Consider the following 71727-nt stretch of genomic DNA (forward strand, 5'->3'; position numbering starts at 1 on the left):
CCGGTTACAGATATCTCCTTTGAAAATTTACCGACCACAGTCACCAGGATGGAGACCAGGATGGAGGCCAGGTTCACCTGGCTATGACTCTGACTCACAGAATGAGAAACCTCACTGTGCTCTTGGCTGCAAAACCTTCAAACTGTGAGTAGCTCTTCAGGGGGTTAAAACTAGACTCAATGAAAGGTTCCTCAGCCTTAAGGAAAATACTGTACTCCTCTGGGAAGGTGGAAATGTTGGAGACCCATATAGCAGGGGTGGCCAAACTGTGGCTCTTTTATTGTTAAAGTGTGGCTTGTGGAGTCCCCCCCATTCTCCATCTACCAGACTGGGTGGGAATGGAGCTCAGGACCTCTGCCCTGCAGCAGGGTGATGCAATAGGGCTTCCCCATTGGGGAAGGGAGTCTTGGGGCTTCAGCTCTGTATGGTGCTCCTTCCGGGGCTCGGGGCTTCAGCAGGAGCGGGGCTTCCGCCCATAGCCCCATCAGGTGCCTTCTGCAGGAGAGAAGCCCTGACCCCCGGCAGGTGTACCCTGGATCTCGAACTTCTGAAGATTGTTGTATGTTGCTTGGAGGGCCAGTAAATTTGGTCACCCCTGCCAAATACATCTAATCTGTATCTAGAGTCAGATCCTCAGCTGGTGTAAAGGAAGTCAGATGAGCTGTGTCCACTTATACGAGCTGAGGATCCTGCCCCTGATCTCTTCTCTCTCTCTCTCTCTTACTGATTTTTATTATGTTATTTTAATCTTATTTATCTTCATCTTCTCCATGTCATTGTACTGCTATATCCCTTGTTCTTCCTCACCCCATCCTCTCCCTATTTCTTTTTACCCTCACTCTCACCAACGGCCATAGTAGATTCTCCATCACTGACCATTTTTAGATCAAGGTGGATGTTTTTCGAAAGGATCTCTTCTAGGGATGATTCTAGGAAGTTCTTTGGTCTGTGTTATGCAGGAGATCAGAATGGTACCTTCTGGCCTGGAAATGTATGAAACACATATTTAACATCTATCAGTGAGATTGTCTTCAATCCGAGAGGGGGGCATGTCTTCTGTTAAGCACCTTGCTTACCTCTGAGTGCTAAAGAGAAATCAATAATAATAATGAATGTTGGAATCATTAACAGCATTTAAACCACAGGTCACAGTCGACCTAGAACACTTGCCCTGCTGTCTTCCACACAATACTATAAGGGAACTGCTTTCCAGATGCTAGGGCTTTATACACTTTTTCTGCAGCTCTAAGGCTTATCTGTTTTGACACTCAGAATCTGATTCGTTCCTTCTCCACTCTGAACTCTAGGGTACAGATGTGGGGACCTGCATGAAAACCCCCTAAGCTTATTTTTACCAGCTTAGGTTAAAACTTCCCCAAGGTACAAACTATTTTACCTTTTGCCCTTGGACTTTTTTGCTGCCACCACCAAGCGTCTAACAAACGTATATCACAGGGAAAGAGCCCGCTTGGAAACGTCTTTCCCCACAAAATCCTCCGTATCCCTACACCCCCTTTCCTGGGGAAGGCTTGATAAAAATCCTCACCAATTTGCATAGGTGAACACAGACCCAAACCCTTGGATCTCAAGAACTATGAAAAAAGCAATCAGGTTCTTAAAAAAAGAATTTTAATAGAAGAAAAATTAAAAGAATCAACTCTGTAAAATAAGGATGGTAAATACCTTACAGTGTAATCAGATTCAAAACATAGAGAATCCCTGTCAAGGTTCCTTCCCCACTCTGAACTCTAGGGTACAGATGTGGGGACCTGCATGAAAACCTCTTAAGCTTACTTTTACCAGCTAAGGTTAAACCTTCCCCAAGGTACAAACTATTTTACCCTTTGCCCTTGGACTTCCATTGCCACCACCAAACGTTTATCTGGGTTTATTTTTATTAGGAAAGGGTTGTTTGGAAATGTCTTTCCCCCCAAGATCCTCCCAACCCTTGCACCCCACTTCCTGGGGAAGGTTTGGCAAAAATCCTCACCAATTTGCATAGGTAACCACACACACAAACCCTTGGATCTTAAGAACAATGAAAAAGCATTCAGTTTCTGAAAAGAAGGATTTTAATAGAAGTAAAAAGTAAAAAAGAATCACCTCTGTAAAATCAGGATGGTAAATACCTTACGGGGTAATTAGATTCAAAACATAGAGAATCCCTCTAGGCAAAACCTTAAGTTACAAAAAGACACACAGACAGGAATATTCATTCTATTCAGCACAGCTTAATTTCTCAGCCATTTAAAGAAGAAATCATAATCTAACGCATATCTAGCTAGATTACGTACTAAATTCTAAGACTCCATTCCTTTCTGTTCCTGGCAAAAGCATCACACAGACAGAGAGAGCTTTTGTTTCTCACCCCCCCTCCAGCTTTGAAAGTATCTTCTCTCCTCATTGGTCATTTTGGTCAGGTGCCAGCGAGGTTATCCTTGTTTCTTAACCCTTTACAGGTGAAAGGCTTTTTCCTCTGGCCAGGAGGGATTTTAAAGGTGTTTACCCTTCCCTTTATGTTTATGACACGCCCTCCAAATCACAGATAGGGTGAAACGCTAGCTGTGATTTCTTCCTGGAGCTCTAGGAGAAAACAGAGTTAATAAGACACATGCACCTCTAAATATACTTTATACCAAGTGTATAAAGACTAACAATATTTTCCACCTCTCAAGGACTATTTTAACCAGTTGATTCTGGGAAACTTTCACGGGATAGTGCATCAGCCACTTTGTTAGAAGCTCCTGAGATGTGTTGGACGTCGAACTCAAAATCTTGGAGAGCTAAACTCCACCGAATAAGTTTTTTGTCATTTCCCATGGTGGTATGAAGCCACTGTAGCGCAGCATGGTCGGTTTGCAGGTGGAAACACCGTCCCCAAACATATGGGTGTAGCTTTTCCAGAGCGTAGACAATGGCGTAACATTCTTTTTCACTGACTGACCAGTTGCGTTCCCTCTCAGACAGCTTCTTGCTGAGAAACAGTACAGGGTGGAATTCTTGATCCGGTCCTTCCTGCATTAAAACTGCTCCCACACCACACTCGGACGCATCTGTGGTTACTAGGAAAGGTTTGTCAAAGTCTGGGGCCCTTAGTAGAGGGTCAGACATGAGTGTCATTTTAAGCTGCTAAAGGCCTTCTGACACTCTTCGGTCCACTGAACGGCATTTGGCTGTTTCTTTTTGGTTAGGTCTGTCAGTGGGCGGCAATTTGGCTGTATTGCGGTACAAATAGTCTGTAATTACGGGCCAAGCCTAAGAAGGATTGAACCTGTTTCTTTAACTTTGGGACAGGCCACTTTTGGATAGCATCCACTTTAACCTGTAGGGGGTTGATAGTTCCTTGACCCACCTGGTGTCCAAGGTAAGTCACTTTGTTTAGGCCTATTTGACACTTCTTAGCCTTAACAGATAGTCCTGCCTCCCTTATGCGCTCGAAGACTTTTTGTAAATGTTCCAGGTGTTCTGCCCAGGAATCTGAAAATATGGCCACATCGTCAAGATAGGCGACTGCATATTCTCCTAATCCCGCTAGGAGACCATCTACAAGTCTTTGGAAGGTGGCGGGTGCATTCCGCAGCCCGAAAGGGAGTACATTAAATTCATACAGCCTGACATGTGTGGTGAAGGCTGACCTCTCCTTGGCGGATTCATCTAACGGTACCTGCCAGTACCCCTTGGTTAAGTCCAAGGTAGAGATGAACTGGGCCCGTCCCAGTTTCTCTAATAGTTCATCTGTGCGTGGCATTGGATAGTTGTCTGGGTGAGTTACAGCATTTAGCTTACGGTAGTCCATGCAAAAACGTATCTCCCCATCTGGTTTGGGAACTCGAACTACTGGAGATGCCCACGTACTGCCAGAGGGGCAGATTATACCCATCTGTAACATATCCTGGATCTCCCGTTCTATAGCAGTTTTAGCTTGAGGAGCCACCCGGTAAAGTTGGACTTTAATTGGGTGAGCATTACCTGTGTCAGTGGAGTGGTATGCCCATTCAGTCAGTCCTGGGGTGGCTGAGAACGTCAGCGCATAGCTAGTGCACAGCTCCTGGATCTGCTGTCACTGCATACGCCCAAGGGTCATGGAGAGGTTCACCTCTTCCACAACACCAGCACTTTTCCCTTCTTAGTAGACACCTTCAGGCCACTCAGCGTCATCTCCTCCCTGGGCTATAAACTGACAAACTTTTAATTCTCTGGAATAAAAGGGCTTTAGAGAATTGATATGGTACACCTTAGGCTTTCAGTTTGAGGTAGGGAATGCTATGAGATAATTAACAGCTCCCAGGCGCTCCTGGACCATGAATGGCCCTTCCCATGACGCTTCCATTTTATGGGCTTGGAGTGCCTTTAAGACCATGACCTGGTCCCCTACTTTGAAGGAACACTCTCTGGCATGTTTATCACACCAGGCTTTTTGCTCTTTTTGAGCATCCTGTAGGTTTTCTTTGGAAAGGGCTAAAGAGGTTCGGAGGGTGTTTTGTAGGTTGGTTACAAAGTCCAGAATGTTAGTTCCTGGAGAAGGTGTAAATCCCTCCCATTGCTGCTTCACCAACTGCAATGGCCCCTTAACTTCACGGCCATATACAAGTTCAAATGGTGAAAACCCTAAACTGGGAGGTGGTACAGCTCTGTAGGCAAAGAGCAACTGCTGCAACACTAGGTCCCAATCATTGGAGTGCTCATTTACAAATTTACGTATCATGGCCCCCAAAGTTCCATTAAACTTCTCCACCATGCCATTTGTTTGATGGTGGTAAGGAGTGGCAACCAAGTGATTTACCCCATGAGCTTCCCAAAGGCTTTCCATAGTTCCTGCATCTGTGAGGATGTCGGAGGGCCAACCTACCCTGGCAAAAATGTCTGCTAGTGCCTGGCACACACTTTTAGCCCTGGTGCTGCTTAGAGCTACTGCTTCCGGCCATCGGGTGGCAAAATCCATGAAAGTCAGTATGTACTGCTTTCCTCTGGGTGTCTTTTTCGGAAAAGGACCCAGAATATCCACAGCTACTCGCTGAAATGGAACTTCAGTGATGGGGAGTGGCTGGAGAGGGGCTTTGACCTGGTCTTGTGGTTTTCCCACTCTTTGGCATACCTCACAAGACCGGACATAGGTAGAAACATCCTTGTCCATTCCCTCCCAGTGGAGTGACCTCCCCAAATGGTCTTTGGTCGTGTTCACCCCAGCGTGGCCACTAGGATGATCGTGGACTAAGCTCAAGAGCTTGACCAGGTACTTAGTTGGAACTACCAACTGTCTCTGAGGATGCCAGTCTTCCTGGTGGCCACCAGAAAGAGTTTCCTTGTATAAAAGTTCTCTTTCTACAACAAACCTGGATCGATTAGAAGAGCTGAGAGGCGGTGGGTTGCTCCATGCTGCCATCCAAGCTTTCTGGAGGCTTTCATCTGCTTCCTGTTTGGTCTGGAACTGTTCCCTTGATGCTGGAGACATCAGTTCCTCATTGGATTGTGGACCTAGGCTTGGTCCCTCTGGAAGCGACATAGGGGATGGGGCTGTTTCCGTTGACTGTGAACCGCTCTCTGCTGGTGCACTATGTTGTGGTTCAGGCTCCGGCTGAGCCTCTTGTGTCAGGTTATGGGCTGCTGCCGGTTCAGGTTCGGTGGGGCCCTCTGGTGTTGAGGTTGCAAGTACTGGATTCAGTGCTGGCAATGGGTCTGGTGCTAGTTGTTCCGCCGGTTCTGGTTCTGGGACTGGCTCTGTCTGGGTCTCTGGAACTAGATCCACTACTGCTGTTGCAGACATTGGCCTGGGGTCCAGGTCCATCACCTCTGACCGGGTCCTGGTAGAAGTTTCCAGAACAGAGCTAAGCATGACAACTTGTTTAGCCTGGCTGGCTGCAGGTGACCATTCCCACCCTCTTGGCTAGCTTCACACGATTGGCCAAGTCTTCCCCCAACAGCATGGGGATGGGATAATCATCAGACTGCAAAAGTCCATATTCCTGACCAGCCGTTGTACTGGACAAGCAACTTGGCTGTCGGCAAATTGAAAGAGTTTGACTTGAAGGGTTGAATCATCACTTGGATCTCTGGGTCAATTAAATTGGGGTACACTAAGAAAATTGGGGTACACTTGTGCTCCAGCGTCCCTCCACGCGGTGACCTTCTTCCCGCCCACACTCACAGTTTCCCTTCGCTCTGAGGGTATCTGGGAGGTATCTGGGCCTGAGGACCCCTGGTGTGATTCCAGTGCAATGAACTGTAATCTGTTGGGATTCTTGGGCAGTTGGCCTTTACATGCCCCAGCTCATTACATTTAAAAAGTCATCCAACTGACGGGTCACTGGGGCAAGTTGGGTTGCTGGAGAAAGGTGTGGTGGGACGATAAGGTGGATGGAAGGTTCCTTGGTGGGTAGTTGGGGCCTTGGGCTGCCCCCGGTAGTAGGGTGTGGTCTGAGGTTGTCCCTTCGGGTCTCCGCTCCAACTGCGACCAGTTTTTTTCTTTTCTGCCACCTCCACCCATTTGGCTCCAATCTTCCCCACCTCGAGTACAATTTCCCATCTAGGATGTATCTTTCTATTTCCTCAGGAACATCCTCTAAGAACTGCTCCATTTGCATTAGGAAGGGCAAATCTTCTGGAGATTTAACACGTGCTCCCGATATCCAGGCATCCCAATGTTTCACAATGTGGTAGGCATGTCGGGTAAATGATACGTCTGGTTTCCACCTTAGGGCTCTCAACCACCGACGGGAATGCTCGGGTGTTAGCCCCATTCTGACTCTTGCCTTGGTTTTAAACAGTTCATACTGTTTCATTTGTTCCTTAGGCATTTCAGCTGCCACCTCAGCTAAGGGTCCACTGAGCTGTGGCCTCAGCTCTACCATGAATTGGTCTGTAGAGATGCCTGTACCCAAGGCAGGCCCTTTCGAAGTTTTCTAAGAAGGCCTCAGTATCATCGCCTCCCTTGTAGGTGGGGAACTTTCTGGGATGGAAAGTGGTACCTGGAGAAGGATTGGTAGGGTTTGTTGGTATATTCTGCTGAGCCTTTGCATTCTCCATCTCCAGTGCATACTTCCTCTCTTTTTCCTTCTCCTCCAGTTCTTTGTCCCTTGTCTCCATAGCTCTCCTGTGGGCAGCCTCTTGGTTTTTTTCTGCCTCTTTCACTGCCTCCAGTCTGATTAACTCCCATTGATGTTGTGTCTTGGTTTCTGTCATCTTTGCCTCTCTGTTTTTAACTAACTTTACACCCGAGAATTAGAAATCAAACAAACAAACAAAAACAAAACTTGGCTTGTAAAATTTTGCTGTGCTATAATATGATACCTATATTCTCTGATAGTGATTGTCAGCCTACAGAAAAATCCTTAAAAAAAAACAAAAAACAAAACCCTAACACCTTTGTCTCCAGGCAAATAGACAGAAAACCCCTGTAGTTGCTCTTAGGTAAAAAAGAACTACAGGTCTGTGAAGACTTGTGCATTTCCCTGCAGAAGGTTAACTACCCTGCCTTTAGGTAGAGAAAACTCCAGCTCAAAAAAGACTATTCCCTTTTGTCTCTGCTCTGGCCCCGAAACAGAGGAAAAACAAAAACAAAAAAACCTCTAACTGCTTTCAGCTTAAAACCTGCTTTCCAGCAGCCCAAAGGAAAAAAAAAATTTCCTTTTCAAATCTGTGCTTCTGGTTCAAAAAATTGCAAATTGATTTCAAAATGATTTTAAGTTAATCCCACTGCTCTGCCACCATGTCAAGGTTCCTTCTTCACTCTGAACTCTAGGGTACAGATGTGGGGACCTGCATGAAAACCCCCTAAGCTTATTTTTTACCAGCTTAAGTTAAAACTTCCCCAAGGGCAAACTATTTTACCTTTTGCCCTTGGACTTTTTTTCCGCCACCACCAAGCGTCTAACAAATGTATATCACAGGGAAAGAGCCCACTTGGAAACGTCTTTCCCCACAAAATCCTCCCTAACCCTACACCCCCTTTCCTGGGGAAGGCTTGATAAAAATCCTCACCAATTTGCATAGGTGAACACAGACCCAAACCCTTGGATCTCAAGAACAATGAAAAAAGCAATCAGGTTCTTAAAAGAAGAATTTTAATAGAAGAAAAAGTAAAAGAATCACCTCTGTAAAATAAGGATGGTAAATACCTTACAGGGTAATCAGATTCAAAACATAGAGAATCCCTCTCAGCAAAACCTTAAGTTACAAAAAGACACAAAAACAGGAGTATACATTCCATTCAGCACAGCTTATTTTCTCAGCCATTTAAACAAAACAGAATCTAACGCATATCTAGCTAGATTACTTACTAAATTCTAAGACTCCATTCCTTTCTGTTCCCGGCAAAAGCATCACACAGACAGAGAGAGCCTTTGTTTCTCACCCCCCCTCCAGCTTTGAAAGTATCTTCTCTCCTCATTGGTCATTTTGGTCAGGTGCCAGCGAGGTTATCCTAGCTTCTTAACCCATTACAGATGAAAGGCTTTTTCCTCTGACCAGGAGGGATTTTAAAGGTGTTTACCCTTCCCTTTATATTTATGACACTCTGAGATGCATCCTCAATTCTTAATGGCTTAATTAAGAATTAAGCCATTAAGAATTAAGAATTCTTAATTCTTAATTAAGAATTCTTAATTCTTAATTAAGAATTCTTAATTCTTAATTAAGAATTCTTAATTCTTAAGGGCTTTTTGAGTGTTTTCTGTTTCTTGTTGCTGTTGGTGAACTATTTTCCTCTTTCTTTGGCCATTTTCCTTTTAAAAACGGCAGAAACACTGTTTTCTTTTCCTATCATATTTAATTTTCATTGATAAAATGGGAAAAGTTTCAATAGAAAGTTTCATGAAAAAATCAAACCCTTGGGGGGGGAAATGAAATTTTTGTGAGATTAATTCTTTCCCTTTTTCTGACCAACCCTCCTCAGCACCTTCAACCACAATGACTTCAGGGGGAGTTGAGGACACACAGCAACTTGCAGAGAGTACTCAGTACCACGTTGGACTGGGCCATACATGAGGGCAACTCCGGAAGAGTGACTCATTGTGTGAAACTTCAGCGACAGGAAAACAGGCTATTTCCTAGGTGACCAAAGAGTCTTTCATGCCTCATCTTACAGTAGACAACTTAATCAACTGAACAAGGAGCACACACAAGAGAATACAAGATGGGGTTCGTGGACTGCAAGATGGGGTTCGACTGGAAAAAGGCTAATGTAGTGTCCATCTTTAAAAAAGGGAAGAAGGAGGATCCGGGGAACTACAGGCCAGTCAGCCTCACTTCAGTCCCTGGAAAAATCATGGAGCAGGTCCTCAAGGAATCAATTCTGAAGCACTTCGAGGAGAGGAAAGTGATCAGGAACAGTCAGCATGGATTCACCAAGGGCAAGTCATGCCTGACTAATCTAATTGCCTTGTATGATGAGATAACTGGCTCTGTGGATGAGGGGAAAGCAGTGGACGTATTGTTCCTTGACTTTAGCAAAGCTTTTGACACGGTCTCCCACAGTATTCTTGCCAGCAAGTTAAAGAAGTATGGGTTGGATGAATGGACTATAAGGTGGATAGAAAATTGGCTAGATTGTCGGGCTCAACAGGTAGTGATCAATGGCTCCATGTCTAGTTGGCAGCCGGTATCAAGTGAAGTGCCCCAAGGGTCGGTCCTGGGGCCAGTTTTGTTCAATATCTTCATAAATGATCTGGAGAATGGTGTGGATTGCACCCTCAGCAAGTTTGTAGATGACACTAAACTGGGAGAAGAGGTAGATACGCTGGAGGGTAGGGATAGGATACAAAGGCCCTAGACAAATTAGAGGATTGGGCCAAAAGAAATCTGATGAGGTTCAACAAGGACAAGTGCAGAGTCCTGCACTTAGGACGGAAGAATCCCATTCATCGCTACAGACTAGGGACCGAATGGCTTGGGAGCAGTTCTGCAGGAAAGGACCTAGGGGTTACAGTGGACGAGAAGCTGGATATGAGTCAAGAGTGTGCCCTTGTTGCCAAGAAGGCCAATGGCATTTTGGGATGTATATGTAGGGGCATTGCCAGCAGATGGAGGGACGTGATCGTTCCCCTCTATTTGACATTGGTGAGGCCTCATCTGGAGTACTGTATCCAGTTTTGGGCCCCACACTACAAGAAGGATGCGGAAAAATTGGAAAGAGTCCAGCAGAGGGCAACAAAAATTATTAGGGGACTGGAACATATGACTTATCAGGAGAGGCTGAGGGAACTGGGATTGTTTAGTCTGCGGAAGAGAAGAATGAGGGGGGATTTGATAGCTGCTTTCAACTACCTGAAAGGGGGTTCCAAAGAGGATGGATCTAGACTGTTCTCAGTGGTAGCTGATGACAGAACAAGGAGTAATGGTTTCAAATTGCAGTGGGGGAGGTTTAGGTTGGATATTAGGAAAAACTTTTTCACTAGGAGGGTGGTGAAACACTGGAATGCGTTACCTAGGGAGGTGGTGGAATCTCCTTCCTTAGAAGTTTTTAAGGTCAGGCTTGACAAAGCCCTGGCTGGGATGATTTAGTTGGGGATTGGTCCTGCTTTGAGCAGGGGGTTGGACTAGATGACCTCCTGCGGTCCCTTCCAACCCTGATATTCTATGATTCTATGACTGCAAGGCACAAGATACTTTCAGTCCCTAACAAACCCCTTTTCCTTCATACACACAGATCTCTTCTGCCTCTGAAGCTGAGCCCCCAATTCCCATGTGTTCAAGAATCTTTTATCAGGTAAATTCCAGGCTCTGAATCCTCCCCCTTCATTTACTTGAGAGATGCCAGCTTGTTCCTTGTTCCTCTCAGTGTGCTCCAGAGTCTTTAAAAAATCTCCACCCATGTTCTCTTGTAGGTGCCAAGGACACTGGTGCTTCATCCCCCCAGGAGCCTGGAGATGTCTGTTAGCGCGAGTGACAGCACGGAATGTCTGATATTTCCCTGCACTGCCTGGCTCAGAGGGGCCTGATTTGGTTACTCTGTGACCTTCTGTGCCAGCAGGTGCAAAGAGGTTGTAAAACCAAATGGCCACACCTCACAACCCCCTCCCTACTGTGGACAAAACACAGTAAAGGGTCTCTCTGGCAGGCACAGAGCTGACACTTTCCCTCCAAGTGCCCTCAGTGTAGGGGGCATTACTGGGGTAGAAGAGGGTATGGCCGGGGTCATCCTTAGCCCTTGCTATTCCACAAGTAACGTAGGGCCCTTAAGGACCTTGGGCAGCTAGGCACAAGGTAGGGCCGCCCTCAGGGCTAAGCAGTGTTGGGGGCTCATCCTGGTGTCAGCAGATAGGGGTGGTGTGGGGGTGAAAAAGGTCCCCGCTGGGCTCTGCACAGGTACTGGGCTCTGCACAGGTGGAGGGGTGAATTCTCCCCAGGGTCAGCCCCGGCAGGGTGGCCACTGACAGACCCGGTAGTGTAGCTTCCACTTAATATACAGGACACTCAGGCAGTTTCCATTTATGGCTGTCTTGACTTGTTTCTTGGGAAGGAACTCCTAAACCATACAGGCCCAGACATTCAGAGGTTAATCTGCCCCGGCTCTCCTCTCTCCTCCCTAAAGCCCATTAAGCATTACTATCCCACGAATATTCAATCTGACTGGTCCAACCTTATCTCAATCCAATCATTACAGTTTCACCCTTTGTTCTCCCTCCCTTATCAAGAGGGGGCATTTGAACACCTGGCCTGCAGGGCCTCACTGCTTACTCTGATAACAAGGAGAGGTTGCCTTGAGAGGTGCCTGGGATTAAATAAACTGTGAAGCTGAAAGTCCAAGCTCCTGGTTAGCTCAGAGCACCATTATAGGAAGCCCCTTGGGGTTATCATTACTGGTATCAGGCTGAAGAGTCTAATAATTCAGTAGTGGAGACATTATGGGGTTTCAGTGTTTTTCTTTTTAAACAGAAGAGAAAGTGATCAAGCTGAGGCTGCCCTGTGTACTAGTGGCTGGTGACAGTTGGGAGGATTTCTGTGCATGCTGTATGGTTATGAGTCAGTAACTCCACTGTCCACTGGTTTTGCACAGTCCCATTTAGTGGGAAAATAACCAATTATTTCTCTGTTCTACGTAACAGGGGAACTTTCTGGACTGTAGCAGATCCAGTCACTGCTATAGCTCACGAAAGCTTATGGTCAAATAAATTGGTTAGTCTCTAAGGTGCCACAAGTACTCCTTTTCTTTTTTCTAATATAAATGCTTCTCTTCCACAAAAGCCTATTGGACAAATCCTCATAAACTCCTCTCCTGTTGTGTACAGTATCTGATACTGTTCACAGTGGAACCTGCTGGGTACTGTACTCTTATGAAAATTTCCCCCATGTATATTTACAGTGCTGCATAAATGTTACATTATTATAGTAATTTGGCATTATGGGCACTAATGAAAACAGAAGGGTCCCTCTTTGGAGTTGTACAGCGTAAAACAACCCAAAAATTCACTGCAAAGCAATGGGAAGGGCAGCAAGAATTCTCCTCGCAGCCTAATTCTTTTCCCTGCTTCTGTTCCACTGTCTCCCTTGGCTAGAACCCCGAGTATGCCGCACAGTACTTGGTTCCAACTTAAGTTGCTCTTTAGGTTCTGAGCAGGGTGTGGCCCTTGCCTTTAAGAGCTATCATGCAGCAGATTTCAAATTCTTATTACTACAGTGTGCTTATTGCTTCAGAAAAATGAAAGTGGTGTTGGTCCCTGCCCCACAGAGCTTACAATCCAAATCAGACAAACAGAAAAAAACGGCGGGGGAGGGGGCATGTTTCAAATCACTAGAGGTGATTTAAGTAGTTTGGGGGGCAGTGTCATTTGCTTGGGGGGGAGAGGGTCCTTGGTCTTGTTCTGTTTCAGACTGAGGTCAATTTACACAGCAAGAGCAGATGGCCCACCCACGAAAGCTTATGCTCCAATACCGCGGTTGGTCTATAAGATGCCACAGGACTCTTTGCAGCTTTTACAGATCCAGACTAACAGGGCTACCCCTCTGATACTTGACAGCATATTCTAACTTCTCTGGAGCTCTTTGTTTCTCTACCCCCGATTACATTTGCGACTCTCCACAATACACTATCATCACGACTTTAATGACCATGCTTTCCCTCTCTCTTTCACACCTAAGAACTGACCGTCTCATTGGGGCACCTCCTCGCCATGCCTCCATTGCCAAAGGGAGATGGACCATCAACCCGTGACGGTGTTTATATCCAACTGCCACTCCGTTTTCAGGTGAGACCACAACACTGAACATTTATATAACTTCAGAGTGCTTCATATGCACTCACTGACCACCCTTCCCAACCCGTTCGGGAGGCAGATCGCCGTTCCCCCATGCACCTGATGAGAAACTACCGGTGCCGGACGTGAAGGGCCCGTGTCAAAATTTACTGGACCCAGGGTTTGGCCGCTACGATCCCTCCTTTGGGTGCAGAGTTGTGAGAGTCGCTGGGAAGCCCCTTCCCCCGCAAAGCGCTTGCAGCCGGGACGCGGGACCCAGCCCTGCTCCGTGCTTCGCTGTTTCACGCTTCCCTTTTCCACTCGTATCCGCCCCCTGGCCTCCGCCCTGAGGGCGCCATGCAGCGGGAGACAGGGAAGCGGAAACCAGGCTAAATGAGGCGGAGCAGGGGAGACGCAGTAATAGGAGGGGGGTCGCCTCCCGCTTCCCCTGGGTGCCTCCCAGGTAAATATGCCTGCGGGATCCAACCGCCGGGGGCCGCAGCAGCCGCAGCGGGGCGGCGCTGGGGGGGGGGGACCCCGCTGCAGACAGAGCCCTGTCAAATGGTGCGGGGAGGGACCCGGCTGGGGGCAGCTCCGGCGAGTCCCGCACCCGCTGGATCAAGCCGGGGCGAGCGGACTTGTGCGAGTGGAGAGGCGGCTGCTTTGGGGAAGGGCTGAGGCGGATCCCGCACAACCCGCCGTAGCGGCTGGTGGCGAGCCCAGCCCACGCCCTGGAGCCCTGCAGGGGCCAGTGAACGGGCTGCCCTGGCCCCAGCCCGGCCTGGCCAGGGACAACAGTCCTGAGCCGGGTGGGAGCAGCAGCCAGGGCTGCCCCGAGAGGATCGTAGCGGGCCAGGGAGCGCTCAACTGCTGAGGCAAGGGGATCCCAGTGCAAAGGCTGGGGCCCTGGGTCTGGACTCATGTACATCAGGACACCGGACCCAGAGGGAGCCAGGCCCGCCCTTGAGCCTGCCCGGACCTGCCCTGTTTCTGGGAAATCCCGTGACTGCCGTGCAAGGGAAGTAGTGGGCCGCAGGGGGCAGCAGATAAAACCGGCCTTGCCTGCACTACAGAATTAAGGTGACGTTAAGTTAAGGGGACATACAGTCACCGCAGTATCTGAAGTGGTGCGTCACATCCACACTGTGCTCCTTCTGTCTGTGGTGCGTGTCCTCACCAAGAGGCCTCCACTCACTGAAGTGGGGCATTGTGAGGCACTCTCAGCTGGAGCCCCCCCACCCTGGGACTGACAGCCTGAGCTGGCTGGGGCTCGCACAGCTGGAGTGTGCGGCTAGCAACACAGCAGCCAGCCTGCGAGTGCCCAGCTGAAGCCACGGTTCTGGGAGCTGACAGGTTCTCCACCCCACAGCAGCAGCCCTGGGAGCTCCAGGCAGGGAGCCAACCAGCAGTGAAATTGACATTGTTGTCAGTTTCACAACTGCTATTATTTCACATTTCCTCTCTGGCTCAGGCTGTCAGCCCCTGGGGACAGGGGGCTCCAGCTGTGAGCCCAGCACAGACTATGTAAGTAACAGTGTCTGCACAGACACTGCATTGCTATAACTACATAGAATCATAGAATATCAGGGTTGGAAGGGACCTCAGGAGGTCATCTAGTCCAACCCCCTGCTCAAAGCAGGACCAATCCCCAACTAAATCATCCCAGCCAGGGCTTTGTCAAGCCTGACCTTAAAAACCTCTGAGGAAGGAGATTCCACCATCTCCCTAGGTAACCCATTCCAGTGCTTCACCAGCCTCCCAGTGAAAAAGCTTTTCCTAATATCCATCCGTCAACCTAAGCACTATGTCTCTCATGGAGGTGGAGTTATTAAAGTGACGTAGTGGACAAATTACATTGGTGGGAGCTACATTTTAGTGTAGATGCTTACAGGGTTAGGTCGTTGACTTAACTCTGTAGTGTAGACCAGACCACTGCGTCCCGCTGCACACGTTGGGCCATGTTGCCAATTACATCGGCGTGCCAGAGTCTGTGTAACTATTGTCCAAAGATATTGCGTGTGCTGGGTTGGGTCTGGTGGGATGCTCCACGTCTCCCCACCGTATGAGGCTTCCCATCAGACAGTCCAATGGGCTATTTCAGGGGCAGCGTGAGGGATGGATGGGAAGTGCTGCCGGGCTCAGAATGCAGGAATGGAACTTCCACACTGTTGTGACAGCAGGAGCCAGTTACACATGAAATGGCCCCTTTCCCACTGTGCTCTGATCTAATGAGTGGTGCCTTACCTAAGGTAATCGGGAGAGCCCAGTGGAGAGAGCCCCATGCAGTTCCTCACCTGACCCCTGCTGGAGTTGCTCTGCCTCCCTCCCGCAATGGGCAATAATATACACCTCACAGTCTGTATCTGGTTCCCACAGAATCTCAGCTCAGCTCTGTTTAGCTCAGCTTTGGAAAGATGCTGTGGGACAGATGCCCAGCTGCTTTAAGTTTGGGTAGCTCCAGTGACTAGAATGGAGCTACACTGATTTACACTAGTGGATCTGGCCCTGTATCTTTTCCAGTTCTAAGCTTAAGGCATTAAGTACACTTGCATTGTTTACTCCTGGGGGAATTCTGTGCCAAAAAATTAAAAATTCTACGCACAATATTTTAAAATTCTGTAAATCTTATTTGTCAAAATAATACTATTTAATCATGCCACTTTCAACTATTTTGGTAATTTATTTAAAAAATACCTATCAGCAAGGATGTTTGTAACAATATAGACACACACAAAATTTCGCCCAGGAGTAGAGAGTTAAAGAAACCCCTGTGACAACCAAGTTCCTGTTTCTCTGCCTCCTCCCCCTGAGAGCCCAGCTAGGTGGCCAGACACTCACACCCCCACCCAGATCCCAGCCATGCCCCCCCCCCAGTCCACAAACTCATACCTCCTACCCCCCCCCAGAGCCCAGCTGTGGCCCCTCCCAGCCAAGACACTCACACCCTCTACACCCCAGAGGCTAGCTGCAAGGCCCCCTGTCCCCAGCACAGACACAAACTCCCCCTACCCCTCAGAACCCAGGTGTGATCCCCCCAGCCCAGACATTCACATCCCCTAACCCCCAGAGCCCAGCTGTGGCCCCCTCAGCCCAGACACTCACACACTACCTTCCCCCCGAGCCCAGGGATACAGAGGGAGAAACAGCCTGATGCTGAGTCCTGGGCTTGCATGGAGTTTCCTGCACGCCCACGCTGCCTGCCTTTGGGGCGTGCTGGGAACCTTCCAGTTCCCTCCCCCAGCCTTGTCTTCTATTTGTGAGATGAGCTCTGCCAGATCCTGTGGCCCCTAGTGGTAGGCAACATCTCTGCCGCCCATTTCTGTGGGGAAAAAATGGAAATTCTGTGTGCACAACATTAATTTCTGCAAAATTCTGCATTGTGCAGGGGCACAGTACATTCCCCCAGGAGTCCTTGTTGTGTAAATGCCAAATAATTTTGCCTCTTTGTGCTCTGGGCACAGAGGAATAGCAGGAAACTTTCCAGCCAGATTTCAGAGTAACAGCCGTGTTAGTCTGTATTCGCAAAAAGAAAAGGAGTACTTGTGGCACCTTAGAGACTAACCAATTTATTTGAGCATAAGCTTTCATGAGCTACAGCTCACTTCATCGGATGCATGCTGTGGAAAGTGTAGAAGATCTTTTTATACACACAAAGCATGAAAAAATACCTCCCCTCACCCCACTCTCCTGCTGGTAATAGCTTATCTAAAGTGATCACTCTCCTAACAATGTGTATGATGATCAAGTTGGGCCATTTCCAGCATAAATCCAGGTTTTCTCTCCCCCCTACCCCACCCCCCCAAACACACACACAAACCCACTCTCCTGTTGGTAATAGCTTATCTAAAGTGACCACTCTCCTTACAACACGGCTGTTACTCTGAAACCTGTCATTATGCAAGGCACTGCATTTAGCCGTATGGAGTGGAAATCTATCAACTGCATGAAAACACTTGGACAGATACAGACAGACATCATTTTCCTTTCCAAATGCAAACAGATGGACATCATGCCAAAAGGACTGAAGGTAAAAAATCCATTACAATCTACATACCACACAGACTATGCTGACAGCTTGTGCCACACACTCTCAAAGAAACTGCGGAACCACCTGATCAACATCCTCTACAGCAAACGGGGAAAGATAAAGAAAGAGCTCTCAAAAATGGATACTCTCATAAAAAAACAACTTTCCACACAAACTTCCTCGTGGCTGGACTTTACCAAAACTAGACAAGCCATTTACAACACACACTTTGCTTCTCTACAAAAGAAAAAGGACACTAAACTTTCTAAACTACTAAATGCCACAAGAGGCCACAGCAATGGTTCCCTCAACCCACCCAGCAATATTGTTAACCTATCCAATTATACTCTTAGCCCAGCAGAAGCAGCTGTCCTATCTCGGGGCTTCTCCTTCTGCCTCTCCACCCCCACGAACATGATACAGTTCTGTGGTGACCTATAATCCTATTTTTGACGTCTCCGACTCAAGGAATATTTCCAACATACCTCTGAACAACATACTAATCCACAGAGACCTCCCTACCAACACTACAAAAAGAAGGATTCTAGGTGGACTCCTTCTGAAGGTCGAGACAGCAGACTGGACTTCTACATAGAGTGCTTCCGCCGACGTGCACGGGCTGAAATTGTGGAAAAGCAGCATCACTTGCCCATAATCTCAGCCATGCGGAACACAATGCCATCCACAGCCTCAGAAAAAACTCTGACGTCATAATCAAAAAGGCTGACAAAGGAGGTGCTGTTGTCATCATGAATAGGTCGGAATATGAACACGAGGCTGCTCGGCAGCTCTCCAACACCACTTTCTACAAGCCATTACCCTCTGATCCCACTGAGAGTTACCAAAAGAAACTATAGCATTTGCTCAAGAAACTCCCTGAAAAAGCACAAGATCAAATCTGCACAAACACACCCCTGGAACCCCGACCTGGGATATTCTATCTACTACCCACAATCCATAAACCTGGAAATCCTGGGCACCCTATCATCTCAGGCATTGGCACCCTGACAGCAGGATTGTCTGGCTCCCTCCTCAGGCCCTACGCTACCAGCACTCCCAGCTACCTTCGAGACACCACTGACTTCCTGAGGAAACTTCAATCCATCGGTGATCTTCCTGATAACACCATCCTGGTCACTATGGATGTAGAAGCCCTCTACACCAACATTCCACACAAAGATGGACTACAAGCCGTCAAGAACACTATCCCCGATAATGTCATGGCTAACCAGGTGGCTGAACTTTGTGACTTTGTCCTTACCCATAAATATTTTACATTTGGGGACAATGTATACCTTCAAATCAGTGGCACTGCTATGGGTACCCACATGGCCCCACAGTATGCCAACATTTTTATGGCTGACTTAGAACAACGCTTCCTCAGCTCTCGTCCCCTAACGCCCCTACTCTACTTGTGCTATATTGATGACATCTTCATCATCTGGACCCATGGAAAGGAAGCCCTTGAGGAATTCCAGCACGATTTCAACAATTTCCATCCCACCATCAACCTCAGCCTGGACCAGCCCACACAAGAGATCCACTTCCTGGACACTACAGTGCTAATAAGCGATGGTCACATAAACACCACCCTATACCGGAAACCTACTGACCGCTATTACTACCTACATGCCTCCAGCTTTCACCCTGACCACACCACACGATCCATTGTCTACAGCCAAGCTCTGCGATACAACCGCATTTGCTCCAACCCCTCAGACAGAGACAAACACCTCCAAGATCTCTATCAAGCATTCTTACAACTACAATACCCACCTGCGGAAGTGAAGAAACAGATTGATAGAGCCAGAAGAGTTCCCAGAAGTCAACTACTACAGGACAGGCCTAACAAAAAAAATAACAGAACGTCACTAGCCATCACCTTCAGCCCCCAACTAAAACCCCTCCAACACATTATTAAGGATCTACAACCTATCCTGAAGGATGACCCAACACTCTCACAAATCTTGGGAGACAGGCCAGTCCTTGCGTAGAGACAGCCCCCCAACCTGAAGCAAATACTCACCAGCAACCACATACCACACAATAGAACCACTAACCCAGGAACCTATCCTTGCAACAAAGCCCGTTGCCAACTGTGCCCACATATCTATTCAGGGGACACCATCACAGGGCCTAATAACATCGGCCACACTATCAGAGGCTCGTTCACCTGCACATCCACCAATGTGATATATGCCATCATTTGCCAGCAATGCCCCTCTGCCATGTACATTGGTCAAACTGGACAGTCTCTACGTAAAAGAATAAATGGACACAAATCAGGTGTCAAGCATTATAACATTCATAAACCAGTCGGAGAACACTTCAATCTCTCTGGTCATGCGCTTACAGACATGAAAGTTGTGATATTACAACAAAAAAACTTCAAATCCAGACTCCAGCGAGAGACTGCTGAATTGGAATTCATTTGCAAATTGGATACAATTAACTTAGGCTTGAATAGAGACTGGGAGTGGCTAAGTCATTATGCAAGGTAACCTATTTCCCCTTGTTTTTTCCTACCCCCCCCCCCCAGACGTTCTTGTTAAACCCTGGATTTGTGCTGGAAATGGCCCACCTTGATGATCATACACATTGTAAGGAGAGTGGTCACTTTAGATAAGCTGTTACCAGCAGGAGAGTGGGGTGGGGGGAGGTATTTTTTCATGCTTTGTGTGTATAAAAAGATCTTCTACACTTTCCACAGTATGCATCCGATGAAGTGAGCTGTAGCTCACGAAAGCTTATGCTCAAATAAATTGGTTCGTCTCTAAGGTGCCACAAGTACTCCTTTTCTTTTTCCAGCCAGAGCAGCAAAGTGTAAAATAGCACAGAAACTGCATGAAGCAGCAGAGAAAAGAGCAAGAAATACCCGCATCAAACACTCATTCTCAGCCTTGTTTGTTTGGCACTCTCCCTACGGGAGCAGTTTCCTGCAAGTACTTGGTCCCCTGTCCACTAGCTCCTTGGGATTTGGAACAGCAAACTACAACAGACAGATAGTTGGGTCCCTCCTGGTAGTAAGTAGAGCTCACTCTCTTGAAGTTGGCGGCAGGGAGTGGGGGAAAGAGAGGGAGTCTTTGTAGGAGACTGGAGGTTGCAGCAGCAGAAGTTCTGGGCTCAGAGGGCAGTAGACAATGACAATCCTTAGTTCCCTTACACACACCATGAACCCTTCACTGCCTTACCCATTAGCTCTGTTCCTTAGTCTTTCTATTCCTCTATCTTTATTCCCAGCTCAGTCCCCTCTCCCCATGTCCCATCTCTCTCTACTTCACTATTATTATGAGTGCTGAGTACTGGCATTGCACACAGTTGTTTGTAGTGGATGTTTAGTCTTTTCTTTTCCTAGCTTCAGTAGCCTTTTGTTGTTTTTTTCATTGTGGTTGTTGAATGCAGAAATTTCTACATCTGGGCTTTCCTAGGTTAACTGTCAGCTTTCCCAGATGTCCAGCTCTGCTCCTATAAAGATTACAACCAGTCATTACATCCTAAACCCATTCTAGTACATAGATTTCTTTTAGAGTTCTTAAACTTATAATTTTGTCATGGTTTTCAGGGCTCTGCTCAAATATCTGGTTCTGGAGGTGCACTACAGGGATTCTTGCTGTTGTTTCGGTTTTGATCTTGTGTATTCACCTTGGTAAGTATTTAAGTAATTTTAAAATAAAGTATTATTTACCTCTACAGTCAAGAGAACTCCAGATTTTCATATAGAAACCAAAACCAAATTTAGTTTGTTCATAACTCCCATTATTTGAGAGTTAAATAGGTGTCCCTTGAGAGAGACATTTCATTTTAAGACTCAGTTTCAAGACTGGAGAGGTGAAACCCATAGCAGTAGAAATGGTAAGGGCCATATGTAGTCCTGGTTTACACGTGACTTGTGAATGTGTGACCTTGTCTATTTCCAGATTCAAAAAAACACTCCTTCAGTTCACAGGCAGAAGATTTCCCTGGCCCTGATTCTTTAATTTCTGGCCCTGACTCTTTAAAAAAATGAAAGCTAAATTAATGCAGAAACTGATGAGACTGCCAAAAAAATGCTGCTCTGGCATAACAGCCAAGGCTGGCTCAGTCGAACACTGACATTATCAGAAGTTGGGGAGATTTTTTTTTAATTTGGGAATTTGGTCTGTTGTTTTCACAAGCTGCCTTCTGGTTATAATTAGACTGTAATCTCTTTAGGCCTCTTAGATCTCTCTTATGAGGTTGTTCAGCATCTAGCACTCTCTAGGAAACATAAATATTATACAGGTTCATTAAATTTAAATCTCAGCCCAGTGTTATATTTGATTTCCTGTAATATTTTCAATTGTTTTGAGCTCTTGTCTGCAGAGGGCACAAACTGAGGGCTGGGCTAGGTAGCTCCAGGAAGTCTGCTCTGGGAGATCTGACTGGCAGAAATGTGATGGTTTGTTGTTGTTTTTTAGCGGTAAACTGCTCATCAAGGAAAAGTTCTTCTGGCTCTCCTCCTCCAGAACCATGCCCTGCCGACTGGCTGTACCACCAAAGGAAATGTTACTGCTTCTCTGAGAAAGTAAAGGACTGGAACTCCAGTCAGAGCTTTTGTGCCTCACACAACAGCTCCCTAATTGTAATTGAAAGCCAGCAGGAACTGGTAAGGGAATGAAATATGATAGTTTCACCTCCTCCCATCTCCTGGGATCTGTGTGATTCCCCACTCTCTCATTCTGCTCTCTCATCTGAATGGCTGTAAATCCAGTCAAGGAGTGTGACAAGGTACAGTGCACAGAAAAACATGAAGATAAGAACGGCCATACTGGGTCAGACCAAAGGTCCATCTAGCCCAGTATCCTTTCTTCCAACAATGGCCAATGCCAGGTGCCCCAGAGGGAATGAACAGAACAGGCAATCACCAAGTGATCCATCCCCTGTCACCCATTCCCAGCTTCTCTTCTGGAGTTGCCGTCTTCAACCCCGGTAGTTAATGTTTTAGAAGTTGCCCATGGAATGCCCCATTTAACCTTTGGACTGATCACATTGACAAACGCTGGTGTCTGAAGCGACTGTCTGTGAAAACAATGTCCCGTCTTTCTTATCTGTAACCAGACATAAATTCTCTCAGAGTTACCAGGACCCACTGAGGCCAACGAGCCTGGATACTTGTGTTAGCCCCAGTTTGGGAGTGAGGTAACAGTTCTCTTCCACTGAGATTTGCCATTTCTCTTGAATTTTAAATTTCAGTGCTAGGATGTTAGAAATGGTCCCACTCCAGCCCAGCTCTGAAATATAGGAAGAGATTCTCTCCTTTCCCTGATCTGTCCCTTAAATGGAGCTGCAGCAGTGAACAGGGCCCCAAAAAGCCCCATAGCCAGCCAGAAGAGAACTGCCTCAGCTGAAGGGAGCGCTGCACAGCCCCCATCCCTAACCTCAGCATAGTGGTCATACTGGGGGCAGAAGGGGAGTCTGCAGAGCAAGCTGCACTGTGGGTTCGGGGCAGCTCCATGTTGCAAAGCTGCACACAGCCAACTCAGGAAGGTCTTTTCTGAATTAGAGGAGGCTTTTGGGCTGCGCTTAGTTGTGTTAGGGGCCACACTGGCCCTAGCCATCACAGAAGTTTGCTTCCCTTTGTCTCCACTCTGCCCAGACTGCACCTGTTTGTGTGGTGGCTCCTAGACGGGCAGTACACACTCCCACCCTACACCTTCACTACAGGAAACTTTGCACTGTACTGAAGCTCCTTATCTTCATTTTCAAGACCCTCTATAATCTGGCTGCTGACTGTAACTCTGCTCTCATTTTCTCCTACTTCCCACCTTGCTCTGTATGCTCCTTCCAGTCTTGTTGCCTCACTGCTCCCTTCATCTTTTTCCATGCTTGTTTTGGCACCATCTGTTTTCTTGCTTCCAACACTTGGAACAATTCCTCTCTCCTCATTCACATCCCTCTGTAAAACCTACTTCTTCCAGGAATCCTTCTTCTGGTCTCTACACCAATGATTTCTCCAATCTGCTTTGCCTAAACTGTTGTCCACTGTTCTGTTGATGTCACACTGTAGGCTGTTCAGGGCAGGGACATAACTTATTCTCTATTTTGTACAGTCCTGTGCTCATGAGTCTATGTAAATACTTAATAATTGTCTGTGTTCATCCAGGTTCTTATAGTAGACTCGATACATTGCTACAGTGTCAGAGCACCTCCATGGCTAAATATAAATGCTTAATATTAGTCCATGGCAGTCTTTTGAGCAGAGACTTCCAATCTGGCTGAATTTTGGGGTGCTTTTCTTTATGTGGATATCACAAGATCCACACTTATGATTTTGATGTCAGCTCTCAAGAGGTGAAAGGCTGGTACATTAACCCATAGTCCTCTGGGAGAAGGGAAAGATCATCCTTTCGTTTTCTAGTCTGGAACAAAGATTGCTCCTTGTGGTTTTTTTCCTACAGAAATTTATAATGAAAATAACAAAGCAAGATCCGTGGATTGGACTTCGCAAGACAGGAGAAGAATTCCATTGGGTAAATGGGACTCCATTAGATACAAATCTGTAAGTTGATATTGACTTGTATTGCCCTGGATACATGATAACAGAAGGGTTAATGAAGGGTTCCCAGAATAAGCAGAATGTATGGAGTGATTTGAAGGTAGAGTTAAAATGCTGGCGATACAAGTAGCATTGTCTCTGATGCATCTGAGATTACGAGACCGCAGAGAGGATGATAGACTGGGGTAGGCAGCTAGATTTTTGAATCTGTCATGTAGCATTGGCAAAATCATAGGAGGTGTTAAGGTGGAGAGAAAAGCTGAGAACACAAAGGAAAGAATCCTAAGGAGCAAAGAGAGAGAGAGGAGGAAGAGGACTTAGTAAAATTGGTGCTGAAGGAGTGGTCAGGAAAGCAGGAGTGAATCAAAGAAAGCCCAAAGCTACAGAGTCTGAGAGGAGAGAGAGATCAGTGGTATAAAGGCAGCAGGCACACCAGAAAGGCTGACAGAGGAGTGCCCCTTTGAATTAGCAAATCAAAGGTTGTGACCTTGGTCAGGCATTTTCACTGGAATGGATAGGGCTGAGGATAGACTGGAGAGCACCAAGAAGAGGAGGCCAAGGCAGCAGGAGCAGACAGCATATCTTAAGGTACATCTACATGGCACACCACTGGTGACAGTGTGTAGGGTATGTATTGCTTCATGCTGCAGTGGAAAAGCAGACTGTGTTCACACTGTGGTGGTGTGCAGTCACACACAGCCGTGAAAAGCTCTGGTCGGGGGGGTGGCAGTGGAGAAAGGCTCCTGCAAGTCCCTACTGCCAAAGGCTTTCCCACTGCTCCCCCTCTATTTGAGCCTTTCACTATGCCAGGGTCTTTCACTGTGGTAGGGAATCCCCTTTACTGGAGCCTTTCCTCAGTGCCTTCCCCCACCATTGAATTTCTCTACTGCTGGAGACTCTGCCTGTGGCAGGGAAAGTCGCTGGTAGTGGGACACTGCTAAAGACAGCAGTGTAGACAGGGAAGGCACTGCTTGGGCATGTAGAGATCCCTATAGCGTACGAGTGCAGGTGTATTTACTTGCCTAAGCAATGCTTCACCATTTGGGACAAGGGGTAAAAAGTGAGATGGCAAAATTTGCAGATGATACGAGACTACTCAAGATAGTTAAGTCCAAAGCAGACTGTAGATAGTTACAAAGGGATCTCACAAAACTGGGTGAGTAGGCAACAAAATGGTAGATGAAATTCAATGTTGCTAAATGCAAAGTAATGCACATGACAAAATAGAGTCCCAACTATACATGTAAAATGATGGGGTCTAAATGAGCTGTTACCACTCAAGAAAGAGATCTTGGAGTCATTGTGGATAGTTCTCTGAAAACATCCATGCAGTGTGCAGCAGCAGTCAAAAAAGCAAACAAAATGTTGGGAATCATTAAGAAAGGGACAGATAATAAGACAGAAAAATATCATGTTGGGCGGCACTTACCTCAGGCGGCTCCTGGTTAGTGGCAGAGCAGGGCTAAGGCAGGCTCCCTGCATGCCCTGGCTCCGCACGGCTCCGGAAGCAGCCGGCATGTCCCTGTGGCCCCTAGCGCCGCTGTGATCAGGAAGGCTCCGCGTGCTGCCTCCACCCATGCAGCTCCCATTCACTAGGAACCCCCTAACCCCCTGCCCCAGCCCTGAGCCACTCCCATGCTCCAAACCCCTTGGCCCCAGCCTGCAGCCCCCTCCTGAACCCCAAACCCCGCATCCCCAGCCCCACCCCAGAGCCCGCTCCCTGAGCCGGAGCCCTCATTCTCTCCCACATCCCAACCCCCCGCCCCATCCCAGTGAAGGTGAGTGAGGGTGGGGGAGAGTGAGTGTCGTAGGGATGGGGGAGGGAGTGAGTGGGAGCTGGGGCCTCAGAGAAAGGGCGGGACCTTGGGGGAGGGGCTGGGCAAGGGTGTTCGGTTTTGTGCAATTAGAAAGTTTGCAACCCTAACCAACCACCTGATGTTTAATTCTAGAGACTGTTAGTGTGACTGTGTGACCTGATTTCCATTTCTGGGTCACTGCAGGTGAGGAGAAGGGCGAGCTGTTAGGTAGCCAGGATCTTTGTTCCCTTTGAGCTGCGCGGCCACGCAGGTGCTCAGGGCTGCAGCGGAGAGAGATGCCTCTCCCCCAACCCTGGACGTGCTGTGATGGGGAGAAGCGCGCCAGCCCCAAGCCAGCCTCAGACGTGCCGCAGCCCCAACCGAGCACCGGATCTTCCATGGCCGGGGGGCAGGTGCCTCTCTCCCAGCCCCTGACCTGTCATGGCCGGGGGAGAGCCATCTGGCCCCAAACCAACCCAGCCCCGGCCCGGACCTGCTGCGGCCGGGGGATGGGTGCCCCTCTCCCGGCCCCAACCCTGCCCCGGATCAGACCTCCCTTGGTGGGGAGAGGTGCCTCTCCCCTTCCAGCCCAGGTGCTGCTTTGGGGGAGAGAGCTGGGGGGAGTCCTCTCTCCCTGCCATAGGCCCGGGGGAGGCTGCACCCCAAACCCCGCATCCCCAGCCCCACCACAGAGCCGGCATCCCGAGCCAGAGCCCTCACCCGCAATCTTCTGCCCCAGCCCTGATCCCCCGCTTCCACACACCATACTCCCAAGCCCCACCCCCACCACATGAAATTTGTTATGTGCACCAATATGGATGATGTCACACATCACCTCCATATTCATGCACATAACAAAATTCATTCCACACATGTGTGAGAAAAATGAGAGGGAACACGGGCTAGGACTCAAGCCATGAAGGGCTTTAATCATAGACTCAACAGCTAAAATATTACCCAGAAGCAGATAGTGAGCTAGTGAAGTTCACAAAGGATTGGTGTACTATGGTGTCCTGATTTCCATTTCTGTAGCTGTCCCAGCTTTCATGAAGCTTTCATGGGTAGCCCCACATACAGCTCAATGCATGTATCTTGTCTGGAGGTCACAGGTGCCTGGAGAATTGTGACAAGGGCCACATCTGAGAAAAATGGAGCAGAGCCTAGCCAGCTGCAGATGGAAACAGCACTTTGGAGTTCTTGAAGTGTGTCAGATTCCCAGTAGCAGATGGGGATCTATAATAACCCACAGGCTGTAATCCTCTTTGACAAATAGTGACAAATTCCCTCAGTAATGGTATGGAACCATCCCCCCATACCCTGAAGCTCCTTTCCTAATGCATCCTTCTAGTATTGTTTCCATTTTACCTGACTCTTAGCCATTTTGCTCACTCTAGTCCCAAACTCAGCCAGACATTGGAAAAACCAAAGGAACGTGCACCATGTGGGCCACATGAGGAAAGACTTTGTGTGTCATCTGCATATTGATGACATCATAGCCCAAACCACCCATACACCTGTGCTGAACAGGAAAAGGAATTCCCCTTAAATGACCCATCCAGGCAGATGAGCAAGCACCCAGAAACACCTTTTTGGGGCTGTCAGACAGGAATGGAGGAATACCCATATATAAATAGTCCAATGTGCTGACTGCAAACCCAGGCTATTCATGTCATAGATCAAAAATGAAAGAAGACTTTGTAAAGGTTAAGGAGAACGTGTGGGAGACCTGAACTGGAGAGTTTTTGTGTTCTGAGGATCTGCTTCTGCTGTCACTTGCAGGACCAGCTCTCGGCACTAGCAAACCAAGCACGTGCTTGGGGTGGCACAATTGCAGGGGCGGCATTCTGGGTGTTTTTTTTTTCTTGCTTGGGGTGGCAAAAAACCTAGAGCCGGCCCTGGTCACTTGCACTGGTGTAACTTCACTTGAAGTCTCTGGAATTGCATCAGTGTAAAACTGGCATGAGTGAGGAGGAGATTCAGCCCCACAGCTTTTTAAGAAGTGTAACACTAGCCGTGAATTTCCAGATATTTAGTTTGTTACAAAATTCTTGTAAAATGACATTTGCTGAAATTACTAGTAACTCCATGTTAACTAAGCTTTCTGTCTGGGAATTAAATACATAATCTCTTTTATATTAAGAAAATTCCCATCTTCCCCTTTGCAATAAATTTCATGTAGTGAATTAGGGTGAAACACTGGGGGTCTCTCAAGAGGTTATTTTACCAACAGAGGATTCCCTCGTTCAGTGGAATTATTTGATGGCAAATTTCAAGGTAACAGTTTCTTTCATTCTCTCTTGCAGGTTGACAGTAAAGGGTTCTGGAGAATGTGCCTATATTGAATCAGATGTGGTCTCCAGTTCTGGATGCTCATTACCCAGAGGTTGGGTCTGTAAAATAGGCTCTTAGCTCTGTGTACTCATGCTTCACTCAGCGAATTAATGTAAAACCCAGGGTTCAGCTGTCACAGTTGAGGGCAACTGCACCTGTATGTCCCCTCAGTGATCCAGCAAGGGCACCTAGTCTCAGGCTTGCTGCATCGCTCTCCCTTCTGACTGGTGTATTTCCAAGGCTGCACAGTTCCCTGCCTTTATTGTGTTGTTCCCAGCACAGACAGGTTGCCCAAGGACACCTGCTTGCTTTCTCCTCTGAGACAGTTAACAGGTGTAATGGCTACAGTTGTAAGATACCACACAGCACTTCCTATGACAGCCCACTTTATTCTTATGGTAAAAATCATTACGGAGAAAACATTAAAAACAATAAAAGACACTACACACGTGCTACTAAGCTTCCCAGAATTCACGCTAACATGGATTCTGGCAGGAGCAGTTCTTCCCTCCCCCCAACCCAGAGATTCCTTGTGGTTACAAGTTCATCACAGCTTCAGCTCAGAACAAGCTCAATAGGGCCAGTCCTTCCAACCCTACCAGAAGGATTGGGGCCTTCTGTGGACCAGAGGTCCTGTCTGTTTGCTGGATCAGGAAGAAGGCCCTGAGCTGGTTGAAAATCAAATTTTTTATCCAAAAATCTTTTTTTGTCTGTTGGTCCCTGGAGAGTCCGGTTTGAACTAGTAGAGGTGCACTTCTCCGGGTGGTGTTGTCTCTCTGGAGATATTACAACCTGAGCGAATGTACCTAATTACCCCCTGCTGTTCTCTTATTTATCCGTCCCTTGGAAACACATACATTTCCACAGTAATACGGACAAAGTTACATTTTAATACAGAAAAAGAAAAGGAGGACTTGTGGCACCTTAGAGACTAACCAATTTATTTGAGCATAAGCTTTCGTGAGCTACAGCTCACTTCATCGGATGCATACCGTGGAAACTGCAGCAGACATTATATACACACAGAGATCATGAAACAATACCTCCTCCCACCCCACTGTCCTGCTGGTAATAGCTTATCTAAAGTGATCATCAAGTTGGGCCATTTCCAGCACAAATCCAGGTTTTCTCACCCTCCACCCCCCCCCCCCCCCCACACACACACAAACTCACTCTCCTGCTGGTAATAGCCCATCCAAAGTGACAACTCTCTTCACAATGTGCATGATAATCAAGATGGGCCATTTCCTGCACAAATCCAGCTATTACCAGCAGGACAGTGGGGTGGAAGGAGGTATTGTTTCATGATCTCTGTGTGTATATAATGTCTGCTGCAGTTTCCACAGTATGCATCGGATGAAGTGAGCTGTAGCTCACGAAAGCTCATGCTCAAATAAATTGGTTAGTCTCTAAGGTGCCACAAGTACTCCTTTTCTTTTTGCGAATACAGACTAACACGGCTGTTACTCTGAAACCTGTCATTTTAATACAGTGGACCCCCAAAGGTATTCACCTCTTTCAGTAAGGTCTAACTTAGTTCAATAAAGTTCCTTCAGGATATTGTAGGAACTTGTCAGTCTGTTATCTCAACAACATCTTGAAAGCTATAAATGCAATGTAGCCTCAGTACATTTACATACATTTCAAAGCATTAACAACTGTAGATTAGCAAAATCTCTTCCCCAAAACACTAACCCACAACCACCCCACCTGGATTCAGAAAGGAAGGAGAAAGATCTATTAGCCATGAACTGAGAACTCAGCCAGAGTTAAACAAGCTGGTGTGCTGTGAATGCTGCTTGTCAGTCTCATCTCATCTCATTGATTCCTTGTGCTCTCCCCCTCCCACCAATCTCTTTGGTGGATCCACCTGTTCTTTCTCATCCAGTAGTGAGGGAGCCCCCGGACCATTTTATAAAGTTTGTATGAAGCCATCAGTGAGTGCCAGCTGGTTAGCGAAAAGCAGATCTCTTGATATTCTCATTTGTTAAAAATGTCTCTGTTTTTCCGTGCGTGTAAAATTATGCCTTGTTTTACAAACTGTTTATTTACAGTACTTACACTGCCAATTTCCCCCCATAATGGTCTGTTTTTACTATTCTCATTGCCTTGTCTATTTTTTTTCAAAGTATTTTTCTTGATTTGATTAGTTTATAGTTTATTTGCTATTTGGTTTTGTCCATCATATGTACAGTAACTCCACACTTATCGTCGACCCAGTTAACGTTGTTTCGTTGCTGATCAATTAGAGAACATGCTCCTTTAAAGTTGGTCAGTGCTCCCTTATAATGTTGTTTGGCAGCCGCCTGCTTTGTCCACGGCTTGCAGAAAGAGCAGCCCAGTGGAGCTAGTTGGTGGGGGCTTGGAACCGGGGTGGACCGGCAGCCCCCCATCAGCTCCCCTAAGTTCCCTGTGCGGCAGCCGCCCAGCAGGCTGTCAATTGCCGGGCAGTTCAACTGTCCCTCCCCGCACTGCCGTGTGCTGCTCCTGCCCTCTGCCTTGGAGCTGCTCTCAGGAGCCTCCTGCTTGCTGTGGGGGGTGGGGGTAAGAAGAGGGGTACTAATGTCAGGGTGTCCCCCTCCCCCCCACTCCTGTACCCCACCCCACAGAGCAGGAGAGGGACACAACAGGGCTCAGGACGGAGGGAGCTTGCTGGCAGCAGCTGCTGTCTCAACTTGCTGATCTACTTAAAGAGGCAATGTACTTACAGTGTGGTCAGCGTACCAGAAGGGGCAATGCGCATCTCTCTCTCACACACATGGTCTCTCTCTCTCTCTCTCTCTCACACACACACACACACACACACACACACACAGTGTGTCTCTCTCTGTCATGCTGTGTCTCCTCCCTCCATTCCTGCTCCCTTGTAGAGTGTGAGGCTACATTAACAATGTGTTAACCCTTGAGTGACCCTCTTCCACCCACTGACTCCACCACCTCAACCAAGCTTCACAATCATCATTGCTGTGTGTAGTATTATATTGTGTGTTTAAAAGATAGTCTTTTGTCTGGCAAAAAAAATTTCCCTGTAACCAAACCCTCCTCCCCATTAACATTAATTCTTATGGGGAAATTGGATTCGCTTAACATTGTTTCACTTAAAGTAGCATTTTTCAGGAACATAACTACAGTGTTAAGCGAGGAGTTACTGTATAACATCGGCAGTATGGTAGGGTCTTTACAGTGACAGGACAATATATAAATGTCCTGGAGTTTAAAAAGTCTAATAATTTGTAGCTTTAATAATAAATACAAGCACTTTTTTTTTTTATCCTTTGGACACAAATACCCCTCTGAAGGGGAAAGTAGTGCAGCTGTGCTGAAAGTTTTTCTGAGGAATACCTCTACAGCAAGTAAAAACAACAAGGAGTCCTTGTGGCACCTTAGAGACTAACAAATTTATTTGGGCATTACGGGGTATAGTAGAATTTACTTCTGCTTATTCACGTGGCAGAGTTTTCAAAATATTGGCATTTACCACCATACTTTTAGAAACTTAGTAAAGTATGTACTAGTCATAAAGGTTATTCATCCGCCATGTTTCATGTCTTAAAGTCTTGTGATAAGCAGATTGAACTGAATAGTTTTTAACAGTAGGACAATGTACATTTTTATTCTTTCTCATAATTAATTAAGCCTCCCAAAAAATTCAGCTCTGGGCAGATACCAAGCATGGAAAATTTCAGCTGTTAAAGGGGAATGTTTAGAAAAGTTCTAAGAACAGGTAAGTTATAATGGAAATTATTTTATGACCTTGACTCTGGCAGGCACAGCCACTATTTGCTCTCATATCTAAATGCTGTAGCATTAGGTAACTTAGGGCCAGATAATGAGCCCATTACACTGATGAGCAGTTACACAAGTAGTTCCATCGCAGTCTCCCATATCTTGGGATGAATGAAGTAATTTAATATTAACTGGAGCATGGACTGGAATTCAAGTCAACCCCTCCCAGGTGAATGCCCTAACCATCAGCCTATAGAGTTAATCTCACTCTCTCTGGCCCTGTAAATATTTAATTATTTGATACAAAGTGGAACAGCTTCAACAGGAGAGACTGAACAAGTCACACCCCAGAATATGCTATAATAGCCCAGTGTCTAGAGCACTTGCTTGTGACATGAGAGTACTGCGTTCAAGTCCCTGATCCACATTAGGCAGGGGTGGCATTTGAACCTGGGTCTCCCACACCCAAGTGACTGCTTTAATCACTAGACTTTGGGGTAAGGGCAGTGGCACTTCAGTTTTTTGTGAGGAATGGCTGACAAGATGTAGGCACCTGACTTGCAGAGGGGCAGCGCTTAAGCCACACTCTTCTCCTCATCGCCTATTGGTTAACTTAGGTGGCTCCCTGCTCACCTTGCTGACTTCTGAAGGGACTTTGCTTAGGGAGTTTTGGCACCTAACTTGGGGCTGTGGATTCTGCTAGGTGGCATGGCACCAAAATGTTAGGTGTTGCAATGCTAAACTTGAGTCCCCTTTGTGGATCTAGCCCAAATTTTCTACCCCACATATGCAAGGGCACATTTTCAGATATTCAGTTTATTTCAAAGCTATTATTTTTTCCTACTTAATAATGGAGACATTACAGGATAATCCTTTGCTAAGTCGACCAGACTAGCTGTTTGAGTCCCCCTCCCTCCACAACATCATTATGATTTTTTTGTTTTTAAAACACAATTAAAAAAAATAGTGTGCTGGAGGGGGCTCTCAGTTCCCTGGTAAAGTTATACCATGAAAGGGAAAGTAGGGCTGATTTCTCACCACCTCTTTGGATAATGTTCGAAAGTCACTTCAGAGAAGACTTATCCTGGGGGCTCAAAAATACTTCTGAAGATCCAATGTATTGTCCTTATGGAATGGAGCAGATTGCAACAACCATCAGGTGATTTACTAAAAATTTCCTATGGAAGGAGACCTCTATGCCTGAGAGAGAGAGAGAGACTCTCTCTCTCTCGGCTAGCTCCTCAGTCCCTGGAAAAATCATGGAGCAGGTCCTCAGGGAATCAATTCTGAAGCACTTTGAGGAGAGGAAACTGATCAGGATCAGTCAGCATGGAATCACCAAGGGCAAGTCATGCCTGACTAATCTAATTGCCTTGTATGATGAGATAACTGGCTCTGTGGATGAGGGAAAAGTGGTGGACGTGTTGTTCCTTGACTTTAGCAAAGCTTTTGACACGGTCTCCCACAGTATTCTTGCCAGCAAGTTAAAGAAGTATGGGCTGGCTGAATGGACTATAAGGTGGATAGAAAGCTGGCTAGATTGTCGGGCTCAACGGGTAGTGATCAATGGCTCCATGTCTAGTTGGCAGCCGGTATCAAGTGGAGTGCCCCAAGGGTCGGTCCTGGGGCCGGTTTTGTTCAATATCTTCATAAATTATCTGGAGGATGGTGTGGATTGCACCCTCAGCAACTTTGCAGATGACACTAAACCGGGAGGAGAGGTATCATAGAATCATAGAATATCAGGGTTGGAAGGGACCTCAGGAGGTCATCTAGTCAACCCCCTGCTCAAAAGCAGGACCCATCCCCAATTAAATCATCCCAGCCAGGACTTTGTCAAGCCTGACCTTAAAAACTTCTAAGGAAGGAGATTCCACCACCTCCCTAGGCAACACATTCCAGTGTTTCACCACCCTCCTAGTGAAAAAGTTTTTCCTAATATCCAACCTAAACCTCCCCCACTGCAACTTGAGACCATTACTCCTTTTCCTGTCCTCTTCCACCACTGAGAATAGTCTAGAACCATCCTCTCTGGAACCACCTCTCAGGTAGTTGAAAGCAGCTATCAAATCCCCCCTCATTCTTCTCTTCCGCAGACTAAACAATCCCAGTTCCCTCAGCCTCTCCTCATAAGTCATGTGTTCCAGACCCCTAATCATTTTTGTTGCCCTTCGCTGGACTCTTTCCAATTTATCCACATCCTTCTTGTAGTGTGGGGCCCAAAACTGGACACAGTACTCCAGATGAGGCCTCACCAATGTCGAATAGAGGGGGACGATCACGTCCCTCGATCTGCTCGCTGTGCCCCTACTTATACATCCCAAAATGCCATTGGCCTTCTTGGCAACAAGGGCACACTGCTGACTCATATCCAGCTTCTTGTCCACTGTCACCCCTCGGTCCTTTTCCGCAGAACTGCTGCCTAGCCATTCGGTCCCTAGTCTGTAGCTGTGCATTGGGTTCTTCCGTCCTAAGTGCAGGACCCTGCACTTATCCTTATTGAACGTCATCAGATTTCTTTTGGCCCAATCCTCCAATTTGTCTAGGTCCCTCTGTATCCTATCCGTGCCCTCCAGCGTGTCTACCACTCCTCCCAGTTTAGTATCATCCGCAAATTTGCTGAGAGTGCAATCCACACCATCCTCCAGATCATTTATGAAGATATTGAACAAAACCGGCCCAGGACCGACCCCTGGGGCACTCCACTTGACACCGGCTGCCAACTAGACATGGAGCCATTGATCACTACCCGTTGAGCCCGACAATCTAGCCAGCTTTCTACCCACCTTATAGTGCATTCATCCAGCCCATACTTCTTTAACTTGCTGACAAGAATACTGCGGGAGACCGTGTCAAAAGCTTTGTTAAAGTCAAGATACAATACATCCACTGCTTTCCCTTCATCCACAGAACCAGTAATCTCATCATAGAAGGCGATTAGATTAGTCAGGCATGACCTTCTCTTGGTGAATCCATGCTGACTGTTCCTGATCACTTTCCTCTCATGTAAGTGCTTCAGGATTGATTCCTTGAGGACCTGCTCCATGATTTTTCCGGGGACTGAAGTGAGGCTGACTGGCCTGTAGTTCCCAGGATCCTCCTTCTTCCCTTTTTTAAAGATTGGCACTACATTAGCCTTTTTCCAGTCATCCGGGACTTCCCCCGTTCGCCACGAGTTTTCAAAGATAAAGGCCAATGGCTCTGCAATCACAGCCGCCAGTTCCTTTAGCACTCTCGGATGCAACTCGTCCGACCCCATGGACTTGTGCACGTCCAGCTTTTCTAAATAGTCCCTAACCACCTCTTTCTCCACAGAAACTCCACAGGTAGATACGCTGGAGGGTAGGGATAGGATACAGAGGACCCTAGAGAAATTAGAGGATTGGGCCAAAAGAAATATGATGAGGTTCAACAAGGACAAGTGCAGAGTCCTGCACTTAGGACGGAAGAATCCCATGCATCGCTACAGACTAGGGACCGAATGGCTTGGCAGCAGTTCTGCAGAAAAGGACCTAGTGGTTACAGTGGACGAGAAGCTGGATATGAGTCAAGAGTGTGCCCTTGTTGCCAAGAAGGCCAATGGCATTTTGGGATGTATATGTGGGGGCATTGCCAGCTGATCGAGGGATGTGATCATTCCCCTCTATTTGACATTGGTGAGGCCTCATCTGGAGTACTGTGTCCAGTTTTGGGCCCCACACTACAAGAAGGATGTGGAAAAATTGGAAAACGTCCAGCGGAGGGTAACAAAGATGATTAGGGGACTGGAACACATGACTTACGAGGGGAGGCTGAGGGAGCTGGGATTGTTTAGTCTGCGGAAGAGAAGAATGAGGGGGGATTTGATAGCTGCTTTCAACTACCTGAAAGGGGGTTCCAAAGAGGATGGATCTAGACTGTTCTCAGTGGTAGCTGATGACAGAACGAGGAGTAATGGTCTCAAGTTGTGCAGTGGGGGAGGTTTAGGTTGGATATTAGGAAAAACTTTTTCACTAGGAGGGTGGTGAAACACTGGAATGCGTTGCCTAGGGAGGTGGTGGAATCTCCTTCCTTAGATATTTTTAAGGTCAGGCTTGACAAAGCCCTGGCTGGGATGATTTAGTTGGTGTTGCTCCTGCTTTGAGCAGGGGGTTGGACTAGATGAACTCCTGAGGTCTCTTCCAACCCTGATATTCTGATTCTATGATTCAAAGATCATCAGTGTAGGTCATCACATGACTAGGTATAGGAGGCAGACTCAAAACTAATTGGATGGCTGATGAAGGACTAACCCCCACAGCTCCCCCTGCAGTTCCACAGCTCCCCCCGCACTTTTGTTCTGTCTCCTCTAGATACTGGCAGGGCTGGGGGATTCAGCACCTACTGCAAGAGAGAGAATAATTAAAATAAACTTTTAAAAAAATGAAGAGTTGGGTTTTTCTCTTGCCTGGAATTACCACAGCCCCCAACCCTGCATGCTGAGATAACAGGCTAGGAGGAAGTGGAGGAAGGTTCATATAGGAGCCGAAGGCTGCATCCTTCCTGCTCGGTGTCCCTGCTATAAGGTGCAGAAGGAGAGGTTTTTGCCTTGTGTGCTCCAGCTGCCTCATCTGCTGGGTCAGAAAAGTTTCACTTAGACTGCCTGATCCTGATCCAAGAACCAGTTCTCCAGGAGTTTCCCACCAGTGGGGCCAGGGAGCCTGATAGCCTGGCCCAAACATCTCAAGGGATGATGGAAAACTGAAGAGAGCCTTTCAGCTGCTGGAGGTGGTTATATCAAAGGGCAACGGCCTGGCATAGGGAAACCATCAGGAGTCCTGGCTGAATCCGCCACAGGCACAGCAAGGAGCTGCCAGTGAGACCATTTCAGGTGTATGCCCTCTCACAGCGTAGGTCTTATGACTCCCATCCCTTCCTTCACTGGGAATTCTGTTTCCATCCCTTAGCCCGAGGGGAAGTCAGGAATCCTGTATGGGGGGGAGCAGAAGAGACTCTCCCCATCAAGAAGAAATTCCTTCTTGGACTAGGGAGCTCTTAGATTTGGTGTGAAAAGCACCTTTAGTTCAGAGACCACCATCTTCCAAACCCTTGGCAGCAGCTGCAGTGCCCCCTTACAGCATAGGTATCAAATATACCTCTGGCCCATGAAACAGTTTATTCGCTTCCTGTGAATCTTTGGGCTTGTCTATGCAACCCTGGAGTCTGCTCTACCAGGGTGTGATAGGTAGAGTGCACCAGTGTGTTGTGATTTGACTCCCCCATGTAGGCCCTGCTAGTGTGCCTTGGTGTAGACCTGGTTTAAACATTTAGTGCAGGGGTGGGGAACTTTTTTGTGTCAGGGGTGTGACGGCTCACCTGCAGTGGGTGGAAGACCCAAGCCTCCCCGCCCCGGGCGGGTGAATTGAATGTATGTGGCCCATGAGCCAGATGAAAATGAGCAATGGGTGGGATCCGGCCTGTGGGCCATAGGTTCCCCACCTTTGATTTAGTGCATGACAGCAGGGTCCACACAGAGGAGTTAGAGCACAACACAGTGGTGTACTCTACAAATCACAACCCCCTAGTCCAGACTCCAGCACAGCAATCCAGCAAAACCTCATGTACAGGTGTAGACCATCTTGATGGCATTTAACACAGGCATTAGAAGCATTAGTCTGGCAAAAGCTGTTATGTGTTCAGGTGAGCGGAAATATCACCAAAGAGCCCTTAAGAGTACTAAGAGATGCCAGGTATCGGAAAGTAGCAGTAGCAGTCACTAAAATCTAAAATAATTGTGACTACCAGCATGGTTTATCTTTATCTATTTCTATTTTAATAACTTTTGCTGAGTGTGGCCCATGGTATTCTATGATTCTATGCCACGGGACAGGCTATCAGGTGAAGCCTGCCATATGAAATGAATAGGACACCCCTGCACAGTCCTTCTATCCACTCTCAAAAGAGCAAAAATAAAGAGATTTCCATTAGCAAAAGAGCTTTGCAGGACTCCTCATCTGACTCAGGCTACCAGTCCCCACATCTCTTACAGAGTAAAATAATAAAAGGGGAAAGGGACTCAAGAAATTACTTCCAAAACAGGAGAAAACTGACCTGTTCTTCTGGGGATAGCAGTTCCTGTGACTTATCACCAGAGGGTGCCAGAGCTAAAGATTCTGCTCACTTGGTATCAGTGACACAGGACAGGAAAAGATAGGAGAGAGGTCCTGGAGGCCAAATTTATGCAGTTAGGTAAGAGCTTAAAGTCCAGGACTCCATAGTACCATTCTCTGAAATGCTTTCACATCCATGCGTAGGGCCAATTAGGCAGAACTGCAAAGTCTCAATGAGTGACTAAGACAATGGTTTTCGGAGGAGGGATTTAGGTTTATTAGGAACTGGGGACCCTTTTACGAAAGGAGAAGGCTCTGTAGGAAGGATGGGCTCCACTTAAACCAAAATGGAACCAGACTGCTGACATGTAAAATTAGAAAGGTCATACAGAAGTTTTTAAACTAAGGGCTCGGGGAAAGCCGTTAGGTGTGGAGGAGCACTTGGTTCAGACAGGGAAGGATTTATTAAAGGGATACTCTATATCCCTTGCGGGAGGGATAGCTCAGTAGTTTGAGTGTTGGCCTGCTAAACCCAGCATTGTGAGTTCCTTGAGGGGGCCATTTAGGGATTTTGGGCAAAAATTTAATTTATTTCCCAAGATACTATAGATGTCTTCGTTATTTTTGAAAAAGGCCTCATTTATTTAAATGATTACTGTGTAAGATTCTTTGTTGCATTAGATACTTGCTTTGTGTCTGACCTTAATGCAACAAGATTACAGCCTGCCTCTGGGAGAGGAGTGTAGTTAAAAGCTTAGAGACAGGATAACCACAGCTAGAACAATCAATCTGAAAGATTTGACCTGATCTGCCACATTAGAGCCTGGGGTGAAATCCTGGCCCCAGTGATGTCAATGGCAAAATGCCCACTAACATTAAGGAGGTCAGGATTTCACCTTAGGGTTCTATTTCTAACTGAGCCTGCAATGAGCTTGAATAACCTCTCTCTCTATTTATTTTAAAATGTAGTCTGTGTGCAGCATCTTAGACTGGATTGTTCCCATGGCGTTGGTCAATAAGAAGCATGGTGAAGGATGAACACAAAGAGCAGTTAGCAGAGGTGACACAAACTCATGGCAAACACTATCAATGTCTAACTGACATTGTTGAAAGTGACCCATGAGGAGCAATCAGTGGAGCCAACCATCGATCCCTGAGCATTTCAGATTCATTTGCCAACCCCCGGTCTAGTTATTCCTTAGTCCTGCCTTGAGTACAGGGGACAGGAGTACAGGGATGTGCGTTCATTTCTATGATTCTATGATCTGGGCCAAAGTGCCTTAGTTCCCCAGGTGTTAGAAGAGTATTTTTCCTGTCCAGTTAATTAATATTGACATTTACTCACAATGTACACATAAGTCATCTTTGGGCACGGCTGGTCAGAGGAACCAAAATGGTTCCTGCTAATGCAGCTGCACCAAGGAGCAGGAAAGAACTTTCCATTGCATAAGAGTTTCTATTTGAAAATCTTAATAATACAAAAGTTGAAAGTAAGCAAGAAAAGAGGTGTTTATGAGTCATTTCTTAATACAGAGCAGATAGTCACAGGCATTTCCATGTTTATGTAGATGTCATTTGGCACTAAATCTTAAGAGAAACGGATTGGCCTAAAACGAAACGCATTTGGAATCTGAGCAGGTGAATAAAATGGGATGAGGTTGCTCGAGCTGAAGGGTAAAGGCCCAGCCCTGGATCGAATGTGCTATTAGCTGATTTATCGTGCATCAATTATTATAATCTGTTTAGCTAAAGATCCTCTAGCCTTGGCCTCCAGGAGCTACAGGGGGTTACAATACAAACCTATCCCTAATGTACCCAGTGATCAATCAACACAGGATTGCTGAATGCTATGGTTTCTGTGCAATGCTCTTATGATTATTTACATTAAAATATCACAAAGTACAACAAAATGCATCATTCTACAAGGGACAGTGTCTAATGTTCTGGGGTGTTCCAGGGAGCCAGCGTGAATGCATTTTTCTTGCAGATCCATCTGTGTAAATTCGGGCAGCTCTCAAAGTATAACTTCTCCCTGTTGAAAGCAGAACAGTTCTTGCCATCTCCAGTTCCCTTTTCCACTACCCTAAAGAGAAAACAAAAGCTGCTCACTGAGAGGTTAGCTCAGAACTTGGTACTGAATAAAAAGACAGGAACAGAGTTCGGGAGGAGGGAATCAGGGTTTTTTTCTTATGTGGCTAGACTGGCATATGCTGGCTCATTGTAATCCATTTGATTGGATAGATGGGATTTGCACAGGGATTCATGGAGAGCAGACACTGGTAGGAGGAATTCAGGGGTCCATGAGCATTATCAGCAAGAGGAGGAAAACCCTTCCACAAAGGAGAAATGGTGAGTCTTAATAGCGAGGAGGAGTTTTCAGCTACATGAATCCAAATGTCGAGTCTGCATGACAGACCAGACGGTCAACCCAAGTGGTCCCACTCTCCAATAACATCTGATTCATACATGCTGGGAGTTTGCAGGTGGGTTTGAGCCATCACCTGGAGTTCAAGTGCGATCTTCTATGAACAGCAGGCAGCATCAGGGTCACTTTCAAGTACTTACAGGCCTCACTTGATGGACAGTAATTGAGGCTGGTGGGACTGTGGTGACCCTGGCCACATAATACATTGGTCAGATATGAACACAGAAAATCCCTAGGCACTCAGCACCTTCTTAGGTTAGTGCCATTGGCAGATGTGGTTGAAAATTCTTTCAAGTTACATATTATTTTTGTACATTTTTAAACCATTTGAATAACTGTGCCCCTGCAGTGCCACCTTACTATGATATGTGTCAGTGCACCTTATTCCTCCAGCTCGGCTATCCTCACCCTGCCCAAAGCCACCTGATTGCCAAAGAAGAGAATAAAGAGATCATCAACTTAACTTTGATGCCAAGAAAGTCCTGTCTAGGGAGGATGCTGCTTTGAGCAATTTAGGAGCAATTTCCACCAATTTAGCTGCACTAGTACAAACCCTAGGGGTGAAATCCTGGTTCCACTGAAGTGAATGGGAGTTTTGCATTCCTGTTGATGTCACAGGGGTGAAGATTTCTCCCCATCTGGAAGCCCCAAGGCAAACTCCACAGATACAAATCACTTTTCTTTTTACTCTGGTGCCACATGATTACACTAGAGCTGTGTCTAGACTGACGTGTTTGGTCCTGTACTTTTGTTCCTATAATTTCTAATCAACAATTAATTAGCTTGATGGTACATGCTGATGTAGACACTCCATAAATACTTGTTCCTCGAGTTCAGTGTAGGGTGACCCAAGACCAGAGGGAACAAATGTTTGTACAGTGTCTACATTAACATGTATAGTTGTGTAACTTGAATTGAGTTAACTGGCAATCAATTAACTTAAGTTACAATGTGGCCATAACCTTAGTACAGACAAGCCCTAGAGGTTTTTCATGGGGCTGCTATACAGCCCTAGCAAAATGTCTACAAAATAGCCTCCAAACGATTGTGTAGATAGGGCCTAAGCAGCAATGGTCTGCAGTGATTTGAACTTGAGGATGAGACCTTCATGCAGCATCACCCGCACCACTGCTTTCTAAAGACTAATTTCAGAGTAACAGCCGTGTTAGTCTGTATTCGCAAAAAGAAAAGGAGTACTTGTGGCACCTTACAGACTAACCAATTCATTTGAGCATTATTAAAAGTAACCTATTTCCCCTTGTTTATTCCTTCCCCCCCCCCCCCCGCCCCGCCCACTGTTCCTCAGACGTTCTTGTTAAACCCTGGATTTGTGCTGGAAATGGCCCACCTTGATTATCATACACATTGTAAGGAGAGTAATCACTTTAGATAAGCTATTACAAGCAGGAGAGTAGGGTGGGGGGAGAGAAAACCTTTTGTAGTGATAAACACCCATTTTTCATGGTTTGTGTGTATAAAAACATCTTCTGTATTTTCCACAGTATGCATCCGATGAAGTGAGCTGTAGCTCACGAAAGCTTATGCTCAAATAAATTGGTTAGTCTCTAAGGTGCCACAAGTACTCCTTTTCTTTCTAAAGACTGTGACTATAAGTAAGGAAAACTTAGTCTCTGTGGAACAGGTCATGCTGGAGACTTTGCAATCTAAGATGGAGCTAAATATGTGCCTTCAATCACAGTACTAGCTCTGTGCTTTGGGAATTACTTAGCGGGGAGCTATGCGATCAGAGCTGTATCTGCATTTATATTAATGTAACTTAACATTTATACAAAGAAAAATCCACCCACAAGCTCAGCCTGTGCCCTTCTAACTGGGAGTCACCCAGCCACATCCATCTTCCCTCTTTCTCCTGAAAGTTTAATCCAATCCAGAAATATTTCGTTTCTGTTCTGGTTGCTATAAATTCCTGTGGATTAAACAGAAATACATTACACACTGATGGGCCATTTCAGCTCTGCCTCATTCCTCATGCAATCACATGCTCATTTTGAACCGAGACCGGGATACATGTGAAAGACAAGGACTCAGCCACACCGGTAACTAGTTTGGTTGGAACAGCCTGAGGGCACATGGGAATCCTTATAGCTGCTTTTCCCAAAAGTCTTGCACTTGGGAGAACATAAGAGTCGCTGAAAACAGCCAGACCCTGACTGAACTGCCAGACATGAAAATCAGGCCCTTTTTTACCTTGTAGAGGGAATCTACCCTCTACATTTCCAAAGGGAAACTGGGCAGGCCCTCGACAGCGTGAAAGTTGCACTCAACCGCAAAGCAAAGCCTTTCCTGCCTTAGCAGACTGCGGAAAGCCCTTGATCACACCCCCAATCTCCTCCCAGATCAGAACTTATTCTGCTTTCTACATTTGCATCTGAAGCATCTGCCCATCAGCCTCACGGAGACCCAGGGAAGCCCACTGAATTGGTAGAGCAGCTTTTCAGTAATGGATCAGAGGACTGATCGCAGCCAGAGGGAAGAAAGGCCAGGCCCTGCTCTCTCTTGGTGTCTTCCCAAGTGGGGCTCTTGTTTGTGGGGAAATAAAAGCCAATTCACAGACAGGTTTCAGAGTAACAGCTGTGTTAGTCTGTATTCGCAAAAAGAAAAGGAGTACTTGTGGCACCTTGGAGACTAACCAATTTACTTGAGCATAAGCTTTCGTGAGCTACAGCTCACTTCATCGGATGCATCCGATGAAGTGAGCTGTAGCTCACGAAAGCTTATGCTCAAATAAATTGGTTAGTCTCTAAGGTGCCACAAGCATTCACAGACAGTTTCTCAGGGAGAGCCTGCCTGGTCAGAGGTTCTGATAAAACCTAGGGTATATTTGTGCTTTTCAGTCAAGTGTCTGAATGACATGGAGGGTTTGCTGATTGCTGGGTACTATGTGGAATGTTCCCAGACTTACCATCTCAGCCTCATCTTCAACAACAAGCAGCTGGGATTTCCTGCCTGAACAATTTCGCATACTGGCATCCCAGGTCCCCGACTGCTCTGAGAAATAGTAACAGCTCCCCCTGTGCAGCATCCACCCTGGGGGGCAGAGCAGACACTCGGTTCTTCCTGGGGAGGTGGAGGAAAGAAGATCATTACCCAGCATCACAAATGGTTTAATTACTCCCGTCACATATTGTGGGGAAGCAAATAGCCTCCCAGCTGCTAACAGTACATTTTGGAAAATTAAATATTCTTGGTGAAATGTCACAGCTGTCAGTTGCCCTGCATTTTACCGACCGGTCTTACATTCTTCTAATTATCGTTGAATGGGTTAAATGCTCATTTAGGGAACCGCTGCTTCGAGCAACATGACACCGTGCATGCTCTGGCCTTGAACTGTGAAACTGGTGCTTTTGTTTCCTGTGTGCTGCACGTTTGCCTCTCTAGGAGCCTGAAGGCAGCAGCTGCCATTTTGTTCTCGGTTGTTGAGATGCAGCCTGTGACTGTTCTTGCTTGTTCGGTTGTTTTCCCTTAACCTGAAATGGCGGTAAATCAGTGACCTGAATATTGTTTGTGTGTGTGTGTGTTTGTGTGTAAGTAAAAGACGAGGATTCTTCTTTTTCTTTGTATCTTAGTAGCTCCTAATGGCTTGAGAAAGGGCCCCTCTGAGGTGAAACATGGTCCCTGCCCTGAAAATCCTACAATCTAATGTGATGAGGAGAGGATGGGGAACAACAACGAGCTGAGAGCAAGTGACATAGCAGAGAAGAAGTCTCCTCATTGATAAAAGAAGACTAGAAAAGTAAAATTTCCACTTATGCAAATGTGATCAGTTTACAGTTAAATAAAGGAGAGAGAGAATGTGGATAATCTATTCTGAGAGTAAATCAGGCTTCTTATGCCACTACTACTGAAGAGTGTTACAAGAAAAAAAATAGTTTTCCTGACTCTGGTGGGGAAATGACATTACAAACATGTTTTCCACAGGATCTGGGTGAGTTGTAACGAATCTGGTGAAGACCCGGGTGTGGCTGTTGTGTTGTGTCAGGCTGCTGGGGTCAGAGCGCTGAACCAGGGTTGCACAGTGCACACACGCTCAGGGAGCTGCATGTGTGTTTGCTGGCTGTTGGTGTCTGGGCTGTGAGCCACAGCAGCAGAGCATTAAAAACACCCAGGGTTACATGGCAAGAAGTGACAACCTCTCACTGGTCTGAATAATTGCACTCCAAATGTCACACCCTCCCTGGGTTAGAGAGACACAGAAAATGTACTTCCTTCTAACACAGCCCTTGTCTAGGCACAGACTTTAACTTGACCGGTTCAACACGTGTTAAGAGCACCCGGCCTTATCTATCCTCGACCTCCAGTGTGCGTCGGTTACAAGTGTTAGCCTGAACATGGTACCAGCGTACTTTAGATCCAAGTCTACAGAGGGCCACAGTGAACAAGTAACTTTATTAGAATAAGGGAAACAGTATTATCCCTAAAACTACACTCATTCTCTTTCTCCCTCACCATAGGAGCTTCTGTTTACAACCTTCCCTAGGTTTCAGAGTAGCAGCCGTGTTAGTCTGTATTCGCAAAAAGAAAAGGAGTACTTGTGGCACCTTAGAGACTAACAAATTTATGTGACCATAAGCTTTTGTGAGCTACAGCTCACTCCTGCTTAGCTTCCTGCTACAGGTTTTAAGCAAAATATTTGCACTATAAAAAATATTTAACAAGTAATATTTATCACCAAATTAGAGATTCAGGGCAATAAGGCTACATGTGTCATTTGGTAAAGGTCCCAGGCTGCCAAAGACCTTCTCTCTCTTTGCAAAACATCCTTGGCCTCGGGCGGTTCTTGAAAACACCTGGAAGCTGTAAGGCAGTGGTTTTCATTTGAGACCCCTTTGGAAATTTCAAATGGAGGTGGGGACCCCTTTGGAAACCCCTTTGTAGATATAGCTGAATTCTGTTCAGTCAGTTTTCAGTCTAAGTCTTTCACAGACTCCTTAGACATAGTCTGCGGACCCCCAGGAGTCCATGGACCACAGGTTGACAATCACTGCTCTAAGGTACCTCATGTCATTTTTAAAGGCAGCCCTGGACATTCCAGTTCTATTCCAAGCACAGGGTATGTATCAATAATTATAATTACTAACTAGGAATTGTAAATATTGGTTCAAATACATCTTCAGGGCCAGATTCTGATACTCTTATTCATGCTGAGTAGTACCTTCTTCTGTGAATCGTTCCATTGATTTCAACAGGGACAGTAAAGAAGCCACATTTTGACCCATAACATTTTCAGGTTGTTATAGAAAAGGGATGCTAACAAACAGCAGAAGGGAACACACTGCACAGTTAGAGAGGGCCTGTAACTCCTCACCCTCTCTATCGTCACACAGGTAGTCCATTAATCCACTGATTGTCATCGAGCATCTCCCTGTGCATGGAGATTCCCCTGAAGATGTAGTGTTTTCAGTGCAGGTTGTCCTGGGCAGGGACGGACTCTGACCATTTCCCCTCCAGACTTGAATGCAAAGGAAGACAACATGGTTAATAGGCGCATCAGTAATATGCAGCCTTGGTATCTGAGGGTCAGAAAACACAGTTGTATTACAGAGAGCACAGTCAGTGAGGAAGGCAGCTTGCAAAGGGATTAAAAATAGGTTTGTGCCTTTTTTGTTGGGTTATGAGATATCAAGAAGGCCTGGTATTTTTTTCTCTTTGTTGTATTTTGTTTAAATTTGATTTGTTTTCCCTGCTTGTTTTCTCCGTAAGAAATTCAGGTCTTGCCTACTTTGGTGGAGAATAGGTACAGTTATGACATTACACGTACTACAGTTATATATCTGATTAATTGAAAAGAGATATCAATTTGATTCAGACTGTCTAGAATTCAGTTTCTTTTATTAGCCCCCATTTAACCTAAGCATATGAGAGTAAATCTCGTTAACAAAAAGATTCAACATCCCAATATTTAATTTAAAGGATGAGACGCTACCTTCCTATGTAGCGGAGTCAGCACAGAAATCCTCCAGCAATAACAAGGAAGTCAAAATTGACAATCCTGATATTTCTAAGGTAACAAACAAGCAGTAAAAAAAACCACTACAAAACCTTTCAGGGCTTATAGTTATTTAAATAGTTTACAAACATACAAAAAATAATATGTAACTTGAAAAATTATTCAACCATATCTGCCAATGGCACCACCTAAGAATATGATGAGTGCTTAGGGATTTTCTGTATTCATATCCGACCAATGAATTATGTGCACAGGGTCTCCACAGTCCCACCAGCCCCAATTAGTGTCCATGCAGTGAGGCCTGTAATTACTTGAAAGTGACCCTGATGCTACTTGCTGTTAGAAGAAGATCACACTTGGACTCCAGGTTATGGCTCAAACCCACCTGCAAACTTCCAACATGTTTGAACCAGGTGTAATTGGAGAGTGGGACCACTTAGACCAGAGGGTCAACCCATCATGCTTATTTAAACCTCAAAAAGACGTAAAAAGCAGGACAACTCTTTCCCCCCCCTTTTGTCTGTCACCTTTAAAGGCCTAGTTAGTGGGGATGTACAGTTAAGCTAAAAGGAGCTCTTAGACCAAAGAATATAATAGTAATGCTATCATAGAATTCACAATATTGTCAAGACTAGTGTGAAGGGATTTTGTTTTTAACCTCATTCCTCACTATACCCCAAAGCAGAAAGAGACATACCTTTTAAGCTTCACATTCATAGAACTGCTGATTCACCAAAGCACTTAAGCATGTGCTTAACTTCAATCACACACTAATGTTTCATGGAGGTCAATGGGATTTAAGCATGTGTCTAAAGTTAAGCATGTGCTTAAGTGCTTTGTTGAACAAGGATACTTTGCTGGAGCTATTCAGGTGCAGAGAATGGCTACGAGGATGATCCGAGGAATGGAAAACCTACCTTATGAGAAGAGACTCAAAGAGCTTGGCTTGTTTAGCCTAACCACGTAAAAGCTGAGGGGAGATATGACTGCTCTCTATAAATACATTGGAGGGATAAATACCAGGGAGGGAGAGGAGAGTTCAGCGCCAATGTGGAAACAAGAACAAATGGATATAAACTGGCCATCAACAAGTTTAGACATGAAATTAGATGAAGGTTTCCAACCATCAGAGGAGTGAAGTTCTGGAACAGCCTTCCAAGGGGAGCAGTGGGGGCAAAGAACCTAACTGTCTTCAAGACTGGACTTGATAAATGTATGGAGGGGATGGTATGATGGGACTGCATACAATGGCATGTAGCTGACCTGTGACTGCTAGCAGCAAACATCTCCAATGGTGGGTGATGGGACACTAGATGGGGAGGGCTCTGAGTTACTACAACGAATTCCTTCCCAGGTGTCTGGCTGGTGAGTGTTGCTCACACGCTCGGGGTCTAACTGGCCACCATATTTGGGGTCTGGAAGGTATTTCCCCCCGGCTCAGATTGGCAGTCACGCCGGGGTTTTTTCGCCTTCTTCTGCAGCATGGGGTCACTTGCAGGTTTAAACTAGTGTAAATGGTGGATTCTCTGTAACCTGAAATCTTTAAGTCACGATTTGACGACTACAGTAACTCAGACAGAGGTTAGGGGTCTATTACAGGAGTGGGTGGGTGAGGTTCTGTGGCTTGCAATGTGTAGGACGTCAGATTAGATGATCATGATGGTCCCTTCTGGGCTTAAAGTCTATGAATCTACACCAGCTAATGATCTGCCCAAGGAAATTAAACAAAAAAAACTACTTTATGGTCCAGTGTCACAAAGTCAAGGCTGGCAATTTAATCTTATGAATAGAGAAATTCAAAGGTTAACTGTCTCACAGGTCACTGAAATCCCCCACAAAGCACATATACAGTATCTCTGAGTACCTGATGCTTTGTTAACTATTCACCTTCATAAATATCCTGCATGTGAAATAATAGTAAATGTCCCTGTGGAAACATTAATATTTTAATTTTTTGATTTATGTGTTTAACTTGTCACCCATAATGTTGCATTAATGTCAGTTATTTTTTACATGTAATATCCTTTTGGTGAGGTTTAAACATGCACATAGCTGCATGAATAAAGCAAAAGTTGTCATCTGGAAAGTGGCACTCACAAATAGTGATTAGAACAGCCATGAAAACCAGTGCGATAAACCCCAGGACTAGAGCAACATAGAACCAGCTTGAACACTGGGAGCCAGGACCTGCAAAAAAGAAAAACAAAAGAGTTGCTTTGGAGGAAATTGCAATTTAAGCCCTCACATTGCTAGCATGCGCAAGCATTGCCACATTGGCTTCAGATATCGGACAGTTTCTAACCAAGTGCTGAGATAGAAATTGACAGTCTAAAAATACTTCTAAGTGAAAGGAAACATCTTTATTTGTTAGCATTTTACACCCACTTTGCACAGATGTAAATGGAGACACAAAGGGCAGGATAGGAGAGAATCACACTCTGGGAGAAGGACCTTGGCGTGAATGTTTCCCAGGATGACTGGGACCCCAAGGAACCCAATTGCTTCCTATGACAGGATCATAGTATTGGCAGAGGAAGGGAATGCTGTAAATGTCACAGATTATAAAATATTACATGAAAATTCGTTCAGCCTATATGATGAGGGCCATCCACACATAGCTTTCTTCCATGTAGCGGGAAGGGGAAGGGATCAGTTGTTTCTGTGGCACTGGGGTTCCACTGTGATCTTTGGCAAGTTGGATGCAGGGCTGGGCGATACATTGTTCACACACCAGTGCCACACAGATTACCTGAAAAAATGTAACACAGCCCCAGGTTGAACCACACTTCCTGTTGCCCCCTCTGGAGTGAATCGCTGCTCTTTGAGGCAAGTCCTAGTAATGACGCTCCGATAGAACCACTCATCCAGAGAGCTAGGGAATGGTGTACAGGAGGGGACAAGGACCAGAACACCCTGAACCTATGCCTCAGAGAGAGATCCTGAGATATGCATCGAGTAGTGGGCTCTGGGGGGAATGAATTCTCTTCTTTTTCCCCAAGGGAGGGTAAACTTGCCATCCCACCAATGGGACACCTCAGGAAAATCTCCATGAAGAGTTACTGTGGAGGTTTCCTCCCCTAATGTCTGACCCTCGTTTCTTCAGAAGGATGTGCTGTGGGGTCACTGTCATTTGGACTGAAAACTGGTTCATATGACTGTATAGAAAGGATAATGGTCCCACATCAAAGTCTTTGTTAAAATGAAGTTGAGGTTGAAGGTTCATATCAGAGCATTGAGAGTCCTGCACGTAGGATGGAAGAATCCCATCCACTGCTAAAGACTAGGAACCGAGTGGCTAGGCAGCAGTTCTGCAGAAAAGGACGAGAAGCTGGATATGAGTCAACAGTGTGCCCTTGTTGCCAAGAAGGCTAACGGCATTTGGGGCTGTATAAGTAGGAGCATTGCCAGCAGATTGAGGGATGTGATCATTCCCCTCTATTCAGCATTGGTGAGGCCTCATTTGGAGTAGTGTGTCCAGTTTTGGGCCCCACACTACAAGAAGGATGGAAAAATTGGAAAGAGTCCAGCAGAGGGCAACAAAAATGATTAAGAGTCTGGAGGACATGACTTATGTGGAGAGGCTGAGGGAACTGGGATTATTTAGTCTGCAGAAGAGAAGAATGAGAGGGGATTTGATAGCTGCTTTAAACTACCTGAAAGGGGGTTCCAAAGAGGATGGATCTAAACTGTTTTCAGTGGGAGCAGATGACAGAACGAGGAGTAATGGTCTCAAGTTGCAGTGGGGGAGGTTTAGGCTGGATATTAGGAAAAAAAATTTCCACTAGGAGGGTGGTGAAGCACTGGAATAGGTTACTTAGAGAGGTGGTGGAATCTCCACCCGTAGAGGTTTTTAAGGTCAGGCTTGACAAAGCCCTGACTGGGATGATTTAGTTGGGGTTGGTCCTGCTTTGAACAGGGGGCTGGACTAGATGACCTCCTGAGATCCCTTCCAACCCTAATATTCTATGATTCTAAAGGGGCACTCACCTCTTGAGCACCTCTGAGCAGCTTGGTGTGGTACCACACACCTTTTCTCACCCCTGGTGCTCCCTGCAGCCTGCAGGACAACTGTGGTGGGTTTTCAGTGGTTTGGCCCTCTGACCAAGTCACAAAATTGAAATGAACCCCTTGTGGGGTATTAAAGATTCCAGTAAACAAACAGGCTATTTGCCCTCCCTAGGATCTTCAACCTGGTTCTGGGCCCTTTAAATTGTTCAGGTTTGCAACTAAGCCCTGCCCCCTTCTTGGGTCTTTCACTACTTTACCTGTGGCTGGTGGAGGAACCCAGGCCGCCCACTGCTCTGGTTTCCAGCCCAGGGATCCTACATCCAGCAGCCATATATCACTTCCCTCAGTCCTTCACTGCTGTTTCCTTGGGCTTCTTTCCACCTGATCCCTTTATCTCCAGCCCTGTCTCAGGTCCAGCATCCCCAGGTCCTTCTCCCTCTGTGATCCCAGCTATGGAAATTCAGCCCAGTATGAATACTGTCTGATTGCTGGCTACTCCAGCCAGGTACAAATCCCCTTCTTCCCTCCTCCACTCCCAGCCAGGAGCTAAACTGCTAAAGCCAGGCAGCCCTTTTTTATTTGGGCCAGCATGGCCCCTGATTGGCTATTGCTAGCCCATTTTGCCCTTGGAGGACCACGTCTCTGTGGTTTCCAAAATGGCTGCTCCAGAAAGTCCCCTCTAGGAAAGCTTGTAGGAGTCACCTTCATTGCTGTTCTTCTCCCAGCTTGCTACTTCTTGGAGTGCAGGGGTAGTAGGACTGTGCCAGACTCAGCAGGGAGCCACAATGACTGAATACACCCTGTCACAGTTTGTCCACCTTACAAGAGTGTTCTAGTTATAACACAAACCCAAAGGTTAGAAACCCAGGAAATTCAGGGTTGAGGTTGCATTCCCACAATAAGCCACAGAGTCACACTCAGATAACCACCAGGTCTCTAACCCTGCCTCCATACAGTGTCACAATGTAGTATTCTCATAATGTTCACTCTGAGTTCAGTTTAAAGTATTCTGTGGGCCATCTGACCGGCACTCAGTGCGGTTCAGGACAAGGAGGTGGGGTAAAGATGGCTTACAATACAAACAGTAGGTGAAACTCTGCATATAAGATGGTCTCACCAGGGTAACTGTGGTCAATCCCACACTGGGAGTGTTGCTGCAATGGAGCAAATGAGTTGTGACTTAGATAAGGTTTCATAATAAACAAGGTGCTTAGATGCCTAGAGTCTGAATGGTAGTAAACCAAACCCCAGTCCAATACATTATGTTGATTAATTTGTGAATGTTCTCAATAAAAATCAGTTTTATTTTAAGGCACTTCCCTCCTCCCAAATTTCAGAAACAGAGCACAAAAGAATTTCAGAAAATCAGAAAATGCCAGTTTAAACTACTTTTGAAACTGCGTTCACCACAGAGCTGTTGTAGGGCTCAATAAGCCAGTGAATAGAAATGTCACCATTTAAAATGTTGAAATAATTTCTATACATGATTTATAATTTAGAGATTCTCAGCAGTATTGTTTTCACAGTTTTCTAACATAATAAAGAATACATCTCTAATAACTAACCATGCCACCCCAACAAATACCCACAATACCAGAAGGGGAAGTCTCTGATCTGCTGGTCCTTTCAGATTTACGATGCACACGGAGTTCAGCATATGTGATCTCTGTAAGGAGCAAGGAAATTCTGACAATGTTGAATGTGAGAACCATTACACAGAGACATCATTACAAGAATCAGTCTATCTGCAAAGTGCATATATTCCCCACGGTGCTGGCTCAGCTTCATTACTGCTAGAAACAATGGGCTAGATTATACCTGAGACTACATGTCTATGCAGAGGAGCAATGGGGAGAGTAAGAATCTGCCTTACACTGCTGCATGAACTACCTGAATCTTGGAACAGGTGGATAAGTAGAGTGTGTGTGTGTGTGGGGGGGGGGGAGACGGGGAGAATGGGTGGAGTGTGTGTGTGGGAGGGGAGAGGGGGAGAATGAGTGGATCCTTGACTCGGCCCACAACAAACTGGCTGACATAGCTGAGTCAACTCAGGGGGAGTCACAAATTGTGCTGATATATGCCAGCATAAAATTACCACCCCCTTGGAGCAAGGGAGAAGCAGAGAGGGAATTGTGCCTCAGAGAAGTGTCTGTGAGAAATCATAGCTCCCCGGGCTACTCCTGGTTGTTATGCACCAACCTGTGTGCAGGGCTATGTCACTAGTGGATATTAGACACTGAATATTACACTGATCCAATGTTGGGGGGCCGGATAGATTAGGTAGAGGTGGTCAAACATTGATTGTCAAAACATTTTTCAGTGAGAAATGAGTTTCTGACATTTCAGTTTTTGTCAAAAAAAAAAAAAAAAAGAACCACACAAAACTAAATATTTTTCTTTTTTTGCCAGCAAACCATGCCCACCCCCTCGCCAAAATTGCAAAACATTTTGACAAAAAAGGGTTTTTTTCTTTTAAGTCTTTTGTGAAAACAAAATACACGTTTTCAACTAGCTCTAATATTAGGTCCTGTCCAGGAAATTTCAATACCAACAAACATGTGATTAGCCCATGATATCATAAATAATGAGTTTAAATTTGTTACTTCTTTAATCCAGTTTTCAGATAGTATATGTAAAGCATTTGCTTCCAATCCATGTAGACCAAGAGATATCAAATTTTATCATGGGGTGATCTCGGTACCTTTTTGCTTTGTGCCTTGTCCCAGCTCCCCGCCCTCTCTCTACATTCCAATTCAGACCTGGATTTGGTGGCAACTACTTGAAAAGAACCAATAAATATGTACACTTACAACTTGAAACTGTAACTATAACATGTTATGTAGCATCAGACCCTAACTGTAGAGTCGCCTGAGATATTAGCTGCTGAAACTTAAGCAGGAGATTAAAATGGTAGCCAAAATAACTCAACTTTAAAGCATGCGTGTACCTCAGTTATTAATCATTATTTCACCATTTTTGCTGGGACACAAGATGTTACCTTGGTTAAACATATCCCTAGTTTTACAGAGGATAATATTTGCATCTTTGCCCCACTCAGGAAAGGGTGAGATATAAGATGAGGCTTGTGTTGCTGCTGTCATGGGTAGTTCATGTTTTTTATAAGAATACTGTGAATTTAAAGTGTGATTCAACTTCTGAATAAAAAATGCTGGTTGATGACAAGATAAATTCCTCTTGTTTTTTCAAGTTGCAGTGGGGGAGGTTTAGATTGGATATTAGGAAAAACTTTTTCACTAAGAGGGTGGTGAAACACTGGAATGCGTTACCTAGGGAGGTGGTAGAATCTCCTTCCTTAGAGGTTTTTAAGGTCAGGCTTGACAAAGCCCTGGCTGGGATGATTTAACTGGGAATTGGTCCTGCTTTGAGCAGGGGGTTGGACTAGATGACCTTCTGGGGTCCCTTCCAACCCTGATATTCTATGATTCTATGATTCTAAGAGCCAACACAACTCAGAGGGAGGTTCCTGCTGTTTATTCCTTTCTGTGTAACATCAAGAGAATAGTTAACTAATTCCAATTAATTACACATGTGAATACCATTGACTATAATGTGAGTGCACAAGTGTTGCTGAGGGCAGAATTTGGTCAGCAGAACTGGTAATGCTGCATGAGAAGGAAAGGTAATGATTCATGACCGGCAGATAAGCAGTCTAGCTGTTAGAAAAAACATCCGAGCACACTTGATCTGTAGAGTGTTCAGTCTGAACTATTCAAAATTTTTACAAAGGTAAATATCAAAAGAAAAATATTGGGGAAATGGTTAATAAATGAGGCACATCTATGCTTTTCGGTCCCCTGTGTTGTGACTCAGTGGGTGTACAGACATTTTGCTGTTTGTTTGTTCTTTCTTAATTGATTCGTCCAATAAAATGTAGAAAATATGCACATTTATATTTATTATATATAACTGTAATTAAATATTTTTTCTTAAAAAAAGTTTTAAAATGCTGTTGGTCCCAGAAGAATTATACAGATATAATTATTGTACAGAGAGATAACTCTGATAGTGTTTGCAGGAAGACATTGTTCAAATATATATTTTATTTAAAATCTGAATATTGTTTTATGGTAAAGAAATAATGGAGGCTTGTAAATTTTAAAATTTAGTTGCTGTATAAATAGGAAAACTCATTTAACCCTATTGACTTAGAAAACCTGTAAATATAAAAAAAATTCCCTCCATCCCCAAATAAATACACATTACTTTTTTTAAATATTAAACACAACTTATCTGGCTGTATGAAAAAAAGTGACTCTGTATCATGGAAACAGAATTTTTCCCAAATAAGTTCATTGCCTGTATTTCAAGGTATCTACATAAATGAACATTGAAGTTAGAATGCAAAGTCCTCAGAAATCATCAGACGGCAAAGTCCAGGTTACTCCTGCAACCTGAATTCTACCTGCTGCAAACATACCCGTATGTGACATATAAAAGAGCCCTATCTCACTAGATTCAGATCTTCACAGATCATGTGCCACATATTAAAAGTGAAATTTTACTCAACTTTGTTATACGTGTATATGCAAATCCAATAGAGTACAGAGATATTTTTTCTATTAAATGGAAATTTCCACTCAGCGTATATACACAAACATGAGGAGTGTCAATGCAACTTTGGCAGATCCTTAGTTTTGTAGATTCATAGATTTTTAGACCAGAAGGTAGCATTATGATCATCTAGGCTCATCTCCTATATAACACTGGCCATATAATTTCGCATATTAATTCCTGTATCAAAACCCATATCTTGTGGTTGAGCTAGCATATTTTTAGAAAGACATCCAGAGATCTAGAGACTTCAAGTGATGGAAAATCCACCACAGCTCTTGGTAAATTTTTTCAATGGTTAACACCCTCACTGTTTAAAATCTTCACATTATTTCTGGTTTCAATTTAACCAGCTTAAACTTTAAGCCATTGAATCTTGTTATGCCTTTGTCTGCTCCAATAAAGCACCGTCTATTGTCAGAAATCTTCTCCCCATGTACTTGTATACCATGATCAAGTCATGTCTTAGCCTTTTCTTGCATAAACTAAGTAGATTGAACTTTCTAAGTGTTTCACCGTAAGACAGGATTTCTAGACCTCAGATTATTCTTGTAGTTTTTTTCTTAATACTTTCTAATTTTTCAACATTCTTCTTAAAATGTGGACACCAGAACTGGACACTGTATTCCAGTAATGGTCTTACCAATGCTGTAAAAAGAGATAATATTACTTCCCAACTTCTACTCAACATTCCCCTGAATAGTATTGGTCCTCTTAGCCAGAGCATCTCACTGGGTGCTCATGTTCAGCTGGTTATCTACCATTACCGGTATAAGTCTTTCTCAGAGTCACTGCTTTCCAGGATACAGTTCCTCATTCTGAAGGGTGAACTACATTATTTGTTCCTAGATGTATGACTTTGTATTTGACTGTACTAAAAAAATGAGCCCAGATAAAGGTATTTAGGTGCCTAATTCCCACAGATTTCAATGGGAATTAAAAACTCCTAAATATCTTTTAGGCTATTGGCCACATTGTTCAAATGCATCCATCTTATCAAGTGATCCAGATCAGTTTTTAATGATGAGGACAGTTATTATTCACCACTCCACAAATATGTGTCATTTGCAACCTCTACCAGGAATGATTTTATGTTTTCTCCCAGATCATTGACAAATATATTGAATAGCATTGTGCCAAGAACAGAACATCGGGGCACCTCACTAGAACCCTCACGCACTGTGGATTATCATATAGCAAAAAACACCATGCATGCAGAATACATTTTTTAAACCCCACATAACTTGGGCAAACCAAAACCAATTTTCATCAAACAACTATATCCCTTCCAAATTTCAGGTTTCATCCATCTTCTACTGAGTCACAAGAGGTGTTTAAAAATTTGTTTGCAGAAAATCTCCATTTTCTTCCACCTTTTTTGCACTTAAAAATCTCACCTCTTTTTTTTTTTTTTGAAACTTTCAGAACAATTTCCACCTTGACTGAGAGCTTGTGTACCAAATGACAGGTTTCAGTGTAGCAGCCGTGTTAGTCTGTATTTGCAAAAAGAAAAGGAGTACTTGTGGCACCTTAGAGACTACCCAATTTATTTGAGCGTAAGCTTTTGTGAGCTACAGCCAGTGAGCTGTAGCTCACGAAAGCTTATGCTCAAATAAATTGGTTAGTCGCCACAAGTACTCCTTTTCTTTTTGTGTACCAATTGTCAGCCAAAATATAAAAACTTTAGGGTAGGAATAATTGAACTTAGTAGCACACATTCTGATTCAAATATTAGCATATATTAAATGGATTCAGAACTGGCTAACAGAAAGATCTCTAAAAGTAGTTGTAAATGGAGAATGACCATCAAATGGAGGTGTTCTGCAAGATTGGTACTAGGCCTGACTCTATTCAATATTTTTATCAATGAGTTAGAAGTAAAATTGAGGGAATGGTAAATAATGATGAAGCAGTGGTACAGAGTGATCTGGATTGCTTGGTAAAATAGGCCCATGCAAACAAAATGTGTTTTAGTACACTCAAATGCAAGTTCATAAATCTAGGAACAAAGAATATAGGCCATACCCACACAGCAATTCTAAAAAAGATTGAGGGGTCAGTACACAAGCAACTCAATATGCGATCCCAGTGCAATGCAGAGGGGAAAAGGACTAATACTATCCTTGCATGTATAAACTGGGGAGTATTGAGTAGGAATAAGGAGGTGTCTTTACCTCTGAGAACGGGATTGGGAAAATCACCATTGGAATACTGCAACTAGATCTGGTGTCCCCATTACTAAAAGGCTATTGAAAAATTGTAGAGGATGCAGAGAAGAGCCACAAAAATGATTCAAGGGCTGGAGAAAATGCCTTACAATTATAGAATCATAGAATCATAGAATATCAGGGTTGGAAGGGACCCCAGAAGGTCATCTAGTCCAACCCCCTGCTCGAAGCAGGACCAATTCCCAGTTAAATCATCCCAGCCAGGGCTTTGTCAAGCCTGACCTTAAAAACCTCTAAGGAAGGAGATTCTACCACCTCCCTAGGTAATTAGAAACTTAAAGAGCTCTATCTATTCTTCTTCTCACAAAGAAGACTGAGAGGTGACTTGATTACAATGTATAAGAACCTTTATAGGAAGAAAATATTAAAGGGCTCTTTAATTTAGAAAAGAAAGGCATAACAAGAACCAATGGCTGGAAGCTGAAGCCAGAAAAAGTTAAATTAGAAATAAGGCCCAATTTTTTGTAACAGTGAGGGCAATTAATCGCTAGAACAAATTACTAATGGAAGTGGTAGACTCTCCATCTCTTTCTTCATATCAAAACTGGACGCCTTTTGGTAGACAAGGAGTTATTCAGCCCCGTAGAGGAGTAACTGGTTGAAATTCTATGGCTTACGATATATAGGCAGTCAGACTAATAATAATAACCTAGCCCTGTACCATATATTATCACTATTCTAATTGTAAATGCAATGAAGATAAATAAATGAAATGAAATTTAAATGATGAGAAATAGTTTTTGTAAATATATATCAAAATATTGTTTCTACCATTCCGTTACATTAAATCACAGCTCAACAATCAAGAATCAAAGTAGATAGTAAATATATTATTTATTTTAATAATACAGACTGTAAAATGATTACATTGTTGGTTGCTAATATAATTAATTAATAGCTATTGTACCCTGAAAACATTATGAACTGGCCAACTTACTCTGAACACAATGTATTTCATATTTACTTTTAATCATTGTAACATAGGTTAGTGGCGGTCCATCATTTTTGCAAAATGTACTGAAGAATGAATTCATCAATTGTTTTCAAGTCCTGGGAATATTATTCACAAAGAAATATTGTCAAAGTCAGCTCTTTTCCCCTAATATCCACTTAAACTTTTGTCTTTTATGATAAGCGTATGATGTGTTTACAGATTTGATAGTTTGGTTACAGGAAAGTCATTATTTAAAAACCAAATATAAAACAACTGTGGACAAATGTGTCCGTCTGGTGCCTTCCTTGCAGCAGCAGTGGCTGAACTTTCAACTGTCTTTTGTGATTTCGGGGGGATTATATGCCACCATTTTGCCAGAATTAGCACATTGGTCAAATGCAATAATTGGCCTCTCAGGCTAGCTAATTCAGATCAGATTATGGCTTACTTAAGCCATAGTAACCCTCTGATCAGACAAAGACATTTAAAAAAATAAACTATTGTTCTGCTAATTTATAATTTAGCTAAAAGTATATTTTATTCTGTTATTAGCAACACTGGGCCAGATCCTCAGAGAGGGTAAATGAGCATGACAACACTGATTTCAATAAAGCTTTGCGGATTGATATCTTCTAAGGATCAGGCACAATGTGTGTGCAATTTTGTCCTCAAATACATTGCCTTCACTTGCAAAATGTCATGACAATTATTTAAAGCTTTTTGAAATGACATTTTTTAAAGAAAAGACAACATGCAAATATGAATCTGATAACTATTAAGAATATTTTACCTGGATTCGAAGTCGGAGGAGCAATACATGATCTTTCCCTGGGTAAAATCTTTACATCGGTGTGTGTGACCTGGTTTGCCATTGGTGATAAAATTCTGTCTGAGTGTTGGAAACAGTTGCTTAACAGAGTAGGTTGTATCCTGCATTAATCTCACCTGCCTCCACAGACACACACACACACACATACACACACAGCATGATGGGTCTAGGGGAGGTTAAAAAAAAAGTTATTTCTGTTAAATGTGGCTTCACAGCTTCCTCTTATTGGGCATTTTTCAGCCATCAGTCTGCCTCTTGCAACGTGAGATCTTGCCTTTAGGATAAAATATAAATGACTAAAAGTAGAAAAGGCTATGTGGGAGGGGGGGGTTGGTCTTGGGGAAACATTTTATTTTTTTGGTCACAATGTAATAAATTGTCTAAGGGCTTGTCTACACACAAAAGTAGTACCACTTTAATTATATTGATAGAGTTAAAACTGTACAATGTCCCAAGGATGGATGCAGTTATATAGGTATAAAGGTGTTCTATATTAGTATAGATATTCCCATTCAGGAAAGTAAATAAACTATATTAGTATAAGGCACTTCTAAACTTGTATCACTGCATCTACCCCAGGGCTTCGACCAGAATAACTATTTCGGTAAAAATTCACACCCCTCACTGACATAGTTATACTGGTAGAAAAACTGTGTGTAAAACAGGTTGTTAGTTTCACTGGTTTAACTGAAGGTGTAATTTAAATGTAGTTAAACAGTACAAAAAGACGAAGTTAACACTCTCATTTCATTTTAAGAGAGTGGATTTTTAGATTTAGCTTGTATCCAGTGGCGGATTATCCACTGGGCCACTGGGGCCCATGCCCAGGGGCCCTGGCCAACTGGGGGGCCCTGGAAAAATGGGCATCCCCACACCCTGACCTGCTCTGCCCACCGTGGAGCAGGGTTGGGGTGCAGGGCCTTGCCCCGCTCCACGCACCTGGTGCTCCTGCTGGGAAGTGGGGATGGGGTTTGGGGGCTTGACCCACTTCACCTGCCTGGCACTCCTGCCAGGGAGTGGGGATGGGGTATGGAGGCTTGCCCTACTTCACCCGCCTGGCACTCCTGCTGGCAAGTGGGGGAAGCTCCCATGACCCAAATCTGCTCCCCGGCAAGAGCGTGGGGCAGGCAGGGGGAAGCCTTGCACCCCGACACTGCTCCCTGCAGGAGGGCCAGGCGGGAGGGTGGGGAAAGCCCCAGTACCCTGACCCCATTTCCTCAGCAGGAGCACAGGGTTGGGGGTCGGGGGGGGGAGGGGGACTGCAAGCAGAAGGCATGGAGAGGAGCCCTGACTCGCTCTGGCCCAGGCCCCCACAAAAGCTTAATCCGCCTCTGCTTGTATCTGTTCCAACTCAATTTAAATGATCCCAAATAAGCAATTAACTGAACTAAGAGTGTCCACACAGTATTTTGCACTAGTTTAATTAAATTAGTTTAAAGTCAAATCTTTATTTAAACCAGCGCAGGTCTGCACATCAACAAGCCCTAAGATTCTGTAGAATTTCAACCTTTTGTGTTACAGAAACCACAGTATTGTATGATGAAATACTGGGAAATAATCTGGAACTATATTATGAAATGAAGAGTAATGTGGATGGAGTTTAAGAATAAAATTCTCCTCTCAGATCTGCCCACCAAATGTTACGTCCAACAATATGCTGTCTCTGATGGGGTGTACACCCCAAACCCAGCCCTTGAAGGGGTTAAAGTGGCTAGGTGGGCCAATTGACCACCTAGGCTGCACCTGGAGGAGTCAGGGAGCAATGAGGGCTAGTTAAAGGATGAAGTTCATCTGGACAGGAACAGGCGGGGCTTGTATACAGGTAGCTGAGAGCAAAAGGAGGCTGCAGGGAGGAGGTCTGCAGTCACTCTGAGGCTAGGGAGAAAAAGGAGCTTGGCTCGGAGGGAAGGGCATACCCCGAGGAGGGTGGAGAAAGAGTCTGATTGAGGAAAGGTAGAAAGCAGTACAGGGAAACAGCAGCAAGGTGTGGGACAGTGCAGAGCTTAGCATTGTAGGGTTCCTGGGTTTGGAAGCCAGAGAATAGGACGGGTCTGGGTTCCTCTACCAGCAACTGGGGAAGTGGCACCATTGAGGGGCAGTGAATTGGAAGACTGTCTGGGACAGTTGTTACAGAGTCTTTGGTACACCCCCCACCTTCCCCCACCCCTGAATGAGAAAACTACAGTGATCTGGCCAGAGCACCAAGCCATGAAGAGGGAACAGTCAAGTCCTGAGAGAGAGAGAGCAACTGAAGGAAGAGGCATCAGACTGGCAGGGCTAATCCCCAGCCATGGCCACAAGGAGGTGCTCCAGTGGTGAGCAAAGTACCCTGTGACACTGTCCCTACATTCATAAAGCAGATACCTTTTGCATACCAAATCCGCTGTAGCTCTCTGTACTTTAAAGTAGCACCCTGGAACCCCCATATAATTATGATATGTTTTGTACGAAGTATGCCTTGTGAGGTATCATATTAAAAGTCTTGATCTGTTGAACATTAATATCATGTTGGATTGTATGTGCTATCATTGTTTGTGGAGTTATGAAATGTTGCTATGTGTGTATTCCTGAAATATGTTCCGAGTTTGGGAACATACACAACCAGCCTTTCAGGTACAACAATGGAGTAGCCAGATGAGCTGATGGCCCATTACAGGGAATCTACTTTCCCAGAAGACTTCTCAGAGAGAGCATGGAGACTGCTTGACTAATGGAGGTGGACATGCATGTCACAAGTAAAAGATCTTTCCAGCAAGCTGGAAGAAACTATAAAAGAGGGGAAGTGACATCATCACTTATCCTCTCACCCTCCCTCCCCCACAGCAATACCTAGAGGAACATCTGAAGGACAAAGACTTTGAACTGGAGGGGAGCGGTCTCGGGCTGGAAGGCTGTTCCAGCCTGTGTATTGAAGATCTGTGACCTGTTTGTACCATCAATCAGGGTGAGACACTGTTTGATTCAAATCCTGTTTAGTTTATAGAACTCAGATTGCGAATTTACTTTTCTTAGGTAACCCACTTTGATCTCTACACTTACTACTTATAATCACTTAAAATCTATCTTTCTGTAGTTAATAAATCTGTTTTATATTTTACCTAAAACAGTGTGTTTTGGTTGAAATGCTTGGGAAATCTCAGCTCAGTTTAAAAAGGCTAGTGTGTGTCACTCTCCACATCAAGGGTTGGAGGACTGGGTAATGAACTTATACTGGTCAGATTTCTGACCAGTCTAAGATAGTACAGTTCTGCGGTGCAAGGCTGGGGAAGCATTGGCCTCTCTATTGTTGGTACATGACTGTCTGGGGAAATCATTCATGTAACTCAGTTGGATGTGTCCCTGTCTGTGAATGTCTATGTAAGTGCAGCACCTGCCAGAGGACTGTAGCTTGCCAACAGCATCAGAGAGTGAGAGGAATACACCAGGTTGTGGGACTGAGAGCTCTGTGGTCCCACAGTCCAGGTTGCACCCTGGGAAACCCATCACACCCACCCACAGAAATTAGTCAAAGAACAACCAGCAGAAATGGATATACAGTCTATCACCTCCATCCCCTACAGCACAGACCCATAATAAAGAATAAACAAAGCACCTGGCTAACTGAGACTTCTTTCTACTCACTCCCCCTTGTTGCAGGGGACTTTGGCTACAATGTTTTTGTCTATATGTTTTGTCCAAAGCACCCACCATATTTTAACCTGATGCCCCAGAAAACAAGGACCCTTGTAGACACAATTTTGACATTTCTAAGAAGGTGTTCTTTTACAGGTTCTATACTTTAATTTAGTTTATTTTCATATAGAAAACTCTTATAGAATTTAATAAGGATGAAACCAATACAAATCTATTGAAATTAAGTAAGATTCTATAGAAATTACTCTAAAAACCCAACAAATGCAGAATGATCTCCTTTTTCTATTTTTAAATCAGTCCTATGCAATTCTGTAATAAGGACAGAATTCTCCACTAATTGCTAAAGAGTGGCTAAAAATCCTAAGGGAAGAGTCTCATTTTCTTTTACAGTCCATAGCAGGTTTCCGTAAGGGTTCATGTCAAATGAAAATTTGGCTCCTTGCAGTCATGTTTGTGTTGTTCCCCCCTCCTCCTTCTCTCAGTGTTCATTAAACACATTACTCAGAACTAGTGTGCCTGTCAGTTAAGATTTATATGTAATATTTCTAAATCATTTGCTGCTGCAGCAACTATGGGATAAGCAATCTTGTATGCAGAAATAGAGTTCATTCCATGGCATCAGCCATGTAGTTGGCATAATAATGACATACAACATCCCTTATCTGATTGACTTATCTGCAACTGCCTGCCATTGAAGCTCTGAACACCCTTCAGAGCAGGAATTTCAGGCCACTGGCACTGAACAATCCCCTTGTGGGTTTTTTTCCAGTCTGCACCAAAATGGGCCAAAAGCGATTGCTTGGACCGGGAACTGTGATATGTTCATTTAGTTACACACAGAAGTAGGGTCTGAACATCCCCTTTCTAAATGATTCAGAACGATCAAGTTTTTCCCGGAGCCTTGCCAATACCGTTGCTCTCATATTCCATCCACTGTTCCCTTCTAATTTTCATCACACTCACTTGCTGCAGCTTGTCTTTAATTTGATTGTAAGCTTTATTCATTATTATTATTTATTAGTATGTCCCCTCAAGCACACCATGGAGTTACTGAAAATTCTTGCACTCTGGACTCTGCTTGGCCAGTCTGTAGTAACATAAAATACAGTATCAGTGATCCACTATTGCCATCAAGACCAAAGGATAACAAGATTTGCACTTGTAGCACTCAGTGGCATTATATGGCAGGCAGAGGTAGGCAAGTGGGCTGATTCAACAGTGTACAGAGTTGGGAAAGCCTATTTCTGTTTGGACCCTAGCATTATCTCAAAGTAATTTGTAATAGTGACCACACTCTCCATTGGGATTCTCTGCATTGTGAGGATCGTTTCAGACACACTAGTGCCCACCACCACAGGGTGACCTTTCATACCTCAACAGGCCATTGTGTGTGTTTGCAGCAAGGTTTTTTAAGACTCTGGCTCTGATGCCACTTGCTGGTGCTAGGACAGGTTGGTCAGCTTTTTCATATATCACCCATCCTATCAATTTATCAAATAACTATTGGAATAGGACACTGATCCACCTCCATTCAAAGGTTTATGGTGACTTTATCACCTTCACAAATTATTAAACTTCCACTAGTTTTTGGAAGACACACAATCACCACAGCCCATTCGCTGAACTCTGTGCAGAATTTTAATATGCCTGCTCTTGCACTTCTGCTGATTACCTTTGCACAGATTCTCATAAAACAGTGGCTTTCAACCTTTCCAGACAACTGTAGCCCTTTCGGGAGCATGATTTCTCTTGGGTACCCACAAGTTACACCTCACTTAAAACCTACTTGGTTACAAATTCAGATAGAATCATAGAATCATAGAATATCAGGGTTGGAAGGGACCCCAGAAGGTCATCTAGTCCAACCCCCTGCTCGAAGCAGGACCAATTCCCAGTTAAATCATCCCAGCCAGGGCTTTGTCAAGCCTGACCTTAAAAACCTCTAAGGAAGGAGATTCTACCACCTCCCTAGGTAACACATTTCAGTGTTTCACCACTCTCTTAGTGAAAAAGTTTTTCCTAATATCCAATCTAAACCTCCCCCACTGCAACTTGAGACCATTACTCCTCGTTCTGTCATCTGCTACCATTGAGAACAGTCTAGAGCCATCCTCTTTGGAACCCCCTTTCAGGTAGTTGAAAGCAGCTATCAAATCCCCCCTCATTCTTCTCTTCTGCAGGCTAAACAATCCCAGCTCCCTCAGCCTCTCCTCATAAGTCATGTGTTCCAGACCCCTAATCATTTTTGTTGCCCTTCACTGGACTCTCTCCAATTTATCCACATCCTTCTTGTAGTGTGGGGCCCAAAACTGGACACAGTACTCCAGATGAGGCCTCACCAAAGTATGCAATACAAAAAGTGTCATAGCATGCTATAACTGAAAAATTGCTTACTTTCTCATTTTACCATATAATTATAAAATCAGTTGGAATATAAATATTGTACTTATATTTCAGGGTACGGTATATAACAAGTTATGTGTTTGAAATTTTAGTTTGTACTGAGTTCACTAGTGCTTTTTATGTAGCCTGTTGTAAAACTAGGCAAATATCTAAATGAGTTGCTGTATCCCTTGGAAGACCTCTGTGGACCCCTGTTTGAGAACAACTGCCTTAAAACATTAGTAACTTGACACAACTTTAGAAATGCAGGACTGGGATTTCAACCACATGCACCTTTGTGTTTACACCTTATATTAACCATATGTCTGTGTAAAATGAGATTTATATTTTTCTCTTCTTCCTCTGAGCTTTTTGAATTTTTACAATCCCATCCTTATATGAAGAAATGTGTCATGTTTTCCCATGGACAGAGAGCAAACATGCACTTTTAGTCTGGATTGATTTTTTTCAAGTTTAAAAACAAGAACAAACGCAACGTCTCTGAAAAGGCGCATGGTGTGAGTGTGACTTCTGGTGAATGTTCCCCCTGTTTCATTACCAATGAGTGAAGCTGAATGCAGGTTAATTTGAACAAGTGAACCTTAATTAAGCCCTATGCACTGCTCTGTAAATGTGACTGAGTTGCTTCCAGCCCAACTCAACCTGTTTCCTGTTCCCCAGCTGTCCCCTCAATCACAGCTCCTCCAGAGAACATGGCCTCTTTCATGATCAGTGGAACTGGAATCATACAACCCCCATCTCTATGGGGCAAGGATGTTTGATGATTGGAGCAGCAGGGCAAAGAAAACCTCTGGGATCCTTCCCCACTATTCACAAAGCATGTGGAGATCGTGCCTGAATTGGGGAGTTTAGTTCAGGGAAGGAGGAAAGATTTCTCTGCCACTCTCTGCTGCCATGGCTAGGCTCTGGCAGGCAGGGAGAAAGGAAGGGTGAGTTGACTGTCTGTTGTGACTCAATTGTGTTGTGAGGAATGAATTCCATAATAAATTCCTCAGTGATGAAATTGCACAAAACATAGGGCCCTGATTATAAGATCTGGTATCTCCCTGCCTATCTGAGTTAGAAACAAAAGCTTTAAACATGCCATTTAAGAGCTGGGTGGGTGAGATATCAGGCCTCAGATCTATTGTTCATTGTCTCATGGACTAGCCCTGTGTTTCTGAAAATGGACTTTCCTGGTCTGCGGTTTCATAGGAAGTCTCAGATGCTGGAGCAATGTAGAATTCAATCCCCGATTTCTCCAGGTGGCATTGTTTCTGTCTATCAAAGAACAGCTCCAGTGCATGAAGAATCTGTGTTCTTTTCAGAGAAAGCATTTCTTATACTAGTTCGTTAATTTTTCTATTTAATAATCCATATGTCTGCAATTGTCATAATTTCCTTTCTCCGAATCACAGAGAGGCCATATATGTCAATGTCCAAGCACTTCAGAAATCTAACAAGAGCAACAGATCAAAGACTTTCTCTTCTGGTATTGTGGTGCTTCATTGTGATTTCGTTATTAATTTATTTCCTCCTTTTAGCAAATAGTAAATATAATCTTTTTGTGTCTGTACACTATGCATCTTTTCACTGAAGACAAGTGATTTGAGCATTCTAAATGGTGACATTTCTATTAATTGCTGAGCTTTATGACAACTTGGGCTTGTCTAGACGAACACTTACTAAGCAGCAAGCAGGAGTGTAAATCTACCTCACATCAGTGTGCCATGCACTAACTATCCCTGTGGACCCCCCGCCAAACACTAAGAGTTCCCTAATGTAAGAGAGAGAGAGAGAGCATGAGACAGAGAGAGCCTGGAGCATTGGGCCTGGTGCAAGACCTGAGGCCTGAACCAGAGGCTGTGAAGCAAAGTTAGGCCATGTATTAAAACAGATGTTTACAAATTCACTGTCCAATACATGACCTTGACAAAAGTATTGGTAGCATTGCTAAAACATAGGCACTCCTAAGAAGCAACAGACAGTGGGTATGTGTGAGAACTCACGCCAAAAGCTTAGCCCAGGGACATCCTGACTTAACACCTGTCAGAAATATAAAGGGAAGGGTAAACACCTTTAAAATCCCTCCTGGCCAGAGGAACAATCCTTTCACCTGTAAGGGGTTAAGAAGCTGGGATAGCCTCGCTGACACCTGACCAAAATGACCAATGAGGAGACAAGATACTTTCAAAAGCTGGAGGGAGGGAGAGACAAAGAGTCTATCTGTGTGATGCTTTTGCTGGGGACAGGACAGGAATGGAGTCTTAGAATTTAGTAAGTAATCTAGCTAGGTATGTGTTAGATTATGATTTCTTTAAATGGCTGAGAAAATAAGTTGTGCTGAATAGAATGAATATTCCTGTCTGTGTGTCTTTTTTGGTAACTTAAGGTTTTGCCTAGAGGGATTCTCTATGTTTTTAATCTAATTACCCTGTAAGGTATTTACCATCCTGATTTTACAGAGGTGATTCTTTTTACTTTTTACTTCTATTAAAAGTCTTCTTGTAAGAAAACTGAATGCTTTTTCATTGTTCTTAAGATCCAAGGGTTTGGGTCTGTGGTCACCTATGCAAATTGGTAAGGTTTTTTACCAAACCTTCCCCAGGAAGTGGGGTACAAGGTTTTGGTGAGGATTTTTTGGGGAAAGACGTTTCCAAACAACGCTTTCCCAGTAACCCAGATAAACGTTTGGTGGTGGCAGTGGAAGTCCAAGGGCAAAGGGTAAAATAGTTTGTACCTTGGGGAAGTTTTAACCTAAGCTGGTAAAAGTAAGCTTGGGGGGTTTTCATGCAGGTCCCCACATCTGTACCCTAGAGTTCAGAGTGGGGAAGGAACCTTGTTACTTACTAAGTTCTAAGACTCCATTCCTGTTCTGTCCCTGGCAAAAGCATCACACAGACAGACTCTTTGTCTCTCCCTCCCTCCAGCTTTTGTCTCCTCATTGGTCATTTTGGTCAGGTGCCAGCGAGGCTATCCCAGCTTCTTAACCCCTTACAGGTGAAAAGATTTTTCCTCTGGCCAGGAGGGATTTTATAGGTGTTTACCTTTCCCTTTTTATTTATGACAACACCAGATAAGAGGATGTTTTGCCTAAGACACCTGGAGCATGATACAAAGGGAGGTAACAAGAAGAGATCATAAATCACATGAGGTGGTATGTAAATTGTTTGTCTCAGTCTATAAATGTCAGGGTACCTTGCCTTAACCCTTTGCATGGCCTAGGGGACAGCAGAATTTCCTGCTGCTGACTGAGCCATTTTTTGCCACTTGGCACTCATGTGTTAGCGTATCTGGAGATCCTATGGGACGCTAGGACTGTGCCTTAAGGCCAATAAACCTGTCCGAGTGCCTTTTTCACCAGCCTATGCTGGTGTTCCTTTTTTATTAATAATGTTGAGGCCTATTGAATTAGCAAGCAGCCTTCTATGCTTGTGTTAATAACCTTGGCATTCCAGGAATAGAAACACTAAGCAGCTATAACAGCTCAAAGCAGTCCCTGGACAGTGTTACCACAGCAACAACATTCCAGCCTTCAGCACTTAACAGCACCTAGTGCATGTTAATCTACTCCCATTTCAAGCACGGTTAATCAAAGCACACTAGGGAATTTTTAGTGCATGGCAGCAGGATCTGAATGGACATTTACTGTGTGGCAGGCTAGTGTGAGGTCAATTTATACTCCAGCTTGACACCCACTGTGTGTTTGTGTAGACAAGGCTCTGCTCTTCAGACAGCAATTTCTGAAGTAGTCTTAAATTTGCATTCTCAGTTTTTTCTAAAATATGTTGTGTTCTGAAATTAACTTGTATCTACAAAAGCGGGGGATGCTTTTAAATAAGAAACAAATTGTAATGAGAACAACAAGAAGTAAATGAATATAATTCATTAGACTGGAATTTATTTTTTTAGAGCATCTCTTACACCATTTGTGTTATAAATTACGTTATAGTTCATTGCTGTGCATACTGGTAATTCAGTGACTGAGTAGGCAAATGTATTTAGCTGTTAAATTCTGGGCAATTCAGTCAATCACACAAAGGGCTCAGAACTTTACTGTACTCAGTATCTTCCATGTGCAGAAGAGACAAGAGAGCTGCAAGGGAGCCAGTTGCAGGCATCAGAGGTTAACAAGGGACCAGTTCAGACCCCAGTGTAGTTTGGAACAGTTTAAGGGCTGCTCTAAACTACATCCCTGCTGTAATGGCCTCCAAATGGGTGTCTAGCAGCTGGGGATTGTCAGAGTGTACTGCCCTCCAGCCAGACCCCCTGCCACATCCTGCTTACCCATGATATGGTACATGGGGATTCCCTCAACAATGGGGGAAACCTCCAGCTGACTGTTTTATCCAACTGTATGGCCCATTTTCTCAGAAGTTAACCCAGGGACTCAAGCACTGAACTACCTATTGAGGGATTGTGATGGGTTATACAAACCCCAAACTGAGCCCAAAGGGGATAAAAGACCATACTGGGTCCAGGTAGCCCATGGGGGCTTGCTTTGCTTGTGGGCAACAATGCCATTTCCAGGGAGACTGCCTGTTCATGCATTATAATTATGGGCAGCCCAGATGCAGACAGCCAGGCTCAGAAGAGCGGCCCAAGGAAAATGTTAGGCTCTGTACATGTGGATGACTAACCATCCAAGGACTCAGATTCTGGCTGCAGCCAGACCCTGGTCAGTGAAGATCTGGTAGGCTCAGGAGGCATACAGCCCTGCCCAACAAGAGAAGTGAGATTGACCATTGAGCAAAATCACAACAAGATGGGAGTGCATGCCAGATGGCCAAAGACCTGGCCTACACAGTCATCCTGGGGCTTGACTGGAGGTTTTTTGAAGAGGCTGTCCAGCAGTGGGGCGGCACACCCCCAGCAGACATAGGATCAAGACCTAAAGACCCAAGAAAATGGGAGATGACCATGATGCCCAAGGAAGGGCACCATGAGGGGAGTCCCACAGAGGAAGTTGAGGACCCAGAGGCAGGACAATCATTGCAGGTAAATGATCATGCACCGGAGCCAAACTGGAGTAGTAAGGGCCCACCACCGCCACCACTTGATGTCTGGTGAGATTGCTTTGTTCTCTTAAGTCTGTGACCCAACCTTGGGTCAGGTTTGTGAACAAATCATGTGGGTGACACAGTTCTAGACCCTGGGCTCTTGAAACAGTGGTCCCATTCTGAGCTGTTTGAAGAAAGGGAAAATCAGGTCATGAAGTCTCCAAGATGGGGGAAGTGAGGATGCAGCTGCTCGTCCCCATGAAGTTCTGAAGGGGGTTGCTCCAACTGCCCCATGCAATATTGTGCAGGGGCCACTTGGGGAGAGAAGACACTTGACAGAGTGACTATGTGCTTCTACTGGCTGTGCGTCCACTCACAGGTGTGGGACTTTTGTGCATCATGCCCCGAGTGCCAGTGGACAGGTCAGATAAAGTTCTCAAAAGCTGTCCTGGTACCGCTGTCCATCATAGGGGTGCTCTTTGAAAGGATAGTTGTGGACCCAGTGGTTAGAAAAGTCTGTAGTTGGGTACAAATACATCCTGGTGATCCTGGATTGTGCCACCCAACGCCCCAAAGCCATCCCTCTCCACTTAGCTACAATGGTGGTTGTCACCTATGAGCTCCTGAAGCTATTTTCGCAGGTGGGGATCCCTAAGGAGATGCTGCTGGATCAGGGAAACCAATTTCACCACCAAATTAATGAAGGAGCTATGGGACTTGCTAAGGGTCAAGTCATTTAAAACATTGGTATGCCACCCTCAAACCGACAGATTGGTGGAACAATTCAACAAGACGTTGAAGAACATTACATTTGTCACCACTCATCCCTGATACTAGGGCCCCCTGCTCCCACCTCTCCCATTCGCCATCCATGAGGTGCCTCAAGCATCTACAGGCTTCTCCCCATTAGAATTATTGTATGGGAGGCAGCCATAGGGATTTCTGGGCCTCCTCCATGATACATGGGAAAAGCAGGACTTCAGGACAATCAGACTGTGATGCGGTATGTTATTGAGTTCTGCCAGAAGTTGAAGACTCTGGGTGGGTTTGCAAGGAAAAAGCTACAAAGGGTGCAGCACCACTAAGAGTAGACCTATAACAAGAGGACCCATGTATGTGAGTTCCAGCTGGGAGACCTAGTGTTGCTCCTGGTGCCAATGTTGGAATCAAAGGTATTGCCCCAATGACAGGGCCCCTTCTAGGTGGTGAAATGAGTGGGAAAGATTGACTATGAGATCCAACAACGTGGGAGGAAGAAGCAGAACCAGCTGTATCATGTCAACCTCTTGAAGGTATGGAAGGGACAAAAGGGTCTGCTCATCACCCCATTCCCTGACCCCAAACCTGCGGGTTCCTATGCCCTCAAATCCAATCCCTGTGCCATTTGGGAGACATCTACAGCCTGACCAAGAACAACAAGTTTGTCAGCTGGTTGCCTCATTCCCAGAGGTATTCTCAACATTGCCCAGGCAAACACATCTGGTGTCCCACCATATCGACACTGAACCCAGATGAAAGGTGCATGAGAGTTTGCAACCCCTTCCAAAGCTGTGGGAGACAGTATGCCAGGAGCTCTGTGCCATGTTAGACATAGGGGTGATAGAAGAGCCTCACAGAGAGTGGAGAAGCCCCATTATGCTCAAGCCCAAAAAGGATGTGTCAATACAGTTCTGCATCAATTTCCCCAAGATTGAATACAATTTCAAAATTTAGTGCAAACCCCATGCCAAGGGATAACAAACTACTAGAAAGATTGAGTTGCGGCCAGGTATATGTCTACTTTTGACTTAATGAAAGGCTATTGGCAGATGCCCTTGACATCAGAGTCTAAAGAGAAGACCATCTTCTCTGCCCCATCCAGGTTACATCCATTTAAGACCCTGCCCTTCAGGCTCCACGGGGCCACTGCCACTTTTCAGTGATTGATGGATAAGGTGCTTGCAACTACATTGATGATATTGTTCTATACTGTGAAGGGTGGGCTGACCGTATAAACCACATTACTGCAATACTACAAGCTCTTAAGGAGGCAGGTTTGATGGTCAAGCCAACCAAGTGCTGCCTGGCCACCCAGGAAGTCACTTACCTGGGGTATACAGTAGGAGGGGGACATTTAT

At 45.0% G+C, this 71727-nt stretch overlaps 2 protein-coding genes across 4 annotated transcripts; one reads left to right on the plus strand and one right to left on the minus strand.

Moving 5' to 3' along the window:
* Positions 1 to 13476: 13476 nt before the first annotated feature.
* Positions 13477 to 43882, plus strand: LOC140898661 (C-type lectin domain family 2 member L). 3 transcript variants are annotated; one of them, XM_073312837.1, is made up of 6 exons: positions 13477 to 13632; positions 20759 to 20842; positions 21633 to 21820; positions 23613 to 23713; positions 27810 to 27894; positions 43644 to 43882. In XM_073312837.1, the coding sequence occupies exons 1-6, from the start codon at positions 13563 to 13565 to the stop codon at positions 43644 to 43646; spliced, it is 531 nt and encodes a 176-aa protein (XP_073168938.1). In that variant the 5' UTR covers positions 13477 to 13562; the 3' UTR covers positions 43647 to 43882. The 3 variants fall into 3 exon arrangements, with proteins under 3 accessions (XP_073168938.1, XP_073168928.1, XP_073168920.1); XM_073312819.1 differs by having other exon boundaries at positions 13478 to 13632; positions 27810 to 27889; XM_073312827.2 differs by lacking the exon at positions 43644 to 43882 and having other exon boundaries at positions 27810 to 28811.
* On the minus strand, positions 39146 to 58683 carry LOC140898655 (killer cell lectin-like receptor subfamily B member 1B allele C). Its single transcript, XM_073312807.2, has 7 exons — positions 58557 to 58683; positions 51627 to 51698; positions 48122 to 48211; positions 45383 to 45526; positions 42980 to 43134; positions 41865 to 41983; positions 39146 to 39714 (listed from the first exon to the last, which is right to left on the minus strand). Exons 1-7 carry the CDS (start codon positions 58636 to 58638, stop codon positions 39567 to 39569), a joined length of 810 nt encoding a protein of 269 aa, XP_073168908.1. The 5' UTR covers positions 58639 to 58683; the 3' UTR covers positions 39146 to 39566.
* Positions 58684 to 71727: the final 13044 nt, after the last annotated feature.

The sequence above is a fragment of the Lepidochelys kempii genome, chromosome 1 (assembly GCF_965140285.1).
Source record: "Lepidochelys kempii isolate rLepKem1 chromosome 1, rLepKem1.hap1, whole genome shotgun sequence".
Taxonomy (NCBI): Eukaryota; Metazoa; Chordata; order Testudines; family Cheloniidae; genus Lepidochelys; species Lepidochelys kempii.

Bases quoted from the DNA above. Each gene is read 5' to 3' on its own strand.
- LOC140898661 (XM_073312819.1), top strand. From the start codon at position 13,563: ATGAGGCGGAGCAGGGGAGACGCAGTAATAGGAGGGGGGTCGCCTCCC. The intron at 23,714-27,809 runs GTAAGTTGATAT...TCTCTCTTGCAG, and splicing joins ACTCCATTAGATACAAATCT to GTTGACAGTAAAGGGTTCTG. The intron at 27,890-43,643 runs GTTGGGTCTGTA...TTTGTATCTTAG, and splicing joins TGGATGCTCATTACCCAGAG to TAGCTCCTAATGGCTTGAGA.
- LOC140898655 (XM_073312807.2), bottom strand. From the start codon at position 58,638: ATGGCAAACCAGGTCACACACACCGATGTAAAGATTTTACCCAGGGAA. The intron at 51,699-58,556 runs GTAAAATATTCT...TGCTCCTTACAG, and splicing joins TCCTCCGACTTCGAATCCAG to AGATCACATATGCTGAACTC. The intron at 43,135-45,382 runs GTGAGGAGTTAC...CCACCTCCCCAG, and splicing joins CCTGTGTGACGATAGAGAGG to GAAGAACCGAGTGTCTGCTC.